At 36.4% G+C, this 72,089-nt stretch overlaps 1 protein-coding gene across 1 annotated transcript; it reads right to left on the reverse strand.

Annotated features, from left to right (window-relative positions):
• Positions 1–4,261: 4,261 nt before the first annotated feature.
• Positions 4,262–59,583, reverse strand: LOC149808561 (kelch domain-containing protein 3-like). Its single transcript, XM_089979104.1, has 11 exons — positions 59,470–59,583; positions 50,454–50,670; positions 45,002–45,172; positions 43,098–43,213; positions 38,702–38,773; positions 35,793–36,006; positions 27,534–27,620; positions 25,567–25,675; positions 16,681–16,772; positions 8,874–8,952; positions 4,262–6,577 (listed from the first exon to the last, which is right to left on the reverse strand). Exons 2-11 carry the CDS (start codon positions 50,605–50,607, stop codon positions 6,514–6,516), a joined length of 1,158 nt encoding a protein of 385 aa, XP_089835230.1. The 5' UTR covers positions 50,608–50,670; positions 59,470–59,583; the 3' UTR covers positions 4,262–6,513.
• Positions 59,584–72,089: the final 12,506 nt, after the last annotated feature.

Consider the following 72,089-nt stretch of genomic DNA (forward strand, 5'->3'; position numbering starts at 1 on the left):
TTTGTTTCATAGAAAAAGCTAATTGTGACCTGAGGCCAAGTAGAAGAATCCTGTTTTCTAGCAACTATTCAGTCGTGTTTTATGATCTTAGCAGAATCAATTGTATTATTATTGCGTTCAGTAGTCATTTGGGCTTGATTTTATTCAAATATTTATTCACTGGAAATACAAAGTGCTCTTCAAAACTAACATTCTTGAAAAATATAGACTTGAATTTTTTTTTGCAAAATTTCATATAAGGATATATTCGTTGATTGTATTATTGTGATCCAACAAAAGACTGTTGGCACATCACTACTAAACGGGCCACAACAGGCACATCAACACGTCCAGCATTGGATTTAATTTGGATTTCCACTCAAGTTTATTCAGAACTTTAATCATTAGGGCTAGTGTATGTAATTCTGGAATTATTTTGGGATTTAATTCGCAATACCTTATGTTCCTTTTATTCACATTTTCACTTCGTATTCTAATGAAATAAATTATTTGCTGAATTTTACAAAACTTTATGCTTGTCACTCTTTTCAGTTACTTGGTGTTAAGACAACAGAGTCATAATACACTCCATTTAATTGTAGAGTATAGTCTTTTCGCGATGATTTCTCTGAACTGATTTTTTTGTTTGCTTAAATATAAATTATAAATTGGGGTGAGGTGGCTGGTGGTTGTGTAAAGGTATGTGATTTTTAGCATATAAACATGATTTTAAATAACTAGTAACATACAAAATTAAATATCTACGGTGCAGGTCTGATTTAATTAATTATCATACTGTCCATAGTTAATAACATAGCTTCAGTGTACTAATGGGTTTTACTTGTTTTTTTTTTTAAATATAAAAATAGTTGTAATTGCAGTCCAGCTTCTAAATAAAACGTGTCAATGTGTTTCTTGATAGGCATAAAAAGGCTTTGTTCCCCACTTTAAGCTATTTGTATACCTGGTTGTTGAGCACTCTAAGACAAAACCACCAGTGATGTCCTCATAAATGGAAGCAGAGGAGATTGGTTTTGAACAACAGTTGGAGTCAGACTGGAATGTATAGTCACCTACACTCTTCTACATTTTTCTGGAAAGGATCATGAGGATGCCTTGCATAAGGGCACTGTCAGCATCAGAAGAAGAACAATCATCAACCTTTGCTTTGCAGATGATACTGATGGTTTAGCAGGACATAAAAAAGAACTGGCTGAGTTTGTTGAGCGCTTTGATGCAAACTCTACAGCATATGGTAAGGAGATTAGGGCCAAAAAACCAAACAGATGACAAACACCACCAATGACATCAGTGCAGAAATAAGGGTCAGTGGACAGAAGCTGGAAAGAGGCACAAGCTTCAAGTACTTGGGATCAATTATCACTGATGAGGGCTCCAAACCAGAACTACTTTACAGGATTGCCCAACAACAGCAGCAATAACAAGGTTGAGACTAATATGGAATGACATCAACATTGCTCTTGGTTTGAAAATAAGGCTGATGCGCTTGATTGTCATATCCATCTTTCTGTATGCTTGTGAAACATGGATGCTCACATCAGATCTACAAAGAAGGATTCAAACCTTCTAAATGATATACTACCACAAGATCTTGGGCATCTCATACATTGACCATGTAACTAACGAAGTCCATAGCAGGATCCAATGAACCATCGGACCCCATGAAGACCTCTTGACCACTGTAAAAAAGCGCAAACTGAAGTGGTATGGTCATGCCTCAAGATCATTTGGACTGGCAAAAACAATCTTGCGAGGTCCAGTGCGAGGGAAAAATGGAGAGAACTGGTTGTAAAGTCAACTGTGGTGCCCCAATGACCTCTTGGGTTAAGGTGATGATGATGATGATGATGATGATGATGATGATGATGATGATGAGAACTGCAATCAATGTAAATTTAAGCTGTTAGGTTATGTGTAAATATAAATGGGGCACATATTTCATTTTAGCCATTTGACAAAGCAGATTCACTTGCTACTACATACTGGCATCAGAAGAATTAGCTGACTTTTGACGAATGTTGAACATAATTACTCCATCCCTGTTCAAAGTAAAATTTACCAGTGACATCTCCATATTCTTGTCTTTCAGCATGGCAAGGGTGGGTGTTTTCTCCCTCCAATTTACCTTTGATGTACAGGAAGTGAGAATGACTTGGCATAGCTAGTGGTCTTTGAAGAGATGCACATCTGAAATAAGGTCAAGTTAAATACTCTCCTACACCCATCAATGAAATAAGGTCAAGTTGAATACTCTCCTACACCCATCAATGAAATAAGGTCTAGCTGAATACTCTCCTACACCCATCAATGAAATAAGGTCTAGCTGAATACTCTCCTACACCCATCAATGAAATAAGGTCTAGTTGAATACTCTCCTACACCCATCAATGAAATAAGGTCTAGCTGAATACTCTCCTACACCCATCAATGAAATAAGGTCTAGCTGAATACTCTCCTACACCCATCAATGAAATAAGGTCTAGCTGAATACTCTCCTACACCCATCAATGAAATAAGGTCAAGTTGAATACTCTCCTACACCCATCAATGAAATAAGGTCTAGCTGAATACTCTCCTACACCCATCAATGAAATAAGGTAAAGTTGAATACTCTCCTACACCCATCAATGAAATAAGGTCTAGCTGAATACTCTCCTACACCCATCAATGAAATAAGGTCTAGTTGAATACTCTCCTACACCCATCAATGAAATAAGGTCTAGCTGAATACTCTCCTACACCCATCAATGAAATAAGGTCTAGCTGAATACTCTCCTACACCCATCAATGAAATAAGGTCTAGCTGAATACTCTCCTACACCCATCAATGAAATAAGGTCTAGCTGAATACTCTCCTACACCCATCAATGAAATAAGGTCTAGCTGAATACTCTCCTACACCCATCAATGAAATAAGGTCTAGTTGAATACTCTCCTACACCTATCAATGAACACCAAAACAAAGGGAATTAAAAAGCGTAGTTGAATACTCTCCTACACCCATCAATGAACACCAAAACAAAGGGAATTAAAAAGTCTAGTTGAATACTCTCCTACACCCATCAATGAACACCAAAACAAAGGGAATTAAAAGGGCTTAAATATTACCCAAGATATTCAAGTTTTTTCTTCTTATTGAAATCACCAGAATTACTAGTGAGAAAAATCTGGGAAATTCTTTCTCTTTAAAATTTAAATCCTGTGCAAACTACACAACTGTAGAGTGAATCTTAGTGGCCAAGATTAACTGAGAGTGCATTTTACTATATGGCTCTTTTTGAATTAGTGTTCTTACAGTCTTCATGCAGTATTTTTAAAGTGTGAATGAAACGTCCAGAACTGTCAAAGTATCCTAGTTTATTCAGACTGAATGCACTATGTAAAAACATGAGCTTTGATTTTGTCAAGGGCAAGACCCTAACAACTTTGGACTCAATGCTTAAAATTCAATTGTTTTGCACAATTCCACTGCATAATTTTGACATATATAAAAAAGTTCACGATGTATTTTCAGCTATTCCATTGGCATAATACATAACTTATCTAGGGTTCTGTGTTCATTAAATACCCAAGTAATTGTAAAAAACAGGTTAGATTTCAACAACCAAGCAAAATGCCTACTACAATAAAAGTTACAATTTTTGTTCATAAGAAAGTTTACAGTTTTGATTATCTACCAACAACATTTGGCACCCGGTGTGGCCAAGTGGTCTAAAGTGCTCACCATCACGGATCATTGCCATCTCACCTCTGTCTTTGTGTGTTCAAATCTCGGGCTTGGCCAATGTGGGTACGTAAGAAAGCTTGCTGGTAGCTTATTGTGGGTTGGTGGTTCTTTCTGGGGTTTTCCAGGGTCCTTCCTTAACCATTTATACTGGCTGTCATGTACTGCCTATCTTGTGCTCAAAAATGGCATTAAAACCTACAACAGCAACAACATCTGTCAGCCAAGAAGGCATTTTGTACAACTGGATATTCATTCCTGACCAATACTTTGGGCCGAACTGATCTCTAGTCTAATAACCACATTTGGATTTGCTTACCACTGGACCAAAGTTGATGGCAATGTACAGCGCATATCATGACAGGCTCTCCTGCATCTGATTGGTTGATTTTGTAACCTTTTTGTAGGTCATATTTCTGGTCGTTTTTTATATACAAATTTTGGAATATAAACTTACAAAGATCTCAGGTGTGTTCATAATGGCAATGTTTTAACTCTAATGACTGTATTAATTTGCATATAAAGATGAAAGAACACTTTTCAGTATGGATGCATCATACTTTATTTCGGCAAACTGCATATTATTCATTTAAAAATATTCATATCAAAAGTTGAACAAAAAGTACAAATGATGCTTGTCGACACAGGCATTGCATAATAATTATCTGATATTATCCGACTGCTTTACAGTAGAAAACATATACTTTCACATTTCATAAAGTGGCTATCTAAATAACAAGGTTAGAAATTATTCATATTTGGTTTAAAAAAAATAAGCTGTAAACCCAATCTTTGTTTAATAGAAAGCAAATGCCAAGGACTCTGACGGAAAATTGTTAAATAAATATAGAGTAACATTATAATGGATTAGTATCTATAAATGTTGATATTATGATTTTCAAACCTTTGGAACATCATACATTATGTTTTAGGCAATGCACATCATCAATTCCCTCCTCTTTCTAGGTCATTAATTGAGCAAAGTGTTATAAATGGTGGTCAGAGTGAGAGGGATATTGGGAAAAGAGTTCAGAGTTCTTTATGACTTTACAATTTTAACAAAACATTCTCATATATGAAGGATGAGTGAAAGATGTCTAGGTGTGAAAGTGTCACATACTGTTATAGATAGGCAGGAAGGCAACAAATTAAACACAAAAATCCCTTTTACTGAATGCTAATTTTTACCTGTTCTGGAGATATATTAAAGATTTAACTTAACAGATAAAACCTTGAAATCATAAAGTTTAATGCTGATGTAAAAAGAAAATTGCTTATACAAGGGTTTTGGAACTTGGGCAGCTATTAAAGATTGATAGATTATAAATTCTATAAATTCCACTTATTTTGCAAATTTTGCAAAGCTTTCAAAAGAACCATTCCACTCCTTAACCATTTTCTATGCCCATGCTACAACTCAATAAATACATGTCAAACAGGTCAACCCATTTTTCTGTATCACAGATATGCAAGTATTCTCTCTATATAAGATTTACTGATATAAATACAATATTGCCTGAATATACTTGGAAACAATTAAAGAACAAACATATTTTATCATTCAGTTGGTAGCAGCCAATCCCATTATCACTCATGTGCCTTGCTGTACAAATGGCTGTTTCATCTACAAAAACTTCACTAATGACTTTGGCAAGGTTGAAAAATTATGGACTATACAAGAGAAAGTATGTGTTATTTTCACGAAGACTGCAGACATCTGAATGGGTTATTACTCACATAACTGTCAAAACAAAATAGAAACAATGCATACATTTTCTTTGAGAAAACTAAATCATGGTTAAATCTTGCTGCTAAGCATAACACACATACAAACACAATTCAAAACTTCAAACAGAAAAGAAGAAAAAAGAAACTTTCAGCTGTCACACACAAAGTTCATAACTCATTAGCTAAATCAATGTATTTTTTTAATGGAAAAACGCTAGAACTGTATCCAGAAGATTAACCTGAATGTGTTAAATATCTTACTGACAAAGGCAAACCACAGACTGACTAGTATAGAGGGAGGACTGAAATAATGACTATGGCAGTACATGTTTTGCCATCAGATGGACATTCATAGAGGAAATGTAAAAACATAGTCAATTAAAACTTACAAATGGTTGATTGCACTACAGAATTTCTAATTTAAAAATACAGATGTGTATGTTCTGATGTAATGATGGACATTATTAGCACCATCCTCTCATCTTTATTGCTTGGAGTTCAGCTTATGAATACTGTATGGGTGAAGAACTAGTTATGATTGGAAAACAATATCCTAGTTAACATTCACTACTGGTTATCACTTTAACATAAAGAATCAACTCAAGTACCACATTTTGAAACAATGACTCTCACTATTCATAGTGACATTTCATCAGAACTGAAGTACTTGTATGCAGAATTTAAACAATTTCCGTCCAAATTTATATCAATTGTTCAATAGGTTGATGACTGCAACCTGAATATCCTTCATCCTCTAAATGCAGGGTTTGGCCAAGGGGAGTAATTCAGTTCAAGGGAAATAACTCCTTCCAAGCTGCTGGATTTCTTAACGACTGTATCATATACTTATCTTACTGACTTACTAATAAAGTAAAATCATTTAACATGGAAGCAGATGATGTGATACTGACATGGAAGTCACTCCAGCTTAAGTGTACAGAACTTATTTCCAACAAAGTTTTGGCAATAGTAGCTAGCACTCTGACACTCTTTTTTCCACTGACCATATTAAACAGCAGTTGATGGGAATAAACACTAACACTGTCTGTTGCAGAATAACCTCAACCATTTGAGTTCAGTGGTCTTGATATAGAGTTGTTGGTTGTCATAACAGTTAATTCCCACCTGTAAAAGAGATAGTGTAGACAAACTAAAATCTTCTAATAAAAAAGTAAAGATAGAATATAAATAATGGTTTGGGGGTCAGGATTAGTAGGATTTCTCCTTGTTGTTCTTGGTTGGTTTTTACTGTTACCTTCCTGAGTGGATAATGTATACATACTTGGCTTACAAGTCAAACAATCTACCTAATGAGCTACTGCAACTCTTAAGATTTTTGTTTGACAACAATATAAATATTACAGCGAAGAAAGTTCTGACTGGTTTAAAAAGAAGTTGAATTTAAACCATTAATAGATTACTAAATACTGACCAAATGATCAGCCATATTATAATGTAAACATAACATAAATTCTTGCCTTCAGTCAATAATTCAGAAATCAGAGGTCTCGCTAGGATTTTAAAACTAGGAGTCCAGGACTCCCATTTTGGTGAAAATAGGAGTCCCACCATCAAAAGTTGCAGTCCCTTCTTTCTTACAGAATCAACACAGACATGAGTGCATCTATTTTTAGATGAGAGGTTTTCGTAATGTAATCACTCACTATAATATAGCTCATTACTACAGTCCATTGACAGGATCACAAATTTATGGTTTATTTATTTGTATATGTACATGTAGTAATTTTAGGCAAAATAAATAGTATCTGATTTGTTGTTCTCCCCCGTATTTTCGCAAATACATGTAAAGTCAGAAAACAGCTTAGACCTTAAAGCGCATCTCGCGAATTCCACAATATAGCATTGTCCCATAAATTTCTGACCTACATAATTTGCATTTTAAAGTTGAATCTTTAATAAAATAATACCTTGGCTTTGCTTTCAAAGATTTGCATATTTTTTCTGAATATATTTGCCTGATGATTTAAGAAAACAGACAATCTAATAAACTGGTACATCCCAGACTTAGCGAAGTCCGCCATTATTTCCCATTAGGCCTACTTGTTCACTTACAGTTTCAAACTAATTTTATGACAAAATAGTGTACAAGAAGCAGTTAATATATATCCAGATCACCGATTCTGATCTTAAAACACATGTTTGTATGTTTTTCATCAAAGGATAGCATGCAGGAAATTGATAGTTGCTACCTTACTCGGAAAAGGGTTAATGGTCAATCAGCTATCAAAACATAATGCTTGTGAATGGGCAGGAGTTTGTCAACGTAATTGATATAAAAACTAGGACTAGCTACTGATGCCTTGATGAATACATTTTGCTACAACACTAGAACTAATCGGGCTAAGGCGAGGGACATTAAAAAAAATATGGTATGGTCAGTCAATGTACCTCTTAAATAATCACAGGGTGAAGTCGTTTTTGCTTTCCTAACAGAAGAAGGCAAAAGTTTACATTTTAGACGACTTGTCACCCATTTATGAATGGCATTTTGTCTAAGTCTCAACATGTCTTGATTCTAAGGTCACGTTCAGTGCTTACTCCACTACATTCGGAATGAACACAATAACGAAATCTAAATTTGTTTATTTGATGTACTTTTATAAATGACCACATGTACATCTCTGGGTCTTTCTGCCTCTGAATTCAATCACTGTAAATATCAGTACATTTTTCCACCCGGCCACCAGTCAAAGCCTTTGAACTTGCCACCCAGCTATTGCATCATGTTCTTTTTTTAAGTACTCTTCTAAACTGGCAACATGTATGTATCAAGGGGTCTTTCAGTCACTGAATTCTGTCATTGTAAATATCAGCACAGCTAATTAATTAACACATTTTCCCACAAAGCAGGTGGCTGAAGCAGGACTGGCAAGTCTTTGAATTTTGCCGCACACCTATTACATGCATATGGAGGACTCCCGCCTCAGTGATTTTCTGCATCCCATATCAAAAATTGGCGTCCAAATACGCATAATTAAGCGTTCCCAAGATCTCTGAGAAATAGTCTAATCATACAACTTACACAAATGAATATAAACTACTGGTTTGTGCATAACACAAGAAAGATGGAGAGAGCATAATGGACCATTTTTATCATTTTGAAAAATAATGTGAGCAACTGATAGGTCAAACTAATGTGAACATTATTTTCACTGTGTTGTTAACAATTAAGTTTTCATTAAAATATTAATTTGTTGATTTGGACAAGGAATTTTATTGTTTCTACAGAAAAATCAGTGTTTGTTGGATTCTTAATTTTGTGGTTTATAGCAACGACAAAAATATGACAACTAATCATCCATGAAAATAAATGCATTTGTTGTTGCTGTGTTACAATATCACTGAAACAAGAAAACTCTTTATATTTTTTTTTATTTTTCACTAAAACAAACCAACTCACCTGAGATCTCTTGGGAGGCATGAAGTGTCTAATTTATATTCAAGCACAGCTAGCTGACACAATGTTTTTAGTGTTGGGGCTGGAAAAGAAAATTCTGATCATATTTAACAAGCTTCTTGCATCTGTTTTTTGTTACTTTCTTATCTCTAATGACTTCAAAATTGACAAATATCGATGCCAAAAATCTCAAATGCACTTCTAAAAATAATATTGACTTCAAGTCAAATTACCACAGCAGAATGATTTTTTAAATTAATTTACATATGTCAGATAATGATCACTTTAATTAACTGCTTTGGAACAGAAAGCCTCATTGTTTCAAAACTAATTCAACCCCATTCTTTGTCTCCCCCACATACCAACACCACGACACACATGCACCTATGTAGAAAAACCCATTTGTAGTGAAATTTTATTTGGATTAAATACATTTTTTCCTATCTTCTATTAACTGTTAACTTTTATTTGAAGTGCATATGTCCATTCCTTGACTCAGAGTGCATATGTCCATTCCCTGACTCAGAGTGCATATGTCCATTCCTTAACTCAGTGTGCATATGTCCATTCCCTGACTCAGCGTGCATATGTCCATTCCCTGTCTCAGAGTGCATATGTCCATTCCCTGACTCAGAGTGCATATGTCCATTCCCTGACTCAGAGTGCATATGTCCATTCCCTGACTCAGAGTGCATATGTCCATTCCCTGACTCAGAGTGCATATGTCCATTCCCTAACTCAGAGTGCATATGTCCATTCCCTAACTCTGACAGAGTATGGGTATTCTATATAGAATCTACCATTCCTGCATTTAGCACAAATCTCATGCTGGTGTTAAGCTAACTAGAGTGAATGGACATGACAAAATTGTTTTATATAGATAGATGCATTTTATTAATATATTCAGTATGTGCTTTATAACTCTAAGAGCTGCATAAAATGCAAAACATCAAGGTTCTTATGAGTAATGAGTTTAATTCAGAAAAACATGTTAATGCACTACTACACTGAATATGAATGAAAATCCAGCACCAAAAATGTCAGAATCCCATAGCAACAGAAATAAACAACATGCATAATAGGTTATGTTACAAAAATCAAACAAGAACTGTGTTGAAAATGTTAATAGGCTAACACGCATTAATACGTGTAATCAAGGTAATTAATAAATAATTTTACCAATAAAATTATAAAATCTTCATATAAACACAGCTGCATCAAAAAGTCAAAGTTTGTAACTATATTATTTGACTTCAACAATCAAATTTTGTTGTTAATAGTGGTTTTGGGTGTAATCAGAATGAAAAATTGTTATCAATATTATTTGCTCTTATTTGTAACCTGCAATCTTCCTTCATAAAGAAATGATTATGCTCACATGGGCCTTGTAATGCTAACTGACCAGAAGTAGACAAGCTTATGTGCATTACCAACCTTTGAATAAGTTTTCTTCACTAAAGTCAGTGTTCTATGTGTAACATGATATGCAATAATTTTAATTTAAAATCCAATTAACATTATACCAAATCTGTGCAAACCTAGTCACCCAAACTTGTGAACCATTTAAATTAGCAAATCATTCAGTACTGCCATATTGCTTATTGGTGCCCATCCCCACATCTTCGCAAGACAAGATTCTACTGTTTAAACCCTATCTACACCTTGGTGGATCAGCCACCACATCCAATCAAAATTAAGTTGTTCACATTTGAACACTGTTCCTACATAATTGATACAACGGAGCAAACAATGGAAAGGACTGATAAATAATTTTTTTTCCACGTTTGTACAAAAACATCCTTTCTGTTAAATACTCCTGTAATGGCTTCTCTCTGGTTGTTGTTGTTGTAGGGTTTAATGCCATTTTTCAGCACATGATACATCACAGCCAGTATTAATGGTGTAGGAAGAACCCAGGAAATCCCGTGAAAGAACCACCGACCTTTGAGAAGCTTCTCTCTGGTATGCAGTTATAATTTTGATGTTAAACTTACAAAGTATCCTCAACTGCCTAAACCATTTTCCACCGATGTACAAAGAAACAATGCACTGCTGTTACATGGCATTGGTTAGTTGGCATTACATACTAAGGGGGCATGAAATCCAACAGATGTTGCTATGATAAAGCACTCAAATATCTGATCAATCCACCAAGGAGTAGATAGGGTTAACATATTGGAACCTTGGCTAGCAAAGATGCCATCACCATTACTGTACTCTTTTTGAACTGATTGAAGCAAGTTTATATCAGTTATGGAATTATTACTTAAGATGTAATTAGACCTAGTGGAAAATGGTCACAGTCCACTGTGTAGTTAATTTGTCAAAGCAAACTGACCACACAAATATATGTTCATTTGATTTTGCCAAGTATCAAGGGAAGCAAATCCAAGCATGTGTCAGATCATGGTATCCATTATACACAATTCAGTTGACCAATACATGCTGTCTGCCATCCACATAGACAGGTGACTGCTAGTATACATTGGTGCTTCAAAGGTAATCGGTTTTCTGTGAAGTTGCAGCAAAACTATTTTTCTGGTACAATTTTTTTAAAAATTGCCGTTGTCTGGTCGACTGTAGCCATTTCCCATTCCTGCCCTTCAGAGGTTGTTGATTGTAGCTAGTCAGTTGCATGGCTATTTTGGTTATATTACAGAATACAGCAACAAGGCCAGACATCAGCATAAGCGGATTATGATATAACAATGAACTGTTAGGATGGTTTGTCAATATGAAACATGGATTTGTTTACGTAATAGATTCCATTGCATTTTTATATCCATGTTGGCGGCTTCCTGTCATGTTGCCTTTACATTTTACCACTCCAAACCCAAGACTGTATATACAGTTTTTATCACCCAAAAATGTTGCTGCCAAAAATATTGCCAGATGGTATATTTTGTCACTAACAAGTAATTTGTTTTCTTTGCAATTTGCAACATTGGCAAAGCCCAGCGCGATCAATGTTACTGTGTTCATTTCTGATTGTCACCGTATAAGTATTCTGGGGTTCAATGGAAAACTGATAAATATTTTAATGAGATTCAGAACTGTGTTTAAGTTGCTAGAACTGATAGTATGGATGGGAGAGTAGCCAAGTGTAATAAAGTGGTGATGCCTGGCTTTGAGTTTGGAATAAAAACTTTCCTTGGATTGAAAAAATTCTGACTGACAAACAAGAGCTATATGCAAGTGATGTGAAGAATGTGGAAATTAAACTCAATGGCAACTACTGGTTCTTCTAATCTGCAAAGTTCCACATTTTCTAGGCATGAGACATCTTGAGACCACCTACTTGCTAGGTAGTCATAAAATCATTGAACTGCACAGTGACAGAAGCCTGTACAATTCTGCTTCTGTGTTTCCAGATTTTGCAGTCCTAGCTGTAATTATGTTGGTATCACCATTGACATCTGTGGTATGCCAGAGAGGCTTTGGTGTGCAGATATAATGTGATTTTGATTTTTAACGCAGCTTTAACAATTTTTCAGTCATATCGCTACAGTGTCTGCAATGTGCCAGTTTATAGTGATGTCTAACACTGGGGCATCATGCCGCAGACATTTAGCATGATGTCCCACCCAGTCACATTATCCTGACACCAGGCCGACCAGTCCTAACACTAGCCTCTTAATGCTGAACACCAAGCAAGGCAGCTGTTAGTACCATTTTTGTAAATCTCTGGTATGACTCAGCCGGGGATCAAACCCACGACCTCCCACATCTGAGGCGGATGCTCTAACCATTAGGTCACCAGAGCAGTTCAGTGTGCAGAACAAAATCAAGATGAATGGAAGGTCCAGAATAAAACACGAGACCTTAACACAACTGATGCTAGTCAAAGAAGAGGTACCTAGTGTGGAGGAATACCATCCAAAGCCAAGCATCAGAAACCATTCTAACATAATTACGGTGGTAATCCAGCACAATATGTTACTGGGTAAATTGTAACACCTTTCAAAGCCCTAGGGCATTTACTTTCTCCTATTACCAGTGGTTTACATCTGTGCATGCCTGCTGCATTTGAGCATCCTAAGATGGTAAATCTATCCTTAGACTGTTTGAATCCTGTGAGCCCTTCTTCATCAGCCGTTGTTAGCATCCTTCTAGGTGTACATCGCCAATATAATGCAGTTTCATCTGCATTATACACCTGCTCAGGACCTAGATGCTCATCAACTACAAGCTTCTGAAATTTGTCCACAAAACTGGCAGCTCCTTTGTGGTCTGCAGACCGTTTTTCTCAAAACACTTTATGCATGGAAATTCCATGATGCTTCTTGAACCATTGAAGCCATCCTTCACTATAGTCACACTCATGTTCTAATTTAATGAAACAATTGAGCCTGGTCCATTACCATTCTGCCTGACAAGTCCACTCCATCACTTTGATGCTGTCGAACCATTCCATCATCACTCGGTCATACTCAGTACTCTTACCATTTTTCATAGTTTTTCTAATGTTCATTCGCTTCTTGGAATCACTGTCTGAATTGAATTTCAATATTCTGTCTGTCTGCTTCTTTATATTGTAACAATTGATCACACAAAAACAGCATGGTCCCGTTTTTTCAACAGTTCTAGTTTATCTTGTATTGATATTGATTAGTGTTTATGCTTGACACCACCACTGACACTTGCATCTTTCTTAGAAGCCATTGCTAGGGTTATATGTAAGTAAAATAAGCTAACAATTGCATAAAATACAAGTATCACCACCAACAATTCCTGTGTAAACAATCTGAGTGCGTGTCCAGTAAACTAATTTGGCAATGTCAGGAATTTAATGTGCCCTCTCGTAATCTTGTCCAGACTAAAAGTGGTGCCAGACCATCTGTAGCTGGAAAATGGGTGGTTTGCCTGTATCAATATAGCAAATCAGTGGCCCATGCTAAAAGTCTCAATATCTAAAACCAAAAGTTGAGTTTTTAGACAACGCTGAAATCTGAAATTCTAATGACTGCTATTGTATTGAAATTCTAATGACTGATACTCTATTGAATTCTAATGACTGATTTTATAACGAAATTCTAATGAATGCTATTTTATTGAAATTCTAGTGACTTCTATTCTACTGAAATTCTAATGACTAATACTCTATTGAATTCTAATGACTGATATTCTATTGAAATTCTAATGACTGCCATTTTTTTTGAAATTTTAATGATTATTTTCCTGAAATTCTAATGACCTATTTTCTATTGAAATTCTAATGACTGCTATTTTATTGGAAATCTAATGACTGTTATTCTATTGAATTCTAATGACTGCCATTTTACTGCCATTCTAATGACTGATATTCTATTGAATTCTACTGACTGCTATTTTACTGACATTCTAATGACTGTTATTCTATTGAAATTCTAATGACTGATATTCTACTGAAATTCTAATGACTGATATTCTACTGAAATTCTAATGACTGATATTCTACTGAAATTCTAATGACTGATATTCTACTGAAATTCTAATGACTGATATTCTACTGAAATTCTAATGACTGCTATTTGACTGAAATTCTAATGACTGTTATTCTACTTAAATTTTAATGAGTGATATTCTATTTAAATTCTAATGATTATTATTTTATTGAAAATATAGACACTGTTATTGTACTCTTAGATGTGTTATTAAGGGTAATAATCAGTGACAGTTTGAGTACAAAATTATGTGATCAAAAATTTTCAAGATTACAAGGCCAGCACAAAGCTCAATGCCCCCAAAATCAGATCTGATAACTGGAGGAAAAAATCTGTTGAAAAAAGAAATTTAGCAGGCTAATACCATTTATACTTGCTTATAAGTCGAGTCAAATTGCAAACAACTAAGATCCTGATCTGCAGTAGCATAGTACACCTGCAGATCAGTGTCTAAGTTGTCTGTTCTACTGATTATTCCTAACAAACTGAACAGACCCAGAAATACCGGAAATGTATGCGGAAGATTGCAGTTGGACTCATCTTACACGTGAGTACATTTGGAAGACGAATCATAGATAAGTCTTCATTGTTGCATGATTTTAAATTTACTCCAAGTTACAAAATGGCAAAAAATGAATGTCAAAGCTCTGAGCTTCACATTGAGTTTTGTACTAAAAAATTATGTTTAGGAACAGGTAACAAGGTATGGAGCTTCACATTGAGTTTTGTACTAAAAAATTATGTTTAGGAACAGGTAACAAGGTATGGAGCTTCACATTGAGTTTTGTACTAAAAAATTAGGAACAGGTAACAAGGTATGGAGCTTCACATTGAGTTTTGTACTAAAAAATTAGGAACAGGTAACAAGGTATGGAGCTTCACATTGAGTTTTGTACTAAAAAATTAGGAACAGGTAACAAGGTATGGAGCTTCACATTGAGTTTTGTACTAAAAAATTAGGAACAGGTAACAAGGTATGGAGCTTCACATTGAGTTTTGTACTAAAAAATTAGGAACAGGTAACAAGGTATGGAGGTTATAAAAACATTCTTTTGGTCACACTTATACTCATTTTAAAAGTCTGATCTCTGATTGGTCAGTGCTCAGACATAAACCAATCAGGTGTCAGTCTGCTTAGTTCATAGCAATAATGTTTTCAGAAAACACTTAGAATGTGACAGTGAATAAAATACGGGCATAAACTTTTTAATTTTCCTCCAAGAAGTCTTCCATTTTCTCTAAAAAAAATTTAAAGTATAAAAAGGTTTCCATGTTATAATTGTTAAAACTAAAAGTAATTTTTGTTACATATATCTGATTTAATTCATATTTATTTTAATTTAATTGTTTGTCAGATTTAAATTTTTTATTCTATTATATCCTATTATAATGTAAATTTATTCACTAGAGATTATATTTTTCCAGAAAAATGGTTGACCTGAAAAATTCTTTTCATGAACATCAGGTGTTGGTCTGGATGCTGACCTTAATTCAAAATTAGTAAACAAAGTTCTATTTTTATTTTAAAATGATTGGTTGTTGTCAAGGTCATGATGGGGCTTTGGGTTTAAGATGTAAACAACTTTTTATTATGTTTTTTATTTCTTAGAGAAAATTATTGATCTAATCAAGGCTATATTCTGTGTACGTGATATGAACAAGATCACGTGTACCCTCAATTTTGATTTTGCAACTTGGGGGAATTTCGAAACTGCATCTTATAATACAATATGACCTTTGTTTTAGAGAAAGAGATCTCCATTTTGGGCTTTTTATACGGATGTCAAGTTATTCTGTTGTAGCCAGATTTTGAGTTTTAACTTTCTTCAGAACAGTTGGATTTCAAAGGCTTAATTCTTTTTTCTCTGAAAATATTTGAGGAGTGCTCACACAGAAATTTTGGAAAGACACTGCTTACAAATTTAATTTGTATTTCCAACACCGAAGTGTCATTATTTGTATTTCTACAAGGAACTGTAGATAAGCACAGTACTGACTACAGCATATGTCATCCATCTTGGATTTTCCATCACGATTCGAACTTGAAATTATTAGAACATTTGTTACTAGGACTTTTGCAAAATAATTTGTAGATTATTCTTAGATTATTTTTGGATCTGATTCTTGAACCCATAACTTCTTCTCTTTTTTTCTTTTTTACAGAATTTTTCCAGGAAAATAAATTATTTGTTAAATTTTAAAAAGCTTGTTGTTTTCACTCTTTCTGTGTTACTGTTTACTTGAGCCTAAACACATAACATTTTGCACTCTTTCCAGTATTTCTACCTCTGAAAATGTTTTGTAATATTTTTGCAGGATCAGAAGCAAGATAATATACAATCTCAGCTTGGTTAAAACATTGAGATTAGTTTCAGGTTCCTACTTACAGAAGTCTAGTACATGGAGGTCTGAATGATCCATCAGATCTAGGTCATTGTCATTTCCCATAATTCCTGAGCCTTCTCTTTGTCTGGCTGGGCTGAATCAAGAAACAAGATCATGCGATAAAATATCAAACTGATCATGAGATAAAATATCAAACTGACCATGAGATAAAATAACAAACTGATCATGAGACAAAATATCAAACTGATCATGAGATAAAATATCAAACTGACCATGAGATAAATTAACAAACTGATCATGAGACAAAATATCAAACTGATCATGAGATAAAATATCAAACTGATCATGAGATAAAATATCAAACTGATCATGAGAAAAAATATCAAACTGATCATGAGATAAAATATCAAACTGATCATGAGATAAAATATCAAACTGCTGAGAATACTGATGGGTTGGTTAATAATATATACCTCTTCGTTGATAACTTGTGCATAACTGGGTCCAAAAAACCGAGATTAAGTGAGGGGATGCCATTCCCACTGGACATGAAGTAAAAAATGGGGGTGGAGAAGAGGAGTTAATGGGGTTGTTTAATGACTGAATACTCTTTTTGAAATCATGTTGGAAATAATGGGCAATAAAGAATTTTAATGAAGTTGTTTGCTTTTTGTGTATCAATTAGCAGTGATGTAATACACAGTGTTTTCACACACATGATAGTTGCTGAAACCTCGTAGAGTAATGTCAATAGCAATCTTTTAGAGGTTGGCTATAAAGTAATTGATACAAAAAAAGCAAACATCTTCATTAAATTTCATTTGTCAAATACTTTTATTTACAATGTACTGGGAGTGTTGTTTGGAAAGTCAAATTTCTGGCTACAAACTACCATTTTTGACGATAAAAGTGGGCAATATATAAAGGTTGCATTTACCAATTTCTTCATGATCAACAAATGTAAGGGCCAATTGTTTTTGGTATCTTCCAGTAAATAAATGGGATCCGTGCCTAACCTTGCATTATAAATGGGTTTGCAAATTATCCAGGCAAAAGTTATCAAGGAAGTGGTGTATGCTACATTAAACAAGATCAAAGGAATGAATATAAATTTGTAAACATTGATTATCAGGTTCCCAGGGCCTCTGCTAGGCTTCACATTTGGTGACAAATGTGAAAGAGTATTGAAAGTGGCACTATTTTTTACTGACTGACAAAAGTTGGTGGTGAGAAATTTTTATAAAGTTTATATTTAATTTTTCACTGATTTAAGCAACCCAGGCCACTTAATACCTGTTTTCACTATCTGTGGCAGTCAGTGGATCATGTCAGTAGATGATGAATAAGATTTTATTCAAACAGGATTGCAGCTAACTGCAACCTGTCAGTCAGTTTTGAGAAGCAATTAAATGTGATTAGTAGGAAATAAGGAATGACTGGGGGATATACTCTATTGTTGAACAGGTTGGCAAAACGATTTGATGTCATTTGCATGTTGTTAATTTATGTTTATTGCAAACCATGAGTAACAGATGCACTAGGAACTGCTTAGTGTTTTAGGAATTATTTACTTAGATAACATGCTTTTGTGGTCTGAACTTAACTGAGTAACACAGGATGCCACTACAAGGATGCCAGCTGTCGACTGTAATGGACCAGAGTTACTTATATCAATGAAAAATTAAAAATTTACTGTATAAAACACGTCTGTATCAAGCAAAAAGAATATGGCTAATCTATCTCTGAAAAACAAAGATTTATATCCGGTTGTATCTGAGGCCGCTACCAGGTTACTTGCTGCCCCTATTTCTACTGCAGACTGTGAGAGAGGGTTCAGTCGACAAAATCTGATTACATCAAATTTACAAAATTCTATGGGTATACCTACTCTGAAAAATTTAATGAGAATTTCTATTGATGGGCCCAGTGTTGAGAATTTTGATTTCAGGAAGACATTTAAGAAATGGTCTGAGAAAAAATGAGGCAGATATTGATGAAGTGTCCATGACATTGTTGATAAAGACTAAGCAGTATTTTGTATTATCATTTATAAAGACACATTCTTATTTATTCTTGCTTTTCGTATGATATTACATTTATTAATAATTATTCTTGTGCTTCGAAATGTAATAAAAACATGTAAAAACTGTTTTATCCTCATGTTTATACAGATTAAAAATAGGGCCAATATAATATTACACATGTATTTAAGTCCCTGCATCATGGCATAAAATGGCTCCTAGGGCTGAAATTTTTTTAATTGGCAAATATCATAGCGCAAAGAAAAATATTTTCAAGGGAGGCCCTGGGTTCCTTTCTATGATGATAAGAAAATACAAATATCTGTTTAACTCTTTTCTTCCCTTTAAGTCTTTACATTCAATTGGTTAAAATATTCACAAGATATTCAGATAAAAAATATTTAAGCAATTACCTTTTATAAGCAATTACTTTTTATAAGTAATTACCTTTCATAAGCATTTTCTACTGACATGATTCAATACAGAAGCTGTCAAACAGTATCAATGTAGTTTTGTTGGGAGATTAAAAAAACAAATTTTTAATCAACTAATAGTTACTTGCTAGTATTGTAATGCTGGATCTTTTCCTGGTGCTAGTCCCCAGTTGAAGGAAATTATTCCCTCTAACTGGAGGTCTAGAAAATAAAAAAAAACAATTACCCCAACCTGATACCCTAGACTATTACCCCAACCTGATACCCTAGACCATTACCCCAACCTGATACCCTAGACTATTACCCCAACCTGATACCCTAGACCATTACCCCAACCTGATACCCTAGACTATTACCCCAACCTGATACCCTAGACCATTACCCCAACCTGATACCTAGACCATTACCCCAACCTGATACCCTAGACCATTACCCCAACCTGATACCCTAGACCATTACCCCAACCTGATACCCTAGACCATTACCCCAACCTGATACCCTAGACTATTACCCCAACCTGATACCCTAGATCATTACCCCAACCTGATACCCTAGACCATTACCCCAACCTGATACCATAGACCATTACCCCAACCTGATACCCTAGACCATTACCCCAACCTGATACCCTAGACCATTACCCCAACCTGATACCCTAGACCATTACCCCAACCTGATACCCTAGACTATTACCCCAACCTGATACCCTAGACTATTACCCCAACCTGATACCCTAGACCATTACCCCAACCTGATACCCTAGACCATTACCCCAACCTGATACGCTAGACCATTACCCCAACCTGATACCCTAGACTATTACCCCAACCTGATACCCTAGGCTATTACCCCAACCTAATACCCTAGACTATGACCCCAACCTGATACCCTAGACCATTACCCCAACCTGATACCCTTGACTATTACCCCAACCTGATACCCTAGACCATTACCCCAACCTGATACCCTAGACCATTACCCCAACCTGATACCCTAGACTATTACCCCAACCTGATACCCTAGACCATTACCCCAACCTGATACCCTAGACCATTACCCCAACCTGATACCCTAGACCATTACCCCAACCTGATACCCTAGACCATTACCCCAACCTGATACCCTAGACCATTACCCCAACCTGATACCCTAGACCATTACCCCAACCTGATACCCTAGACCATTACCCCAACCTGATACCCTAGACTATTACCCCAACCTGATACCCTAGACCATTACCCCAACCTGATACCCTAGACCATTACCCCAACCTGATACCCTAGACCATTACCCCAACCTGATACCCTAGACTATTACCCCAACCTGATACCCTAGACCATTACCCCAACCTGATACCCTAGACCATTACCCCAACCTGATACCCTAGACTATTACCCCAACCTGATACCCTAGACTATTACCCCAACCTGATACCCTAGACCATTACCCCAACCTGATGCCCTAGACTATTACCCCAACCTGATACCCTAGACTATTACCCCAACCTGATACCCTAGACCATTACCCCAACCTGATACCCTAGACTATTACCCCAACCTGATACCCTAGACTATTACCCCAACCTGATACCCTAGACCATTACCCCAACCTGATACCCTAGACCATTACCCCAACCTGATACCCTAGACTATGACCCCAACCTGATACCCTAGACTATTACCCCAACCTGATACCCTAGACTATGACCCCAACCTGATACCCTAGACCATTACCCCAACCTGATACCCTAGACCATTACCCCAACCTGATACCCTAGACTATTACCCCAACCTGATACCCTAGACTATTACCCCAACCTGATACCCTAGACTATTACCCCAACCTGATACCCTAGACCATTACCCCAACCTGATACCCTTGACTATTACCCCAACCTGATACCCTAGACCATTACCCCAACCTGATACCCTAGACCATTACCCCAACCTGATACCCTAGACCATTACCCCAACCTGATACCCTAGACTATTACCCCAACCTGATACCCTAGACCATTACCCCAACCTGATACCCTAGACCATTACCCCAACCTGATACCCTAGACTATTACCCCAACCTGATACCCTAGACTATTACCCCAACCTGATACCCTAGACCATTACCCCAACCTGATGCCCTAGACTATTACCCCAACCTGATACCCTAGACTATTACCCCAACCTGATACCCTAGACCATTACCCCAACCTGATGCCCTAGACTATTACCCCAACCTGATACCCTAGACTATTACCCCAACCTGATACCCTAGACTATTACCCCAACCTGATACCCTAGACCATTACCCCAACCTGATACCCTAGACTATTACCCCAACCTGATACCCTAGACTATTAACCCAACCTGATACCCTAGACTATTACCCCAACCTGATACCCTAGACCATTACCCCAACCTGATACCCTAGACCATTACCCCAACCTGATGCCCTAGACTATTACCCCAACCTGATACCCTAGACTATTACCCCAACCTGATACCCTAGACCATTACCCCAACCTGATGCCCTAGACTATTACCCCAACCTGATACCCTAGACTATTACCCCAACCTGATACCCTAGACTATTACCCCAACCTGATACCCTAGACCATTACCCCAACCTGATACCCTAGACTATTACCCCAACCTGATACCCTAGACTATTAACCCAACCTGATACCCTAGACTATTACCCCAACCTGATACCCTAGACCATTACCCCAACCTGATACCCTAGACCATTACCCCAACCTGATACCCTAGACTATTACCCCAACCTGATACCCTAGACCATTACCCCAACCTGATACCCTAGACCATTACCCCAACCTGATACCCTAGACCATTACCCCAACCTGATACCCTAGACTATTTCAGACAATCTGAATATCATCCTTGTCGACTTGGACCAAGACTGACAGGACATCAGAGCAGGAAGTTAGGAAGGAATTAGGCAATAATAGCAGGTAAGTATCTCACAAATACTTGCTGTCATAGCAAGACTGGATAAAAGGCTGTTGTCTGCTTGTCTCTATCTCTCTCCCCTCAGAACTCTGAATGTGGCAAAAGATTTAGTTCCCTTAGAGAGGCTCCATATGAGGCCCCTCCAGTTCTAGCTTCAAGCAAACTGGAGACCTCACAAGACCCCTCCCTGTACACTCAGATCACCATAGGATTCAAGTTTCATCGCCATGAAATGGTGGAAAAATCAGGACAAGTTTCCAATGCATGTTCTGGAACCTCACCCCTTCCTTGACACTTACTCCTCAAATTCAGGCTCAGGGGCACCTAGAGGGAGTAGACCTGCTGTGTTTGTAATCTTGGAAAACAATCTAGAAATGCAGGCTGACTGCTAGTACTTTAAGGGTTTATCAACGGCATCATTGTCACTATGGAGAACATGTTAGTCACAGTGTACCTCAGTCATCAAGGGGACACAAATTAACTGTATGCTTATGGATTCACAGCTTTATGAATAATTCCTCAGGTTCTTCACAGAGTCAGGACTTCAAAGTCACTGAACATTCTGATAGTTCCCCTGTGGCCCCAGCAAGTATGATTCTAATTGGGTATTAAGTTTTAAGCTAGACAAGTCCTTGTCTCCAAACAGAAAGACAGATCCGTCAGGAGGGGACCACCAGAGGACAGTACGCATCAACAGTCATCTAGCGGATGCAAACTCCTAAGGATCTTAAATGAGCTGCTATTACATTGATCACGCAGTTGAAAAGTAGAGACAGAAACTGGAAGATCCATTCCAGACAAAACTGCAGAAATTTCCTGTGGGATGGGGAAGTGACAATAAGCAAATGCCAAGATGTTCATCCAGAGAGGTGTCTGTAATAAGGCAGTATACTCATTTACATCCTTATCAACAATCAAAACCTCTCTGCCCTCTGGGACTTGGATTGGGAAGCAAACTGAGGAGAAGGACGCCATATAACTTGTTCTTCTGAGAACCTGTGTGCCCACAACAGTTGATACTTCATTGTCCTGTCTTTGCTCTTAGGGCTTAAGATGGGACTGTTTCATCTCACAAGATGGTGGCCAAAAATTCAGTCTGATGCCAGGTACACATCACTGTACCAGATGCTCTGTGGTTGGTGACCTGAGACTCAAAATGGAAGATGGGAACCACACAACATATTTGGTGGTTGGCATCCAGTGTCCATCAGTGGTGCACAGTGATGTGTTCAGCACCTGATGACTGGTGAAAGACCTTTTATGACTGTCACTTGACAAATTACCTAGTGACTGATGCCTAACGAAAGACCTTGATGACTGTCACCTAACACAAAGTCGTGTGACCCTGTGTACTGTGACCAGTTGCCAAGCAACAATTCAAATCAAGATCAACCTGAGTGACACATGACATGAAAGAAGGGCTTGCTAATGGATACAGGCAACTTCCCTGTCAGGAATTAGCAATGATTTGCCTCTCTTGGGAGCTGTCACTTTCCAGGTGTCAGTGATTGCCACCCCCAGACACCAGTGGAAGCATGCAACTTCCCTCCTCCCTGACACATCTTTGATGAAAGCTGGTAACTTCTCTAAACCAGAATGTGCTAAAGACCTCTCTTGGGAACAGTGGGGTACTTCAGAGATGACGAGGAAGAATTAGGACCTTTTATTCCTGGCCTTATAGGCCTTGAGACTTTCTACCTTGTTGGGACAGATACAACAAATGGGACAGTCATTCATGTTGATAAAAAGCCTTGAGACTTTCTACCAATCCCCAAACCTTGTTGGGACACATACAACAAATGGGACAGTCATTCATGTTGATAAATGGAGTGAACACTAAACTGATAAGAAACCATTGACAGCAATTCATGCCTGAAAAGTGAATGCTAGGTTTCATTTAACACTAAAGTGGGCTCAACAATAACAAAACCCAGTCTGAGAATCTCAAACCTGATGTTTTCTCATTTTTAACAAAAGCACTCAAGTCAATATGGGTGTAATGTTAAACTTCAATATGCAGGTAAACAAATTCCAGAGAACTGATAAATATGGCCTGTTTGTATTTGGCAGACTAGTGGAATGAAAAAAAAGACACATGGTAAAGTCGTACATACAAATTTTTATAAGTGAAAAATGTAACATATACTTGCTTATAAGTCCAACTGCAAACTGCTGAGACCAGAGCTGAGTACCATGAGTACTGTCATTCTGTACTGCGATATACCACAATTATATTAGTGATCAACAATTTAATGGTTTGGGGCAGGGACCTGACATTTTAAAAGTTTCCATCTGTCAATAGCTGGATAAAATATCTTGCTCTGATTTATAGCAAAATAACATCATACTATTTGAGAAAAAAAACAACACATTATTTGAGATGAAAGAAAATAAAATATCTCATCTCAAAAGAAAATCGCATCCACCCTCACCCCTTAATTAAATTGCCAGTGCCTAATAGTCAATGAATTTGCTATGTGTATGCTAATTGTTCTGTAAGTTGTAATCTAAACACTGGAACTACAGTAGAATGATCAAGCTTATCTTATAGCTGACACCCTATAAACGACATTGGGAATAAACTGTCAATAAAAATAGGACGTGTTGATACTGAAGCCTACAATTTACTACCTACACTACTAATATAACAGGCATGGAGACTCTGAGTGGAGTGCCAACACCTGGGCAAGATAATGATCAGACAGGGTCAGTAAAAATAAAACACTAGAGAAATGAGAAAACATTTAGTGGGCTAGAAAAATTAAGAAAAATAAAACAGAAAACAACTGCTCTCCTGATAATCATAGGATGATTCGCAGTCTTACAAAGGAGAACATGTACGTAACACATTAACGTATGCTAGTAAATAACCAAAATATTTTAATTGTTTTAAATTGGAAATTTGCCCCAAATATTGTTCATAACATCCGATCTGACCACCACCCTGGCATACATGATATGTGTCATATGTGTCAAACATGTGATTAAAGGACCTTAAATACAGTTATGTATTGTAATGTTGTAAAGCGCTTAGAGCTTCTAAAGATTAGGCGCTATACAAAGCCCTCATTATTATTATTATTATATTCATAATTAATGTGTGACAGATATAACTGTTTTTCAAATTAGTAATACTTTTTTTCTCACGAAATGGTACAATGAAGAAATACCTTGGTACACGCCACCTAAAATAAATACTACTGTAAACTGCAATAATTCGAACCTCAAGCACAGACCCAGATCTGCCATGACATTATTCACTGGTAGATCTGGGTCTATGCAGTTTATTCTGAGTAATCAGTAGAATAAACATAGACCCTGATCTGCTGGCACATGATGCAATGGCTCATCAGGGGTCTATGATGTTTGCAGTTGGACTTGACTTATAAATGAGTACATACAGTACTTCTGAATGAATACACATTGGTCAGAATAGTATTAAATAATTTTGCCTGCTATAAAATATGCAGAACAAAATCCAAAACAAAAACTGTGTACATCTTTACCTTGTTCCACCAAACAGAAAGACTCTGGATCCTATTAAACAACAACACTGTCGTCTACGGGCACAAGGCCCTTGACCTTTCACCTTTACCATGGACCAGTGATTCCTCACTAGAAAAGAAATAAACAGATAGTGTTCATAGTAAAGCTCCTATTGCATACAATAAAACATTTAAAGGATGATGAAAGTGACTAAACACAACTTTCTTATTTTTAAGATCTTATACTCACTCTAAATTTGCAATTTAGGAGGAATTTAATAAACCCAGGTCAAAAAACCCCAAAGGATAACAATCAACACATTTTATGCCCATGTGGCACTAGCAGAGTATGTTTGACTCTGGAGTTTATTGAGCAATGGGTTTTAATTACCTTGATCTTTGGTCCAGGTTTGCTGTCTTGAACTAAACTTAATGTAAAAAACCATTATTTTTTTAATATCAGATTTACTATGACTGTCACCTCTGACCATTTGAACCCAGACTGCATAGGTTTCTTTCTTACCCTAAGAACATGCAAACGTGCTTACACAAGAACAAAAGTTATTCCGCAAAACATTTCTTTGATCCATGATAACCTTGACCTTTGACCTCAAAATCAAAAGGCATATTCCATTATCTTACGTGCACATCATCCCAAACTCTGGTCAAGATGTATTATCTAGAACTTAAGTTATTATGCATAAACGATTTACTTCTTTCCATCAGTGACCTTGACTGTAGACCCCAAAATCAACAGGCCTCTTTTGTATCAAATAATTAAGTCATCCACAAACACGTTTGACGGTCCATGGTCAAGAACTGAATTTTTTTGCATAGAAATAATTTTTCATCCTTCAGTCAGTGATATTGAGCTTTGACACCAAAATCAATCTTCCTTAACCCAAGTGGCCCCATGTGGCTGAAGCACTTGCCTTTACAGTTCACTTACATCTCACCTCTATTTGCATGGGTTGGAGATTCAAACTTGCCATTACCTTCCCATGGGCCAGTGATTCTTTCTGAGGCATTCCCAGGTTCTTCCTCAAAACCAAATATATTGGACATCATGTATAACCTATCGTGTTCTGAAAATTGGCATTAAACCCCTAACAACCAACTAACCTTAACCCAAGTGCAAGCCTTCAACAAAGTCTGTTGAATGCAGATAGTGGAAAACTTAAGTAAATGTGAAGAAACCATTTGTCTTCGTTCACAGTGACCTTGACCTTTCACCTTTTGACCCCAAAACTGATAAACGTTTTACTTACCGCAGGTAAAAGAAATCCAAAAAGACTGTTGACTATCGACAGTGGTGAACTTAAATTAAGTCACAGTGACCATTATCTCTGACTCAAAATATATAGGGTTCTTCCTTACTCCAAATGTAATCCATCCACAATTACCTCTGACCATTATCTTTGACATAAAATAGATATATTGGGTTCTTCCGTACTCCAAATGTAATCGATCCACAATTACCTCCCATTACCTCTGACTTAAAATACATAGGGTTCTTCCTTACTCCAAATTTAATCCATCCATGACTTGAAATAGATAGGGTTCTTCCTTACTCCAAATGTAATCCATCCAGGACTTAAAATAGACAGGGTTCTTCCTTACTCCAAATGTAATCCATCCGTGACTTAAAATAGATAGGGTTCTTCCTTACTCCAAATGTAATCCATCCATGACTTAAAATAAATAGAGTTTTTCCTTACTCCAAATGTAATCCATCTACAAAATTTTGTAACTATGTGGGGGACATCTCAAACTAATGTGGAAACAAAATTGAAAATGGATAGAGAACATCATAATATTCTCAGCCTTATAGTGTGAATATATTAAATTGAAAAAAGTCACGATAATGAAAATATTTCTTTTTAATGGTTCCTTCATCAGCTTCAATTTATAAGGAAACTCACATGGACAAAAAATCCACACAAAATACATTCATGCATCTAAATAGAAAAATAAGATACAAAGCCTACCTGGATCAAATCTGAAAATATCTCGGAAGTGAAGATCATGTAATCCATTGTATCCACCAAAAATATATAAACTACCCTTGTAGACAACTGAAAAAGAATGAACAAAAACACAATTCAGGTGATTCACATTCAATTAACAAATATTCACATGTTTCTTAATTGCACATTAAATTTAGATACAGCATCAGGGTACAAATCTTTTTCAGACAGCATCAGGGTACAAATCTTTTTCAGACAACATTAGGGTACAAATCTTTTTCAGACTGGCAAAGTTCAGGATATTTCCAGCTCTTCATTTATTATAATTTTCAAGTCTGAAATTCTTAAGTTTAAAATAAAAATACAAATATGTATGAAGATGTATTATGATGCAAATGATTAAAATTATTTCTGTGTAATGGTACTAATTAATCATGAATATCCACACACATTTCTGGTATTAGATGAGGACTTAACTGTATTAGACTACTGTAGATGTATTTAATATACTTCAGTTTTGTTAACTTCTGTTTTTAATGTTAAAAAACATTTAAAGATGATGAGGTGAATTTCAAGTTGGAGAATGTTTTTTTTATATATGAGATGTGAAGCAATAAAAGTTCCTAGAGATACTTTGACATAATCACAGAAAAATGATGCCACACTGAGAAATCAGCAGTAACTACACGTTGCGTAAAAATGGCTTTATCTCAACTTTTTAAAATATCACCATGACCTCATCTTCAGAAAAACATTCGTTCTTGTAAAATTTTACCCCCAAGTTTTGTGTTGCAGATCACATGGTCAGAATGTTTAAAAATTAAAACTGCTGCTTCACACTAGTGCAGAAATATTCATGAAGGAAACTGAACCTGGGTCCACAGTCATAAAACAGAGCATTAAAACTGAACGAGCCTCATGAATCCAGATTTTGATTAGGCAAGGGAGTATTCAAAAAGCTTTCAGTTTTCTGCTGAATTGTTAGACATTTCATTGCTTTCACTTTACATGTGAAAGTTATCCATAAAATATTGCTGTAACTTAGATTACCAATCTACAATGTAGAAGGCTACTCCAATCATTTACATCAAGAAATCATTCACACTGAAACAAGCTGAAGACCAGACTGTAGTATTTATGCAAAAATGGTGGGTCTAAAACTAGTTTTGTAAGTATGTAAAAATGGTGGGTAACTGAACTAGTTTTGTACATTTGTAAAAATGGTGGGTCGATGAACACATTTTGTGTGTAAAAAAGGATCAATAAACATGTTTTGTTTGTAAGTGTGTTAAAGTGGTGGATTACTGAACTATGTAAGATTGTAAAAGTGGTGGTTGTAATTACGTAAAAGTAGTGAATCAATGAACTGCTTGTGTAAGTGTGTAAATGTGGTGGATCACAGAACTAGTTTTGTAAGTGTGTAAATGTGGTGGATCACAGAACTAGTTTTGTAAGTGTGTAAATGTGGTGGATCACAGAACTAGTTTTTTAAGTGTGTAAATGTGGTGGATCACAGAACTAGTTTTGTAAGTGTGTAAATGTGGTGGATCACAGAACTAGTTTTGTAAGTGTGTAAATGTGGTGGATCACAGAACTAGTTTTGTAAGTGTGTAAATGTGGTGGATCACAGAACTAGTTTTGTAAGTGTGTAAATGTGGTGAATCACAGAACTAGTTTTGTAAGTGTGTAAATGTGGTGAATCACAGAACTAGTTTTGTAAGTGTGTAAACGTGGTGAATCACAGAACTAGTTTTGTAAGTGTGTAAATGTGGTGAATCACAGAACTAGTTTTGTAAGTGTGTAAATGTGGTGGATCACAGAACTAGTTTTGTAAGTGTGTAAATGTGGTGGATCACAGAACTAGTTTTGTAAGTGTGTAAATGTGGTGGATCACAGAACTAGTTTTGTCCAGGTGTAAAAGTGGTAGATGACTGATTTAGTTTTGTAAGTGTGTAAAAAGAGGTGGATAACTAGTTTCAAAGTTACTTAAAATGGTGGATCACTAAACTAGCTTTGTAAAACTTTTGGGTCACTAAGTATTTTTTGGTCAATGAACTTAGTTTAGTCTTGTCACTATGGGTAGTACAGTAATATAGCTACTATGACTGTACTTTGTAATACAGCTACAGTATAACTATTGTGGCTGTAATGTGCTCTATAATACAGCTGTAATTTGACTACTGTACTATGACTGTATGCAGACTGTACTATGATCATTTAGAGAAGGTATTAAGCAGGACTTTAGTTTGAAGGAGTGTTTGTACAATGTTCTTAATTATTTCTCACATCCAGAAATTTCAAATAGTTTTGCAGATATTATGAATAATGACAGTTTTTGAGAAACCAAGTTCTAGGTCACCATACTTCAAATAAACCTACACCAACATTTTGTAAGGACAACAGTGAATGCCTATACAGAATGCAATGGCTGATAAAAAATGGAAAAATATTCTAAATTTTTCTAGTTAAAGGTGAATAAATGACCCTCTCTCTCTCTCTCTCTCTCTCTCTCTCTCTCTCTCTCTATATATATATATATATATATATATATATATATATATATATATATATATATATATATATATACAGTATATGCTTCTAAAAAAGTATGTAGATATTGTGACAGATTATTCATCCATACATGTGTAATGTCTTAAACTCATTTCATCATGCCCTTGAAGGTGGAGTTAGGATAGTAGGGGTGATTTTATATGAAACCAAATAATTTTAGAGTTGTACATCTCCCATATGCATACTTTAGTTATTCTAATAAATGCCCCTGAGGCAGTGCAATTTCCAAAGGGGGGCATTTATTAGAGTACTATTAGAATTAGTACCATCGTCCTAAAAATCCTGCAGAAAATAGTCTAAAAACAGACTCAGACCCCTGTAACAAACCAGTTGTATTTAATTAGGAGTTTAATATCTATGTTTGGATATTTATGATATCTCTGATGTGGAACTGTTTCAAATTTATTACACATGTGTACTGTTATTGGTGTCTGTGTTGATTTTCTTTTGATACCATAAAACACTGTTTGACTGAAAACATTCATAAATCAGTTGTTTTGATTTTTCTAAAAGTCACTGAATTACTCATGTACAGTTAGAACTAACTGGACATACCATAAATGGATATATATATATATATATATATATATATATATATATATATATATATATATATATATATATATATATATATATGTATGGCTCTGTAAGCCTAGATAAGGCAGATATTTATTTCATTTTTGGAAAAAGGGTGTGTGGACATTTATTATAAGGGGGCTTCTATTAGAAAAACTATGGTATGTGATCACTGACCCAAGTGTTACCAGAGGTATGACTCCTTGGGTGATGCCCTAAGGTTAACCTTACCCCCTAAGATTTGGTCCCTGGGTCACAACATATAAAAAGCAATGACACTGACTCCAGGATCCATCCCTACTCCTTGGGACTTGGCCCCTGGGTCATAACTTGGAAACTATTGTGATTTCCACCCTACAGCCATATATTCTCCCCTCCTTAAATAATATGGGCAGACAACTGATTCAGTTCCCATAGACTGTCACTTTAAGGTTTCCCCAAATTACAACCCCTTTCATGGTAAAACCAGCAAGTCATGCTTAAATCCTAATAATGATTAATCCAACATAAAACTAATAAATGATGAAAATAATATGATGCCAAGTTTGTTTTTGAGAAAAAATTCCTTCCTTGTACCCAATATAAAACTGAATCAGTAAGATCTGCTCATTTACATTCAGAATTACATGTGCAGTGACAGAAATAAAATGAAAATGGTTTGAAGTTTAAACCTACTACTGAATACAATTTATGCACACACTGGGTTCATCTGAAATATTACATTACTTTTTTCAAGTATTTATTATCAGCCAATCAGCAACCTTCATTCTTTAAAATACAATATATCGACACACACAGGTCGGTTGCATAGTTCATAAAATAAGTAGGTGTCTGTGACCTAAATTCAAAGTTTACTTTCACAATAATTGTTCATAGTCAACAGCATTTTTTTAGAAACCTTCTGCAAAAGCAGTGTTCTCACAATTACCTTTTTGAAGATATTGAGGAATTTATTTCAATCTAAAGCCTTCTGTGATGATAAATTGATAACATTTTGACATATGTAGAAACAATTTTTTTAGTTCCTAAGTATATATCCTGCTGTTGTTGTTATTATGGGGTTTAACGCCATTTTTCAGCACACAATAGGCTATAAATGGCGGCCAGTATAAATGGTGGAGGAAGAACCTGGGAAAAACCCAGAAAGAACCACCAACACACAAGAAGCTACTGGCAAGCTTTCTCATGTACCCACATTGGCCGAGCATGAGACTCGAACCCATGCAGACAGGTGAGATGGCAGTGATCTGTAACGGTGATCAATATTTGCAAAATTTGAGGGCTTTTCCCAGTCAGGAACAAAACTATGTTTTCTCCTGACTTTTCCCCTGATTTCCTGGAGGCATGAAAACCCTGTAGTCAATATAAAATGTTCTAAATATTTGCATTTTTCAAAATATTACTCAATGTCACAGGCTGTGTTCATGTAAGTCTGTATCATTTGCCTTTTGTCTTCTAGAGGGGCATGTTTGTATGAAAGGTGTGTGTGTGTACAGTGACTGCCATAGAAAAGGGAAGTATATCTTAGAATCCACTTCTCCATGACAGGATGCAATCTTAACCATCCTTCACAAGAGGGCGCATAAACAGGCCACATAGAATGCATATAAAAATGTCACACAGATGGCACATAAGGCCACATACATAGTGGGCACATAAAAAGACCCCATACATAGTGGGCACATAAAAAGACCCCATACATAGTGGGCACATAAAAAGACCCCATACATAGTGGGCACATAAAAAGACCCCATACATAGTGGGCACATAAAAAGGTCCCATATATAGTGGGCACATAAAAAGACACCATAGTGGACACATAAAAAGGCCATAAAGGGGACTCATACAAAGCCCAAATAGACAAATGACCTTGTAGAATAGCAGAGAAAACATTCATACTGCTGCAATGTTCTTATTGACACTTGGAATGTCAAAACTGTATGTGTCCAAGCTTTTGCAGTTCCCACTTTTTGGAATAAGATACCAGCATCAAGCTTTATGAGAGAAATCTTTACAATTACCTGGTCCATAATTTTGTCTGAGACAAGTGGAAATTTCACTAATGCTTTTGCAGACAGCAGGAGGAGGCAAAAGGATTTTCTTCCTCATCCTCAACATGTACTATATCCTTAATTTTTTTGTTGTTGATTACAGAAAGAAATGGTAGTCAGCTGGACAGTGTTAAATGCTAATAAATTTCCCCCACCACAGTCTTAAAACTGAATCCTCATCCAGCAAAGCTTCCATATCCATTTACAACATAATAAGCAGCAAAATCCCTAGGTGTAAGGCTGTACTTCTCTACCAGATATGCCAATAATGTCTGGCCTGCTGGCTGTGATCAACAATGTATGTTCTAATGGGATGGAAGGCTGGTTCAGCAATTGCCTGGAAGGCCGGAAAAACAGATGGACTAATAATACCAGTCCCAATATGAACTAGCTATACCAGTCCCCATATAGTTCAGTGTACAATGGGGTGGCCAGCTGGTATGTGACATACCCAATTGAAAGGACTGATATCTGATTGATTGGTATGCATGACCTGCTGGAATGATGGATTGGAAGGTTGGGAAATGGAATAATAGCATTAGGCTATGACGACTGATAAGAAAAATTGGCCACATCAGTTTCGTACTGCATGCAAACTGCCTTACAGGCCATAAAGCCATGCTTGGACATGCATTGGGACTAGGGCCCATGGGGCTGCCAATTATTGGGAGAGCTATTTCCCAGCAAATGAAAACAGTACCAGAAGGGCCCATGGATCTGGTGATTGAGTGGGGGGTCAGAGCTCCCTAAACAAAAGTAGTTGTACAGTTATCTCTTGAATCAGTCCCCTCATACGTGACTACAGGAAGATACTGGAGTGGTGATGTATGGATACATCTGGCACCACCATTCTAGCTGTTCGGATGTGACAACAGCTGTTGGTCCTTTCCTTGGAATCAATGATGGAGAGGTGGCCAAAGGAACATGCCCCCACCATACACTATACTTATAACAGAAATGATTTTGGGTGGAGGATCAAGGCACTGTTTTCCAATGATTTTGATTTTGTGTCATAATATCTTGCTCTCAAACTTTTCCTCAGGACCAAAGACAATGTCCTCTCTGACCAATAACTACAAATACAGCCAGTTCCTGTTGATGCACATTTGATCCTCCTCAGCAACCTTAAACTAACTGCACTTTAAACGCTAGGTTGCCACTGAGTTCTGAAAGACAATAAAAAACCCAAAAGTTTCAACAAATCCACAACAGCACCTGTAATAACACAAATAAAATGCAGCCAGTGTTTACAGTAAAACAGCTAGCATGTATAGTATCATAACCTCATACAACTTTACCAAGTGAAAAAGAACGAAGTCCACAAATTTTGAAAAATATGAAAACTATCCACCAAAATTCACAAATAAAGTTAACAGTCCTTTGCAGAAACCTTCGAAACACATTATACCACTTACTGATTGAAATAGAGATCTTGATGAATCCCTAGAGACAATGCAGGACAATGCTGATTACCACAGTGAAAGCTTAAACTGTTTACCAACCAGCTCAATGGCTAATTGGAGTTACCGTACTGGATTCAACAGGTAGTGGAGATTATTACATAACACTGATGTGATTAGGGAATGTATGCCACTGAGCAAATGCATAAACCATTTTATTAAACAATCTTGAGGTATCTGTTTTTAAAATCCTGAAAAACCAAAAGCTATAAGCAAAAATACCTGACACTTGCACAACTGTCAACTTATTAATAAAATTACAAATGAATTCACCCTAACTGGATTATAAAATGGGAGAGAAAGAGGTTCGGTATGTTTTATCCAGGTCCTTTTCCACTGGGTGAAACTGTTGCTGTAGTGCAGAGACAATCAATTTATTCCCACAGACTGTAATGTTAAGATTTGGTCAAATTTCTATATTTTGTGTTGAGAGCCGCAAATCACACCAACATCATATGAGTGATGTGACCAGGAAGAAACTTTAAAAATGATGAAAAATGATATGCTTCTTGGCTTGTTTCTGAGAAAAAAATCTCTTATAGATGCCCAGTATGAAAATATGGACCAGTGATATCTCCATTTACATACAGGAGTACCTGTATGGCAACAGTACGTACAGGAGTACCTGTGTGACAACAGTACATACAGGAGTACCTGTGTGGCAACAGTACATACAGGAGTACCTGTGTGGCAAAAGTACATACAGGAGTACCTGTGTGGTAAAAGTACATACAGGAGTACCTGTGTGGCAACAATACATACAAGTGTACCTGTGTGGCAACAGCAATGAAAAGAAAATAGGTTTACGTTTAAACCTTCTATTAAACATATTTTACCCATATGGAGGCTTCTTCTGAAAAGTTATGTTAATTTTTTTTTCCAGTCATTATTTTCTGTAAATCAGTAACTTTCGTTCTTTTAAATGCAGTATTATATATACCAATACACACATGCTGGTTTCATACGTCATCAAGTAATTAGCTCACTATATATACAGATAATGGCCATGAACAGCCAATTTCAAAATGCAACTAACATTGTCCACTGAGCCCAAACAAACATCACAGCACAGAAACTATCAAGATCATCATCTTAAAACCATATATACTGGGCATAGAAATTATAGTCATACATGCAACTGGCATTGGTCCTTGAGTCCATCTGGAACCTCCAGGGGACCTGGTTCCTGCCTCATATTTTGAAAGCTATTAAAAATATTCCCATGTATATACTTCCTGGGCTTGAAATGCAAATGCACATACCATACTGATATTTGTCGTAAAATGACTCAGTGAACTTCAATGCATTCAACAGATATACATGTTCAAGTAATGTAAAGTTAACATAAACCCATTTTTGTCCTTTTCAGTGATATCATAAAACCTGCCAAAAAATTGCTGATCAATATTTTAGTATACTTCTATCTTCAATGTCAGTGAAATGAAGTAAGTATGTAAAGCCAACATTATTAAAATATTTAAGTACTTCTATCCTAAAATGACTAATGTCATAATTTTAACAATTATTTTCATCTTAATTCTAATCAAATGTTTCAAGAGTAGAGACCTAGTCTGAAAGAATCACTATTTTTATTTAAACAAGAGAGATAAATATGGACTTACAGGCTGAATGGCTACGTCTTCCTATTGGCTGAATTCCAGTAGTTGGTGGTTCACACCAGGTGCTAGTTTGAGTATCAAATATCTGTATCTTATTGCAATAAATTTCATGATTTGTAAACATGTTGCCTCCTTGATCACTGCGCCCACCAAAAATACACATCTTGTGATCTATGCCAGTCGCTGTATGAAAATCACGCCATCTGGCTGCTCCACCCTGAAAAATAAAATATATGAAAACAAATCAATTAGAAACTTGAAAAACAACCTGTCCATGTGAAAGGAATCATATCCACAATTCATTATTATGGACCAAGTGGACTGACCCATAACAACTGAAATATGGCTCGATCTGCTTGTTAAATGCAAACACTGTGTGGATGTTTGAGTAATTCTGTCCCAACATCTCAGACTGTAAACATGGAACTTCTTAAAAATCACCACACCTCAGTATGTCCATCTGTCAATGTGTTCCTTAATCTGTTATCATATCTCCTAATAATCTTTAGAGTTATTTTGCATTTGGGTAAACATTTACAAGTGGGGTGGTATTCTTGTCTCCCACCCCTGGGCGAGACCGTTCATTTATAATAACATTTTCAACAAGATGTCATGCATATCCCGCCAGCAAAATGCATTTGTGAGAAAAGGATTTGTTGTAGATTCCATATCAAGGAAGATTTTTATTTAGTAAGTATACAAGGAAGTGATATGTGTATGTGCATGTTTCACTGGTGTCCATCCAATATTGGTATATTAAATTCTGGTAACCTACAGGTGGGTAAGAAGAAAAGTATTAGTCAGAATCATTTATGCATATAATTTTAGACATGAATTAGACAGCACAATTCCAGATTGTATGAATATATTTAGTGTCATACAATTATAATAATAAAGTATCATTCTAATTTTACAGTGATTTCTCTTTGCATGGAATAGTGGGAAATTTTCATCTTGACCAAAAATATGATATGGAAATAATGTTTCATTGCGATATCTTTGAACAGTTTTGGATTTCTGCTCTGTGTATATGGCAGATGGATGAAAAACATATTAAAGATACTGATGATTTGACAAGGCTGATCCAGATTTTGTAAATAATTTATATTACTGAAAAATAATTGCAATTTTTACCATTAATAAAAATGTTTTCTTTAGAGATATCTTTAGCAATCTTGTAACTTTGTTTTTCAATGGAGGTGTTAATGGTGGTTAGATGGATGAAAAGACAAATGGATGAAAAATGTTGAAAATACAGAATCACAAAAGCCACATTTACACCAATAGCCTAATTTGTTTATCATGTCTGAATGAGATACCTTGAATAGTTTTGGAGTTTTGTTTTGGGAGCAAGAATATGGATACAGGATGGATGGATGGTCAGACAAATGGGCACAAACATTAAAAATATTTAAACTCAAGCTATTTAAATTCAATAATAAAAAAGCACATTAATACTACTAGTTTAAGATGTGTACCATGTTTCATAGATATATCTTGTACAGTCGGACCTACACTCTTGAAACAAAAATGTGAATGATGGATGGATGAATCAACAAACAGACAAAATGTTAAATTGAACTGAAGAATTGTAAATACCAAAAAAGGAATATCTAGCCCACTAGTCTAACATGTTTATAAAATATCATTGTTATATCTAGCCCACTAGTCTAACATGTCTATCAAGTTTCAATGTTATATCTAGCCCACTAGTCTAACATGTCTATCAAGTTTCAATGTTATATTCGAACACTAGTCAAACATGTCTATCAAGTTTCAATGTTATAACTAGTCCACTAGTCTAACATGTCTATCAAGTTTCAATGTTATATCTAGAACACTAGTCAAACATGTCTATCAAGTTTCAATGTTATATCTAGCCCACTAGTCTAACATGTCTATCAAGTTTCAATGTTATATCTTAAACAGTTTTGGAGTTATCCTTGAAACAAAAGCGTGAACAACAGAAGGATGGATGAACAGAAAAATGTGAAAGAATTAAAATACTGAAAAAGAAACATTGTGAACAGCAATGGGCACATATACACGTCTAAATATGAAGACCATGTTCTAACAACATATTTTAAATGGTTTCGTTGAAACTGTGTTCCAGAAACAAAAATATGAAAGATGGAAGGATGGTTGGAAAAAACATAATTTTTTTTTGTAACAATCTTTATGTTTATAACTGCAGTTATATAAAAAAATATGCACCATTTATGTATGTGATTTTGTAGCAAGACCTCCTCTACAATAGTCAGGGGTGAGTAGGAACATTTTCTCTGGTTTAACTTTATTTGACTGGACGCAATAATGCAAGTGAATGAATGATGCATTGGGACACCAGTGAAATTACCACTACAAAAAAAACATAAGATGTGTTTGGGACACCAGTGAAATTACCACTACAATAAAAACATCAGATGTGTTTGGGACACCAGTGAAATTACCACTACAAAAAAAAACATCAGCTGTGATTGGGACACCAGTGAAATTACCACTACAAAAAAATCATCAGCTGTGATTGGGCAAATGAATAATACCCATCCATCCCATAATCTGATTAAGTAACAATCTGGACAATATATACAAAACAACAGCAGAACATAAAGAACTTGAAATTAGTAAATCTATTGAGAAAGCTGATTTAAGTGTTCAGTAATGCATATATATTTTGCTGTTTTTAATTAAAAATCTGACCTAATTGTTATGAACATTTTTTTACTATAAATGGAAAGAATACTTTGTTGTCATGATAAGTCGTCATAATGAACAATTAATCCAAATCCTAGACTATTCATTAATATAAAGAACTATTCAATTGAACACGTGTAACAAGTAAGTATGAAGAATCGATCCAGTGACAGTGAATAAATAATAAATCAGGCATGTACATATTTTCACTAGCTTACCTTAGTTTTTACATAGGACCAAGTAAATGTTCTAAAATCTAACGTGTAAATATCATCAGAAAATCTGTCAATCTGAAAAAGAAATATATACATATTTATATAGCTATTTAATTAGAACCACAGTGTGTGTTGTGTGTATCTGTGTGTGTATTTTAATACAAAATGCCCTGCTAATGCCTGAGATTACTGAAATTAAAAGCAGCTGACTTTTTTCTGGTGTTTGACAAATGACCAACTTGGAGAATTGCTACATCAGACTGAGAGGTGTACAAATGGAAACTTTCATGGCAACTTTTATGCCATGATTCGGCTATATTCCGATTATAGTAAACCTATGCAAACACCATGATATTAAAAATTTAATAACTTAAAATTTTTTTGAGTGCTCATGATCAAACCAATATTTATCAGTATAGATGAAACCTGGATGTCAGTTTCTATGTAGAGGAAAGGATATGAGCTGCGGCATTTTCTGGACCTGCATGTGTTTGAAACGTGCTTTCAATTCCGCACGAAAAAGTCAGGTGCTAATTTTAGAAATGAGTGTTCCAAACTCAGGAGTGTTAAAGGATGGAAATTCCATCAATAAAACAATGTCTCTATTTTTTTCACTTACAACTAGGATAAGCTCTAAAAAGATTCTTATTCCTAAAAATAACTTGCATTATTAACCAATCCTGGTCATCCTAACCCATATCTACTCTATTCCATTTCCAGGCTGGTTACCATTTTTCCATACCATTAGTACCGTGTGTCCTATACATGCATCGCCTTCTAGACGCCATTAAAACAGAAAATCTATAATCAACAGTTTGATCGTGCAGACACTTCGCATAAACATATAGGTGCAGTTTGAAGCATCTGGGGTACTGCTGTAAACTTGGTCTGGTTCCCTGACTAATTTAACTAATTCTAAGATGAAACCCGTATCAAACTACTGATGAACCAATTATCCGGATTTTTTGGAAACGATCATTTTCCATAGTTTTTGCTAGAATGCAATAAGTCTGCATTTTAAGGGTAATTTTGTAAGACTTATGGCAAAATTGTAAGAGGTGCCAGGTCTGTATTATGTTAAAGCTCGGGCAAAATGTAGGCTTCAAGCTGCCAAATAGCTGGTGTTGATATCAATCGCGTGGACAGACTCTTGCTCATTCATAGGCATGTGTTTCGATAGCTGATTTACCATTAACCCTTTCCAGAATAAGTTAGAAACTATCATTTCTGCAAGTTTATTATTTAAGAAGATCTTACATTTCAGAATAGACGAATAACTCTTAATAAAGGAATCAAGAATAAGTAGGATTATTCAGACAAGGCCACAGAATGCACATAAAAATGTTTACAGAAATGTCTGCTGACACCATTTAAGTATTGAAGCAAAAAACCTTGAAAACTAACATTCTAATCTAGCAGTGGACTTCATAGCCTCTGACAACAATATCATGTAAATATGTTTACCAGCATGTCAACACAACAATGGATATACAGAATCAATTTAAAAGTTAAATTCTGTTCATTAAAACTAAGATAAAGAAATGCAAATAAACATTGGAAGATGAACCCTTATCCCTCCGAAAAAATAATCATGTAATACTACATGATAATATATGAAAGGTAAAAATGTTAGGATTTTTTAAGAAGAAAAAGAGTGCATGCATGGATGCCCAATGGCATGCCTGTACAACACTGGAAATATGGCATGCCTGTACAACATTGGAAATATGGCATGCCTGTACAACATTGGAAATATGGCATGCCTGTACAACATTGGAAATATGGCATAAATTAAAGGAAACATTCATTCCATCTAATGCTGACTTGCTTGCTCTACCATAGTCTAGTCCACAAACCCTGCAAGGGCACTAGAGCAAGAAAAGTAGGTCACTGTGATCTTCTTTTTGCATGCTAAGAACTTTCCCTTAAGATAAATGTATCCACAAATTTTGCATGCTAAGTACTTTCCCTTAAGATAAATGTATATATCAAATTTTGCATGCTAAGAACTTTCCCTTAAGATAAATGTATCCATCAAATTTTGCATGCTAAGAACTTTCCCTTAAGATAAATGTATCCATCAAATTTTGATGCTAAGTACTTTCCCTTAAGATAAATGTATATATCAAATTTTGCATGCTAAGAACTTTCCCTTAAGATAAATGTATATATCAAATTTTGCATGCTAAGAACTTTCCCTTAAGATAAATGTATCCATCAAATTTTGCATGCTAAGAACTTTCCCTTAAGATAAATGTATCCATCAAATTTTGCATGCTAAGAACTTTCTCTTAAGATAAATGTATCCATCAAATTTTGCATGCTAAGAACTTTCCTTTAAGATAAATGTATCCATCAAATTTTGCATGCTAAGAACTTTCCTTTAAGATAAATGTATCCATCAAATTTTGCATGCTAAGAACTTTCCCTTAAGACAAATGTATCCATCAAATTTTGCATGCTAAGTACTATCCCTTAAGACAAATGTATCCATCAAATTTTGCATGCTAAGAACTTTCCCTTAAGACAAATGTATCCATCAAATTTTGCATGCTAAGAACTTTCCCTTAAGATAAATGTATATATCAAATTTTGCATGCTAAGAACTTTCCCTTAAAATAAATGTATCCATCAAATTTTGCATGTGAAGAACTTTCCCTTAAGATAAATGTATCCATCAAATTTTGCATGTGAAGAACTTTCCCTTAAGATAAATGTATCCATCAAATTTTGCATGCTAAGAACTTTCCCTTAAGATAAATGTATCCATCAAATTTTGCATGCTAAGCACTTTCCCTTAAGATAAATGTATCCATCAAATTTTGCATGCTAAGCACTTTCCCTTAAGATAAATGTATCCATCAAATTTTGCATGTGAAGAACTTTCCCTTAAGATAAATGTATCCATCAAATTTTGCATGCTAAGAACTTTCCCTTAAGATAAATGTATCCATCAAATTTTGCATGCTAAGCACTTTCCCTTAAGATAAATGTATCCATCAAATTTTGCATGTGAAGAACTTTCCCTTAAGATAAATGTATCCATCAAATTTTGCATGTGAAGAACTTTCCCTTAAGATAAATGTATCCATCAAATTTTGCATGCTAAGAACTTTCCCTTAAGATAAATGTATCCATCAAATTTTGCATGCTAAGAACTTTCCCTTAAGATAAATGTATCCATCAAATTTTGCATGCTAAGAACTTTCCCTTAAGATAAATGTATCCATCAAATTTTGCATGCTAAGCACTTTCCCTTAAGATAAATGTATCCATCAAATTTTTCATGTGAAGAACTTTCCCTTAAGATAAATGTATCCATCAAATTTTGCATGTGAAGAACTTTCCCTTAAGATAAATGTATCCATCAAATTTTGCATGCTAAGAACTTTCCCTTAAGATAAATGTATCTGTCAAATTTTGCATGCTAAGAACTTTCCCTTAAGATAAATGTATCCATCAAATTTTGCATGCTAAGAACTTTCCCTTAAGATAAATGTATCCATCAAATTTTGCATGCTAAGAACTTTCCCTTAAGATAAATGTATCCATCAAATTTTGCATGCTAAGAACTTTCCCTTAAGATAAATGTATCCATCAAATTTCATGACTGTAATGTACACACAAGAGTGTCAGAGAAAGTAAGCTAAATGCAAACACTTAACATGATTATTAGTGTGAAAAATTGACCACTATGACATCCTTTTGCCTGTGACAATCAGCCATAAAGTTCCATGTCTATATAAACAATTGTCTATAACCGTGACATTGTTTAGTCCATTTCAGATATGCTACAAAAAAGTTGAAAGGGACTCAAAGTTTTTTTAGTAGAAAAACTGAATATAATTTTGATACAATTTGATTTCATGTGAAAAACTATATATTAGGTAGAATCTTGAATATCTTCACAGAAGATTGAGTTTACATAATTATTAATTTACAGTTATCTTGACATAGTGACAAGTGGTAGGTTCTCAAAGTAGGTTGTACAAACCAGACAGCCTTATAAACTGTTTGCTGATATCTAAATTTCTTATATAATTAAGCATCATTGTTCCTTGTGTTTTTTTTTAAAAACCGATCTAAATCAACTATATGCTACCAATAAATCGGAGAACAGCGCATCAGTAATAGACTGGATGAAACTCAGTGATGTCACAGCTATACCCATTAAGGCAACTACTGTAGCCCTGTCTATGGGAAGGTTTAAAATTAATTAGACATGTTTTTCAACTACTCAGTGGTTTTCAATACAATTTCGGTATATATTTTCATTCACTTAAGTATATTCATATTATGCACATATGAAATTAACAGTTTATTCTCCCTTTACCAAAAGGTCAGGGATCACCAATATGGTTCTTTGGAAGCAAGTCGTTAAGTGGGTATAAAACTGTACCTCTTCCTCATATCCCCCAAAGATGTACATCTTACAGTCAATAACACATGCTGAATGGCCATCTCGGGCTCCAGGTATCCTCCCTATTACATCAGGTTGTGACCAGATCTGAGATCCTGGAAAGTGAAGAACCATAGGACACTTTTAGAAATGTATATTAAAAAGAAAACAAATTGGCTTTTCAAGTAGCTTACCCTCTGTTAAAATGCTTTTCTTTTGTTCTAAAACAATGAACTTCATAATTTTCTTGGAACTTACTACATGCAAGCCAGGAGACACCTTACACCTTATCTCTGAGAGATTAATAAATTTCAAAAATGGATTTAAAATGTTTTATTTAGCATGACCATGTTGGGAAAGTGAAAGAATACACCTCAAAAGTGAAGAGTTTTCAAGACAAACAAAATGGACAGGGGTCATGCTACCTGGTGAAGTGGGTGACTAAAAAGCCTAAAACACTTAAACTTCACCTTCATCCATTAGGAAAGCGAAAACAACTTTACCCTGTCATGTTTTTAGAGGAACATTGAATGACCATCCTTTCTGAGATGCTCCTTCGCCTTAGCCAGGTTAATTCCCATGTTATGTTACAGCTCAGGGCAAAATGTAGGCTTCATGCCATAAAATAGTTGGTGTTGATATCAATTACACTGATAAACTATCATTGCCCAATGTACGCACGTTAGGCCTATCCTTTGATGATAAAAACATACAAATGTGTGTTTCCAAAACTTAAACTTATATAAACAGCAATCTGTGTTTTAAGAATAGAATTGGTAACAAGAATATTTTAAATGCCGAGTGTGAATTATTTTCATCTGTCATGTGAAAATAATAGCTGACATTGCTGTGTCTGGGAAGTACCACATTATTAGACTGTCTCTTCTTGTGAACCATTGGGCAAATATATTCCTGAATATATACAATTTCATAGAATGGATAGTCTAACTATTACATTATTGAAGGTTTAGTTTAAAATGAAATTATGAAGGTCATAAACATACAGAACAATGTTATGTTGTGGAATTCGAGAGATGATGTACGGTCAAGGTTGTATTCTGAGTTCAGTCATTTTTGTGAAAATATGGAAAAAAGAAAACAGTGATGCACATACTATTTAACCAAAGCCTAACGTTACATGTAGACAACCTTCTATCTGCAAATGGACTGTTGTAACAAAGCTATAAAGTGAGTGGTTACATTAAGAAAACCCCTTTCTAAATATAGATGCTTGTTGGCTGTGTTGATTCAGCTGAATACAAAGGGTTTAGTTCATTCATATAGTGACTCCTCAGTGTGTTGTCTATGAACAGTTTTTATATTAAAGTTTTATCGGTAACAAAGAAATTAGGACGAACAATATGATCTGAAAGACGTGTATTTGCTCTCATGTACATAGTACAGGAGTTGATTTCAGAAAGAAAAAAGAATTTTTTTTGGATTAAAGGTAGTTGATTAAGCATTTGTACTAACTTGCAATTACAATACTGTAACCTAGCTACCCAGTTAAAATTCATTACTTTATATAGCTTCTGCTGTTATCTTTCTAAGTCATATTGCCAAAATACACTGCATATGAATAAATGATTGTGTTTATAATATAGATAGAACTCTAAAAATAAAGTATTCCTTAAAACCAATGTTAAATGCCAATATGCATAATGGGAAATTGAGGGCACAATTCAAATAAGTGAATGAAAACAACACACATGCATATATATATATATATATATATATATATACTGATTGTGTGTCTTGCTTTGCTCCCACTTCTTCCTAAAAACAACTAACAAGAAAATGAATTTAACATCTAAACAAACAGGTGAATGGTAAATTGTCTGAAAAATTGGCTTCAAAGAATTCAATTCTACTAATAACTGCCTGCAACTTTCCTCTCCTCTGACCTGTATCAAACTGATAGAGAATGTTACATGCTCCATCCTTGTCATTGCGGCCTCCCCATATGTAGGCACAGTCTTGGAAAGACACTGCTGAGTGACCATAACGCTGGTAGGGGACACAACTCTTTTCAGGATCAGAATGGGGCAGTGGTAGAAGAGTCCATCTAAGCGAGACTGAAATAACAAAGAGGTCAATACTGAGAATAACATCTGTGGATAATGACAGAATATCATCTGTGGATAATGACATAATATCACCTGTGGATAATGACATAATAAATTTACATGTTTCTGAAATTTTCTTCATCATTATATTCAATGTGTGACAGGCATCCACAAAAAAAGAATCTAAAGTGAATTCTTGAAACAATCTGTACTGCATTTCTCTTTTCTCACAAGAATTAATTTCTGCCAACCTTCACTCTCTCCATTTTGAACAAAACGATAAAATGATATCTTACAGGAGAACATGGTGATCTTTTGCTAGACTTTTGTTTCCAAGTATAGCATTTAATTTAACTTGCTGGTCTGGTCAGTTGTTGTCGTTGTTGTTATAGGGTTTAATGCCATTTTTCAGCACAAGATAGGCTATACATGGTGGCCAGTGTAAATGGTGGAGGAAGAACCCAGGAAACCCCAGAAAAAACCACTGACCCACGAGAAGCTACTGGCAAGCTTTCTCACATACCCACATTGGCCAAACCTGAGACTTGAACCCAAGCAGACAATTCATCTAAATTAAAACAACAAATTAGGCTTTTGAACTGTCATCTGCCTAGTTACTACCAGCTGACAGCATAAAAAAGAATTATTGATACTGAATTAATGATAGAAAGAATTTCTAGAGGAAAAAATGTAATCATTGGGATATTATTTTGAAACGAAATTTATTCACAGAAAATGGTAGATCTCATAAAAAAACAATAGTAGATAATGGATGAAGATTTTAGTCAAATTGGAAATTTCACACTACAGCCTTCATAATTTTAAACCTGTCATATGAAAATGTCAGTGTTAAAAAGCTTTGTCTTCACAATAATGTGAGTGTCCAGTGTGCAGACAACCAAACTATGACAAGACTACATGCAGATGAAGTTATCCCATTCTCTGCTTTTACAAGTGCCTCCAAGTAACTTTGAAGTATTTTTCTTTGTTCTTTTGAAATTTTGTGTAGGGACCCATATTTGGTGGACATGGGTATCTAGGTACAACAGACTGTTGTTGTTGTTGGTTTAACACCATTTTTCTGTACATGATTGGCTATACATGGTGGCCAGCACAACTGGTGGAGGATGAACCCAGGAAAACTCTGGTAAGAACCACCAACCCACAGGAAGCTACTGGCAAGATTTCTCATACATATACCCACATTGGCCCAAGACTCAAACCCAAGTGGACAGAGGTGATATGGTAGTGATCAGTAAAGTCGAGCACTTAAGACCACTCAATCACCCAGGACCACACAACACTGCCTGTAAAATACAAGTCAGCCACCCTTACACCACATAAGTACATCTTAGTTTGTTAAAGTCCACATGGCAAGCAGAATCAAACTTTAAATGGGTTCAATCTCTAAATAATATAAAACTTATTTATTCTTTTTAAGAGCACATCTTGATTTGTCTAAAAGCAAAGTTACCACAGGTCAACTGCATCCTTTCAGTTCATCATATGGCCAATGAAAAATGCAATCTTCTACTCCCTAAACTCCCTGACAAGATCGTGTTTTTATAAACTATTTTCAATAAATGTAAAAAAATGCAATATATGCACATCACCTGTGTAAACAGTTAAGCATTTATGATTCAGTTTCATGCTTACTGATGATGGAGTTATCCCCCCGACACAAAAACCGTCTTAGAGGTTGTTACCATGGTAAGGTAAGTAATAGATAAGCAGTCACCAATCCACCAATTACTTAACTAACAATAGCTAGGGTGATTTGTGTTGCTAGTCCTAAGAGTACTGATATGGGAGAGCCCATTTGGCTAATTGCATAAGTATTGTACATGAAAAAGAATAACACAATTCATTGTTAGTTTGGTAAATCTGAGATACATGTTCTAAAAAGAACAGCTATTACTTCATTGCCTTGTTCATGATCAGTGGCCAAGTTCTCTGAAGTCTGATTTTACTCCACACAATCATCAACAAAGCAAAGTGTGAAACTTTCAATAACAGGAAAGTTAATGTTAAGTGCATTTTAGCAGTGTGATTCTGTTTTTTTTGTGACAATTTTTTTAAAATGTAGCTGTCTTCTACCATCATGAAATACCAAACCACCACATCTCTGTCTGCATGTGTTTGTAGGAACCTACGTACATTGTGGAAGTGTTTGTTGTATTCTAACAATCATTTAAAGTAGACAAGTTTGCATTATCAAGGTATTTATGTCTTTTGTATCAAAACAAACAAACATAGTGGAATAAAAGGATTGTTTTGAAAGGCACACAAATCCTACCCTTGTAAGAGTTAGGTCATGATGTTTCAGGTCAACTCATTTCAAATAACTAGTTGAACACTGTTATAAATATTATTACATGTATGTAGGTAACATAATAAATATTATAAATATTATTACATTATATATTATAATGTATGTAGGTAACATAATAAATATTATAAATATTATTACATTATATATTATAATGTATGTAGGTAACATAATAAATATTATAAATATTATTACATTATATATTATAATGTATGTAGGTAACATAATAAATATTATAAATATTATTACATTATATATTATAATGTATGTAGTTAACATAATAAATGTATCTAGCATTAATAAATGGTTTACCCTTTTATTTAGGAAATGTGATCAACAATAGCAAGGAAAAGAATACTTGGTCCATGAAAAGTTTTGTTTCAGATAAAATTCAATATGGAGAAGCAAATTCCGAAGTTTGTAGCAAACTTAAAATTGGTACACAGAGGTTTGCTCAAGGATGAGCAGAAATTTTACTAGCAATGAAATCAGGGATTAATATTTTACTAATAGAGCAATTTTTAAAATAAATTTGAGTTTTGACACTGATGGTTTCATGAATTAAATGTCTCCAGCTTTTAAAGAATTTTTTTTAGTGCTGTGTCATGAATGAACAATAACAGTCAAATAAATCCAAATTCATAAAGCAGTGATGTAATAAACAATGTTTTGAGATGAACATGTGATATATCTTGAAACCTCATGCATACATTTTTTTCTTCAAAGTTTGGCTATCTTGAAAATAAAGATAATTTATACAGGAAAGTGAACAAGTTCATTTGAAAAGCATTTATTAACAATTATTTCCAACATTAATATATAATCAGTATTAAACCATGTAACAACACTCAACACCATCTTGGTGTCAATGTCCAGTCAGGATGGCATTCCTTCTTAAAGTTTCTGAGGTCCCTAGGTAACTTGCACCCTTGTTTGTACTGTAGTGTATATTGTTTACTAGTAGCACTTAACTCACTCTTAAGATTTTTGTCCAATTAGTTTCATTGACCTTGACCTTGGCTAAGGTATGGTCTCTTGAACTAAACTTACAGTGTAGAAACCGTGTCAGGTTTACCATGACCCTTAGATCACAAAAATCTATAGGTTTCAGTATATATATAAGTGTAAGCCATCCACAAAGTCTGTTTAAAAATAATTTATTCTTGAAATGTATTGAGCAAAAATCAATCTCGAGTCATAATGAATTTCATATTTTACCTTTTGACTACCAGCTCAAAAGGCTTCATTCTTACCTTGAGTGTAAGCCCTCAAGTTTTTCAATGTAAACTTTACAAGGTTCAGTGTTTTTCAAAAGTGATCACTTCTATTTATCCATTTTGTGATTGAAGACTACATGGAAGATTTACTTACTTCTAAAATTAAAGTCTGACAACATACAAAACAATGCACCTCTGAAAGTGACGATTCGACAATGAATGTGCTCCAATAAGCACAGGTAATGCTACGTCTTAAAAAGAAAGTGTCAACACATGCATTTTAATTAAACTAAGTTTAAATTACAATCAAGACATGTATAAGATTGACCTTGGAAAGCCATGAAAATAAACAGAATAAAGGTCCCAAGTGTTTGGAACTATTTTGCTACTCATAACATACAGGCCTGTCATCTGTGCTGGTGGGCACAGGGTAAATATCAAAAAATGGATAGTAAATCGCCACAAAGTAGTGGTGCTTACACAACACTGATGGTGCATAGTGTTGTCAAGGTAAGGACCAAAGATATGATCCAAAAATATTTTATACTCTAAGTCACAGTGACCTTTGATCTTTAGCCTTGTGACTACAAAAGCAACAGACCAGTTTTTGCCGAAAGTGTAAGCCAGCAGCAAACTTTGGTGAAGTAGCCTATACAAACAAAAGAGTCAGAGAAATTTAGTTAAATGCAAAAGCTTAACACTGATAGCAACAATAATGACAACACTGAAAGGTGACATCTAGTTCTTACCAGAGCTTCAAAGATGAGACAAATACAGAACAGAATGGTTTTCTTTAATTTATAACTAAATACTAGCAATTCTCGTTGTTCTGTATGGATGAAGTTTGTGGGAAATATGGATAACTTATAGCCAACATCATGAGACATCTGTATAGTTGAGATCCAGTGTGCATGAAAACAAATGCATGAGTGGGACAATGATTAAAGCTTGCATACAAAATTTATGTTCCTGCAAGCTGAAATTTCTGACTTGCTATTATTGTGGGACCCGGCTGGTTTAATTATTGTGGGACCAGGCCGGCCTAATTATTGTGGGACCTGGCTGGTCTAATTACTGTGGGACCAAGCTGGTCTGATTATTGTGGGACCTGGCTGGTCTAATTATTGTGGGACCTGGCTGGCCTAATTATTGTGGGACCTGGCCGGCCAGTGATGTCTGCTCACATTACTCAGCTGGATTTTTTAGAGTTTGTAAGGTAACAGGTTCAAGACCTAGTTGGGGTTTGCAATTTTATCTTGATCTTCAACCATTTTTATCCCCAAATCAAGTCTTCTTCTTTACTCCAAGTGTAAGCCATCTACAAAGTCTGGTCAAGGTCTGTTATGTAGATTAACTAATGTTATATAGAACTAATGTTATGTAGAACTAATGTTATGTAGAACTAATGTTATGTAGAACTAACACACAGAAACAATCTGTCTTTTTTCAGTCACTGACCTTTGTCTTTTTGACAACAAAATCAATACAAGTCTTTCTTACCTCAAACACAAGTTTAGACATGGAATCTTGTTTATAAGATATTGTGTGGAACACTTTTCCTTCTTTTAATCCTTGTGACCTTGAATTATTTTTTTTTTAAAGCCAGAAATAGATAGGTTTTTTTTTCTTGCTTTAAATGCAATCTAGTTACAAAGATTGGTAATGGTGAGTAGTAAATAACTATAATGTATGTATTAAAATTCTGACTGCAATCAGCATGAAGTGCCAAATTTAAAGATCATACCAGTGTCCAGGACATGGACATCCATCGGCCTTGTAGTTTCATAGTCCTCCCCAGTACAGTACCCTCCAAAGCTATATATTCTTTCTCCTACAGTCACAGCAGCATGGTTCACTCGTCTTGGGCCTCCCTCCAGGTATATGGTCCATCGCTGCATTCTCAAACAGGCATGGACACAGATCCAGCTCTATGTCAGTACAAGTATACACCTGAGGGTGGCCTGTATCAGACAGAAAAAAGAAAATACTATATTTATATGTGTATTGCATACACAAGACTGCTAACAACATGGTTGGCTGTCCCATAATGTATTTAAATCTGTAGGTACATCGGTATATATGTACACAGTGTGTTCAAGACTACCAACAAAATGGTTGTCTGTCCCATAATGTATTTAAGTCTATAGGTACATTAGGTATATATCTATAGCATGCACAAGATTGAAAATAACATAGACCCTGATTTGCTGTCCTATAATGTGTTCAAGTCTGTGGGTGTATTAGCAGATGTCTCTTTTAGGTACAAGATCTGTCATGATCACACATTCTCTGTTCATGGATAAATCCCAATCTGATAGGTACAAGATCTGTCATGATCAGAGGTTTAGGTTCTTTTTAAGTTTGAGTCTGAGGGGTTTGGGCCCTTGGTGGTTTCTGTACTAATTTAATCATTGGTTATTTGTGTCCATATTTATTCACAAGTATTTATATTTTAATAGGTCAAGCTGTAATGAAATCCAGAAAATGAAAATTAGGTCAATATTGAATTAGGTTAAAATTAACATTTTCCATAATAATGTAATGTATGACAAAAAATAATATAAAAAAGAATAAAATATAAATAAAAAGCATAAGAACAAATAAGAATATAGAGACATACATCCAGTAAAGGAGGAAAAAAATGTCACCTATTTACTCTGAGCCAGTAAATTTCAATAACCCTAATAATGAAAGATACATCTGTTGCCTTGTAGAATGCTGAGAGAAACAAATGCCAACATACATGTATAGCTTGTTTATTGATATAATGCTAATCAAGGATTAGACATGATAATTAAATAGAAATATGCTTAAAAATACATGTTGTGTTCAATTTGTCATTAATTACTATTTTTCTAAGTAATTACAAGTAATTGTCATCAGATATTTTTTTAATTACAAGTCTTTGTAATTAAATCAATTACAACAGAATTATTTTTCCATGAACATACAACCTGACCAAGTAATAGACATTAAATTCAATTTGGAGGTTTCTGCATTTTATATCAATATTGTATCACTAATTGTTTATCAACGAGCAACCTTTTTTGCCTTGCTGTATCCAACATTGTAGTTTTATAAGACATACTGTCATAATAATGAGAAACTCCATATGTTTACATAAGAAAAAAAAGACCCCACAAATGCATTCAAAGCTGAATAATACAGTACAAATTACACGTGGGATGGAAAGTTACCCTTTTGTTCTTGTTCAAGTTTCAACCTAATGATATCAAAGCTTTATTTAAAAGAAAATTCAGAGATAATCAATAAGCACTGCTGTCATGGGGGAGGCTGGGATGGCTAATGACTGTTAAAAAAAACAAATGTAATCCAAACGTAATTAATTAAATGAGAAAAGACCATTTTTAGAAAACTAAACAAGCAAAATTTAGAAGCAAGACCAACCAAAGGCTACAGCTCTATGAAGCTACCATGACAACCTCCAGCCAGACCTCTGCAGAAGCTAGAGAAGCAAATACCTTCACCAAGGCTGGATTAACATCTTGGGTAAAAGACTCAAATGACACCAATGATGAGCCTACAGCTACTACCTGGAATGTAAATATAGCCTCAACAGGATTGCAAACAGACAAGGAAAAATGGAAGAACATTTTACTTTGATTGAGAATTGTAGAATTTTTATAGCTGGGATACAGGAGACCAGGATACTGGGTCAAGACAGATGTAAGAAAAATGCTAGAGATGTCATCAGGTCAGGACAAATGGGCAGCTATCACACAAGAGGTGTTGTGCTCGTTGTCTCTAAGACAGACTCCAAGGCATCCAGTGCTTATGATTTTGATGATTAAAGACTTCTTAGAACCTGTTTCTTCTCTATGAAACACTCAAAGACAAAACTGACTGAATGGATTAGGCAACTATGACTCTACCATCCCAAACTGACTGAATGGATTAGGCAACCATGACTCTACCATCCAAAACCAACTGAATGGATTAGGCAACTACGACTCTACCATCCAAAACCAACTGAATGGATTAGGCAACTACGACTCTACCATCCAAAAACGACTGAATGGATTAGGCAACTATGACTCTACCATCCAAAACCGATTGAATGGATTAGGCAACTATGACTCTACCATCCAAAACCGACTGAATGGATTAGGCAACTATGACTCTACCATCCAAAACCGACTGAATGGATTAGGCAACTATGACTCTACCATCCAAAACCGACTGAATGGATTAGGCAACTATGACTCTACCATCCAAAACCGATTGAATGGATTAGGCAACAATGACTCTACCATCCAAAACCGACTGAACGGATAAGGCAACTACGACTCTACCATCCAAAACCAACTGAACGGATTAGGCAACTACGACTCTACCATCCAAAACCGACTGAATGGATTCGGCAACTATGACTCTACCATCCAAAACTGACTGAACGGATTAGGCAACTATGACTCTACCTTCCAAAACTGACTGACTGGATTAGGCATCTATGACTCTACTATCCAAAACTGACTGAATGGATTAGGCAACTATGACTCTACCATCTAAAAATGTCTACAGAATTAGAATGAAGATATCAAATCCATCTTGATAAGAAACAAAGAAAACAAAATGACAACAGATGAAGACAGGTGGAAAAGATGGACAGATATTTGTTTTAATGAATTACTGAAACAAGACACACTGGAAGAAAAATATAAAGAATAATCAAGTCAACCTGACAACCTTGAAATTGACTTGAGAACAAACCAATATCATAAGTGGAGGTAGAAAAAGCAGCATGATACCATAAAAAAGGGAAAACAGCAAGAATAGACAACATCACAGCAGAAATATTCAGTATGATTGACTATTTTCAAGTGGTCATACCATTATTTTTGGCACCTGGATGATGGAGGAATCATTACATGACTAGAGAAAGAGTGAAATACTATCCTATGGGAAACACAGCACTGTAAGAACTCAGGCACCATGTTATTATCAACTGCTGGCAAAGTTTTCTGCATGATCATTAACCCAATTGTGATGACAACAAACAAAAAGCTTACAGAAAACAATCCAGAAGTCCCTCTAGATAGATCATGCAGTGACCAAATATTCTCACTACCTGAAACAAATGTGAGGTGCAAACATAAACAAGAGGCCTGTGCCACAAAACTATTCATATTCAAAGCTGCATTTGATAGAAGATCTTGCTAGTACATTACCTATGGAATAACTTAATGTCCAAAAGTACAATGTTAAAAATAAAATGTTTCAACATTGACAAAGAAGGCAGTATTGTGTCTGGATACTAACGATGGCTTTTGTACAAGACAGGCTATGGATTAGTCCAAAAAGTAACCGCTATCCAATAGTGTTATTTAATACCTGATGACTTACGCTACTTGAAAACCATGGACAAGAACTGCAGTATGCCAAAGAGGAAGTGAACAAACTTAAAAATCTTTTAAAGCTCAAGACAAAAATCACACCAGTATGATTCAACTCCACCATCAGTATCCTAGGATAATGAAATACTTGCAAATATACCCTGCTTCCCCTACCTGACAAAGAGGGATAGGACACCATTCACCTACCTGACAAAGAGGGATAGGACATTGTTCCTCCCCTTTCCTGGCAATGAGAGATAGGACACTGTTCTGCCCTTGAGGAGAATAGCAGTTACCATATGTTTTTGGAGGCGACTGTTCAGATATGCTGCCATTGCTGTACAATTTGTTGCAGTGATTCAGTTCTATAATCAGCCTTAACCTGCCATTGGCATTTTTTATGAGGAACAACCATGAACAGAACGAAAGAGATTGTTGTTTTCATAAATCTCCACTGCCAGTCTGACAATGAGTGACTGATGTTGAAGAATAATGTCTTTGTCTTGATCTGATCACACATCCGTTAGAAGAGAAGAGGAATAAAGTGATGGGGTTGGCTATAAAAAAATCTGAAGCCACTCCAAGATATCTTGAGTCACCCATCTGTTTTGTGGAAATAGGATGATCCAACATGATTGGAACTGCTAGAGTCGGTCACCCACCAGTAGACTGTCTGCAGGCAATGGGGATGTTAAGTCAGCAGTGTAAAGCAGGAGGCTGAATGATGTTTGGGATATAAAAGATCCCTTTGGACTGGCTCGCCTATTGTCCCTCTGTTGTGGAACTGACAGGGGGTTCCTAAATAAAGATACAGGTAGAGGGTAGTTCCTGTGTGCCTCCTTCTGAATTTCTTCAATTATGCCCCCAAACAGGTAACAGTGAGCAAAATGGAGTCAAGCGTGATGTGGTTTTAGCAATGTGGCATTTAAATATGCATCACAACATATCAAGTCAAGACTGGCAGTCTATGCATTAGCCATTGTGTGTAGTCAATGCATTAGCCATTATGTATAGTCAATTCTTTAGCCATTGTGTGGTGAATTGCTGTGTTTGTGATCTGAGCCATTCAGGCTGTTGACTCCCAGTCATGTTGGTTTGGCAATTTTTACATCAGTCAGAACAATGAGACCTAACCAGCTCTGATGTGGCAAGAAAAATGTATCTATCATATAAAATGGTGGGGTAGACGTATTAACCACTTACATTCTAATCCAATGTTGGGAGCTCAGACATAAGTCGGATTTGTTGGCTTTGGTACCATTCATGCCTAAGCATGGATGGTTGGATGGATCTAAACAGTCGGATAAGATCATCACACTTAAGTCCCGGCTGAGCTGGCTGGATGGCCAGTATGGTTCTAGTCCAGGCTGGGCTGGCTGAATGGCCAGTATGGTTCTAGTCCAGGCTGGGCTGGCTGGATGGCCAGTATGGTTCTAGTCCAGGCTGGGCTGGCTGGATGGCCAGTATGGTTCTAGTCCAGGCTGGGCTGGCTGAATGGCCAGTATGGTTTTAGTCCAGGCTGGGCTGGCTGGCTGGTCAGTATGGTTCTAGTCCAGGCTGGGCTGGCTGGATGGTCAGTATGGTTCTAGTCCAGGCTGGGCTGGCTGGATGGCCAGTATGGATCTAGTCCAGGTTCAGCTGCACCTGGTCTTAGGCGCAAATGTCAAGCTTGGATGGAAAGAGAGGTAAAATTTGACCTAAAGTCAGGAACATCACTGCTTTCTCCAGCACCACTCAATGCATATGTTGCTGATAGGCTGGTGTATCCAACTGAGTCTGCACCATATCTGCCTCTGTCTCACCGAAATCTATTGATGACATTGGTGGAAGGCATTGTCCTTCCATGTGGACCCCAGTAGCATTCACCACAAGGCTCACAACTGATTCTGTATTCAGATAAATACTTAGTACATCTGTGCTTGTCTTTACATGCTTTTCCATTCCTCTTTTCTTTGCCATTTGCTGATTTTGCAGAACAGCTGACCAGGTGTCTTTGGACCACAAACTGTAGACAGAGAAGTAAATTTGGTACACTCCTGGCAGATTTTCTGAATGTCTACCTTTCCTTTCTTTTTCTTGCATTTAGTCTATTTAAAAGACATGTTTCTGATACTATAAAATAATAGAAACAATAGATAAATAGCCATGTTGGCGTGTTAATAATTCACTAAATAACACTGGTTATAATCAGAGTGCACAAACTAAATAAAGACAGCATACACAAACACTTCAAAGTCAACATGCATCAATGATAGACTATGTTGTACCATGTGGTCTAAAATGACCAAGTCCGAGAAAGTAATAAATTTCACAAAATATCTGCCAGTGTATACCACCTGTTTATGAATCAATACATGTATTAATTAAACTAAATTGAAAATTTGGAAGGAATGGCTTGAATTTCACACAAAAAACTGGGTTTATTCCTCTTTTGCACAAACAAACAAAACTAAAAGCTGGCAACACCTGGTGCTGGCACAGGGAGGTAATGCAAAACAGTTTCAATAATTTATCTATATAACAGAAAAGACAAATTTCATCTTTTAGTAGGGTTGGATTCGGCATGCACCAGGCTTATATTACCTAATGTTAATGTTATCAGAGAATGTATTCAAAGGGGAAATTGATTTTCCCTACTTTCATAACTACTAATGTTTGCGTACTTTGTGCACATTCAAGGTTATTTCTCTAGCGACATGGGAGCAGTCATTTCAATTAGATGTCTACTTAAGGCAGTACATTATTTTCCTTGTGCCAGATACTAAGAAATTTTAGTCACAGTAAATAAAAGTAGAAAAGAGGTATGCCAACATTCTCTCCATATTGCTACGGATCACTGCCATCTCACCTCTGTATCTGTATGTCAGGCTCATCTAATCAGATATCATATTCAAAATGGGGGCCCCATTCTTTAGGATTTACTCTCTGATAGTGTAGAGGACATTTTTCCATGTAGTTGTTTTTGGTAAGATATTGAAATTCTTGTTTGCTAAAATACATATGTAATTTATTTTAATCTTTCTCAAAGAAAACTGCAGAAATTTGGTTATAACGACAAGTGGGATATTTTTCTATATATGCAAACTGTTATTTGATTTCATGATTGATATATGCAAACTTGTTTTCTTCAAATTATAAGCATACATATTAATTTTTGCATATGTTTTCAAATTTTACTTGATTATTGTTCATTAAAATTATAACATTCTGAAACATGCCTATCATAAACTCTACTAATCAGTATGATCTGTATCTGTCAGATACCCTTTTGACCGAGTATTACTTGGAGTATGCAGTCAAAAGCATTAGGAGTGAGCATACTGTTTTCAGATAAGAAGAAAAAATGTAATGGCTAGAATTTAAACTGCAGTAGAAGTAACGAATACCATAAAGTGTTTCTCTTGATAACATTAGTCTGTTCTTTGCCTTGCGTGTAATATAAAAAATGTGTTTTATCGATTACAGATAACTGAAGACAGTTATTCATAACTAACTGTATAGTTTGATGATATCAAGGAGGTATCATGTAAGTTATAATTAAATATAATATCCCGGTCAACAAACTCATTATATTTGGGTAAGTCTGAATGATCCTTACACGATTCAAAGATAAAAGTAAAAATTTTAAAAGAAATTAAAATAAAACAAAATTATTTATTAGCGTGTAAAATATTTAGGTCTCCATATAAATTACTTCTGGATGAACACAGTCAGCAGTATCATAAAAAGGTAAAACTTTTCTCTATAGAAACAATCACTCAAATCAATAAAAACATTTTTCTTTTTTGTTTTGTTTTCTTGTTCATCACAATGTATGAAAATTGGTAAAAATCTAGAGAAAAAAATCAAAATAGAACAGAATACAAGGAAGATTTATATGTAACCCTGAACCCAGATCAAACCTGAAACTGTATGAACTTGAAAGTGTGGAAATACTAAAAGTAGATAACACACTGAAATAAATAAGACTAAATTATGTTCATGTACTTTCTTGTGGTGAAAAATGTCCATCTTACCATGTGTTAGTAATGCATCTATGACTTTATTAAAAGTTTGGAACCTAATACTTGTTTTATATACTGATAATATTTATAATATTGATCAGGGGTTTCAAACATATGGCCCGCCAAGCTGTATCCTGTGGCCTGCAAAAAGATTGGTGTCACAAGGTGTCATAAGAGATAATTAAGTTGATGCAGCTTTTGAGCCATAGAAATTGCCCTCATGCATCCCTCATGGCGGTTTGAGTTTGAGACCCCTGCTACTGATAATTTTTTTGAAGTCACATACTTTTTAATCAAACCAGATCAAGAGGACAGAGTTTGATGATATTTTACAAATATGAATTGGCTTTTGGTCATATTCAAATTCTAAAAAAATTTCTTCAGTTTTAATACTAAAAACATTTGGGAGTATAGCTAAATAAATAATTTTAGTTTGAAATTTGTACAATAAGGACCCAATTTGCAATAAGTTTTTGTAAACTTGTCTGGGTTATGATTGGTGGATTGTTTTATTGTCTGTATTGGAGCTAGTTTATGTATGTGCTACATACATTTTTTATGACTTATTTTGTTTTATTAAATAACATTACTCTAGTCATTATCTGCAAAAACAAATATACTTATTATTTGTTATTATGGCTGATTTCTTCTTTTCCTAATTGTATTGACTAGTACAGGAACAGTAATATTTCAATCTGTGCCTATATCGGTTGGCATCACCAATCCAGGCTTGATGTTGATACATCTGAGAAATTTATAAGCATAAAATATCATCTAATAATATTTAAATATTCTTCATGCAGTGAATCCAAACATGGCCTGGCAAAGCTTAAAAAGACATAAAACGTTGTGTATAAGACTCCATATTTTAAAAAGCTGTCTATGAAACGATTTTAGTTTTTACAAGATGGATGCAAGTACTAAACCTCTAGTTTAAATCTTATGAATATCTGAATTCTGCAAATAAAATAAGATTTGTTTGTTCCATGCTCATGTTTTTTATAGCAACAAAGATTTTAAAAGACTGTTGCCAATGTTTATAATGACTACGTGGAGGATTCCCCTCCCACCATTTTACTATTTACCTCGATGAATCAGTGTAACCCTTGTGCAAGACGAAGTCAAAAATCTCCTTGGTGTCAAAATAAAAACAAACTTTGTTATCAAAACTGGGGGTCAAATACAGAAGTTGGGGGTTTCTGAAGCGCAAATGAGGGTAAAGGGAAACAATGAATGAATGCATTATTGGACACATGTAATACTCGGAAACATGTTATAGATGATAGTCAGTCATTGAATGCGGAAAACCACCTATTTTGAATGGTTGGTCTACTTTAATTAAAAGCAGTACCGACTTAAAAATGATAGTAAAGTAAGCATTTGGTTCAGTATTATATTGTACCTTTCTTTACTTTTATCGATTAGACCAACATTCTACGCGGTGGTATTTTGAGAACAAGACGGGTTGACAATTTCCAACACCATTTATGTTCACAGGGCGACCTCAATAACAAGGGAGATTACTCTTAAAATAACGGTTAAGGAAAATGTTTGATTGCGCACGTCTCTCCGCTCCAACCGAATATATTTTTGTAAGCCTTCTACTTATCGTTGTTGTTATTTCCTTTACAAGATAATCTTTTGAAAGACAGGTTGAATGATCAACTTCGTAAAGATTGGATACCTTTTGTGGTCTTTTTTGTTGTTTTGTTGTGAAGAACAGTTTTTTTTCTTCATGAAAACACATTCATTTTTTATTCCGGTACTGTTCCGGCCCTAGCAGACTATCCAAATCGGCCCATTGCGTACTCAGTCCATTACGTACTTGGCATATCTGTCAACGATTTAGATAATAGTAAGGTGCATGTAATGTACGTTGCCAACGGTCATTATAAGCTTGTGCGTTTTTTATATTCATTTTATTCGTGTTTGATGTTTAGTATTCTACAAGCCATACAGGTCATGTGACATTCCGTACCGACGATTTCCTTTATGAATGTAGGATTTGTCCACACCGACCTTCAAATGGCGAATATTAGAACATTGTAGATAAACAATTAATATTTAATTTAATCTGATCAAATACACCTACATGACAACGTTGATATACACTTTAAGGATCCGCTCTGCAGTGCATCAGAATAAACAATGTTGGGCACGGATCAATACATTTCATTAAACTCTCCTTCTAAAGTTAATACAAATTACTGAATAATCGGGAGAATTTATAGCATAGACATTGCGTATGTAACATTTTCGAAGCACACAATAACGCACTCCCCCGTTTCGAAATTTCTTGTTCAGCGCTTGGCAAGGTTGAAAGGAAAGGGGTATTTATTGCTGCATTCATTAATTCCCCATTACTAATCTTTCATATGGTAATTATCATTTTACAACCAGAACCTGCCGATAAAAATAAAACAATTTAGTTTTGAAGTATTGAATATAATCTACCCTAATTTTCGTTGCACAATTGATACCAATGAAACTAGTTATCATTCAATTTATTATATGAAGACAAAATTAAAACCTGAATTTTAAGTAAGTTTTAAATAGTTTTGTCTACATATACAGTTCAAAAACCATCATTAAGAAAAAGATAATTGTCAATGAACGAAATTAGGGTACCCAACACTATTGCAAAATACAAACTCTTTGTTGCCATAAGTTACATAAACCACGTGCAATCGAATGCTGCTATGAAGTTACAATTTTAGAACAGTCCACACACTGATCAGTACCCACTGATGCGTTGATCTGATCGTTTAACGTTGGTTAGCAGTACGAATCCTTTAGCAACCAACATAAACCACGTGCAATCGAATGCTGCTATGAAGTTACAATTTTAGAACAGTCCACACACTGATCAGTACCCACTGATGCGTTGATCTGATCGTTTAACGTTGGTTAGCAGTACGAATCCTTTAGCAACCAACATTTGCGTTTTACAAACCGATACTGTTTGATATTTATTGCTCAATAACAACAAGTGGTGGTACTAAACCGATATTGTTGGATGGTATGAGCCGACCGTGACAGTAAATTAAAACAAAAATTAAAATTGTATGAACGAACTTGCAATGAGCCGACTTTGTGATGGATCGACTCAGGAATGGACCGACCTTGACATGATTTCACAATTAAATTCTTATAGACCTTTAATGGGCCGACTCAGAAATGGCCTAGTATATTATGGGCCGAGATCTTCAGGCACCATTTTTGCCATGTGAGGACATGGCGCAAATTTCTTAAGTGACATAACTTACCGCTGCAGATGTATAGTAATACCCCGTGTGTTATATCGAAAAGACCAGAGTTCAGGACGTAAAAATGATTTTTATTAAATAATAAAGGGAGATGCTTTTCGATTTCGCATAGTGACTTTACAAAACACAGTGTCTGTCACACCACTATCAACTTCTGATAACATAGATCAGATTTGTTTGTCGAAATGCCAGAAGACAACGTTATAATACACAATATTATGGTGAAATTAATTATATTATCAAATTCCTGTATATATTAACAGCTAAATTTATTAGACTGACACATTCTCTCCTAGTAACGTGATCTCAATGGAAAAATAATTTAAGTGCTAGTGTGCTTGAGCGGCATGGTGGGAGATAGCAGCGGCTTTATAACGTATTACAATATAATAGTCATAATGCATTTGAATTCAATAGCAATCATGTAATAAACCTACTTAAAATTTCTCATAACAATTTGATTTAGTTTTGGGATTTTATTGTGCCAAAGGTAATATCGGTTATGTAGAAATATATAATTGATGGTTTTAAAATACATGGCCGAAATTCTTTTCAGCTTAGATGTTCATACCTCCCGCTCAGACAGCTATCTGCCAGTGCACCGTCTGCACTCCTATTTATCGACGCCTATTTACGTCACATGACCTTAGTTAGCCAATCAATGTTTGTCCTTCTCAGGGCTAGTCATGGTGGTAACCAAGTCAATTGTTCAAACTGCATGGCAAAATCCATCAGAACACAAAATTTAGACAGAATAAAGTTGTTGTTACAATGTCCGTGGTGTGCGTTTTTACTTTTAATCTTGTTTGTATATACATACCTTTGATTATATAGAAGTGAACGAAACGGACAAGTGAATTTCAATGCGAATGAGCAAGAGTACACGTACTGATAATGATAGGGGTAGAAATCATCATCATCATCATCAGTCTTATGACCTAGTGTGGTCGTCGAGGCACTGTGCTGCTGAACATCTGACCAGTTCCCTCTGTTTGTCTCGATCATGTGCCAATGCCTGTGTCTCCGCAAAACTTTTCCTGGTCCATTCTGTGATGTTGTCAGTCCACTTTTTTCTCTGTCTACCTCTCCTTCTGCCACCCTGGACGCTGCCCTGCAGGACTGTTGTGGATAGACTGTTGGCTCTAGTGACATGGCCATACCATTTCAGCTTTCTCTTTTTGACGGTGGTGAGGAGGTCCTCATATTGGCCTACTTTGCGCCTGATGGTGTTACGCACTTCTTCATTTGTGATGTGGTCCATGTAAGAGATGCCAAGGATGGTTCTGTAGCATCTCATTTCAAGTGACTGGATTCTTCGTTGTAATTCTGCTGTCAGGGTCCATGCCTCACATGAGTACAAAAAGACTGAGATGACTAGAGCTCGCAATAGTCTGATTTTAGTTTTCAGACAGATATTCTTGTCTCTCCAGATGGGTCTTAGCTTTGACATAGCTGCCATTGTTTGTGCTGCTCTTGACAAAATTTCTGCTCTTGATCCCTCTTCATTGATTATGGAACCAAGATATTTGAACTGGCTCACTGTTTCCAGTTCATGTCCTCAGACTTTAATCTTGGCTTAGATTTGTTTGCCACTATTTGTCATCAGCTTTGTCTTCTCAGCGCTTATCTCCATGTCAGATTTGGAAGATGTTTCATCCAGGTTCTTCACTAAGGTGGCAAGCTCGTCTTCACTGTATGCCAGTGTTGGTGTTGCGAGTACTTTTCGCACAGAACCCTGAGATTGAGTATTTGTTCTGTTGTTCTTCTTCCACTCTGGAACCCGGCCTGTTCTTCAGCGATTATTTCTTCTGCTTGTGGTTTCAGTCTGATCAAGATGATCTTCAGCATTACCTTACTAGCATGGCTGATCAAACTGATAGTTCTGTAATTTTGGCACAGCTGGAGATTACCTTAATGGGGAAGTGTTATAATCAGTGACTGGGTCCATTGTGTTGGCCATTCACCTGTCTGCCAGATCTTGTTGCAGATTTCTGTTAGTAGCTCTTTCACTGATTCTCTCCCATTCTTGATAAGTTCAGCTGAGATGTTGTCTACTCCAGCTGCCTTCCCATTCTTCAGTGCTCTTATTGCTGACTCCACCTCTTCTTTGAGAATGGGGAAGTCATTATCATTTGAGGAGTTTGGAACTTCAAGCACCTCTGGGTCTCCTGTGGACTGATGGTTGTAGAGTTCTTTGCAATACTCAGTCCATCTTTCTGCAGTGTCACTCGCTTCTGTGAGACGTTTTCCATTTTTGTCTTGAATGGTACTGACTCTTGGTTGTTTCTGTCTGGTGAGGTCTTTCACAATTTGGAATGCCTTTTTGCTGTTATTTTTTATCAGACTGTTCTCCATTTCTGTGCACTTTTGTCCAATCCAATTTTCTTTTGCTTTGCTCAAGTTTTATCTGATATTCTTGTTTATTTCTCGGTACTCCATTGCCCCTGTTGTGTGTCTGGTGTTTTTGAGTTCTCTTCGGGCATCACACAACTTCAGAATCTCTTCTGTAACCCAGGGTTTTTTCTTCGGGCGATGGAGGCCAATGATGTCCCTGGCAGCTGCTGTCATGACTGTGTTGAAGGTGTCTGTCATCTCATTGACATCACCATCCATCACAAGGAGTGGAGCAAATTTTCCTCCAATTGTAGCTTAGAATGACTTGCAGATGTTAGGGTCCTTCAGTTGTTCAAGGTTGAATTTGAGATTGATGTTCTTGGCTTGTTAATTTTCTTCAGCCTCACTCGGAAGTACTCATAATAACGAGGTCGTGATCACTCCCAACATTAGCACCTGGGAATGTCCTTGTTTTTGCTCTGTTGATGCCAGATCGGTAACGGTTTTATACCAGTATGTAGTCAATCTGGTTGTGATGGGTTCCATTTGGTGAGTGCCATGTCCAGCATCGTGAAGCTTTATGTTGTCCCAGGGTGTTGGCTAGTACCAAGTTGTTGTAGCTTGCGAACTCGAGCAGCCGTCTCCCTCTTTCATTGGTAAACTCATTGCAAGAAGGTCCACAATGTACTTCCCAGTCTTTTAGAGCATCTTTGCCAACATTGGCATTCCAGTCTCCTTGGACGATATGGATGTCTTTTTTACTGACTATGTTTAGAATACCCTGTAGTTTGTTGTAAAACTCCTCTATTTCTTCATCATCATGATCGGTAAATGGAGCATAGACTTGGATAATTGTGATGTTAAAGGGAGATGCTTTCAGACGAATGGAAATAATTCTGCTAGATATGGGGCAGCATTCAAGCACAGATCCCTTGATGGCTTTGTTTACAAGGAAACCTACTCCATTTATTGACTTGTCACTCTCCACTATAGTATAATATATGCCCATCTTCGGTTTGGTGTTCTCCTAGGGATTTCCATCTAGGGCAGTGGGGGCAGTGGCAGATGCTTTATCTGCTCGGGAAATGGACGCACCCGCCCATCCACCAGTCTCCTGCTGCCTTGCAGGTCGACTTTGGTTAGCCAAAGGCTAAGGCAGCTGGACGATGTATTACATCTCCTTCTGGCAACTCCTTGGTCTGGAGAGGGATGGGTTCCGCCAGACGACTTTTGCCCAAGACACACTGATAATGCTGGACAAATCTGAACTTACAATACCGGATCGGTCGTCGCCCGGGTCAACAAGGACCGCGCCTGACGTTGTCCACCAGGACGGAGGTGACAAGTGTGCTACTGGTACTATGCATAAAATCAGAGCGAGAGACAACATTGCCATCGCCACCTGGAACATTAGAACTCTGGCGCAAATTAGAAGACTCCAAGAGTTGACACATGAGCTGTAACACTACACATGGCACATTCTGAGACTCTATGAAGTTAGATGGAAATCCCTAGGGGCAGAAATAGTCCCTATCAAATGCATACTGTTTTGCACATTAAAGTAAAATAATAAGTTCCACATAACCAAGCACTAACATTAATGAACAGAACATTAGTTCGAACTTATTGTTCAACAAAGGTCTTACAAGATAAATGTGATTCTTCGGCCGGGCACATTGATTCCATCAATATACTGCATCTTCGCAGTTTCGGTAACAGAACTCCACGGGATGGTTGAAGTCGCTAATTTATGGACTAACATCGTATTTCTAGCTTTGATATTCCAAAATCAAGGAACGTAAGATAATTTATTTTCTAAACTATTCATGAGAAATTTCAGCAGATCACACGAATGATCCAAAATGGAAATGAATAGGCCACAATAACTGCGAACATGCGAACTTCTTTCCACTTCATGTTCATGTCCCAGGGTTTGTAGATCTATTGATGTCTTTAGATGAATTCCTTGACTAATTCATTAATACTCTTGGCAGCTGTGTGACATTACGAGGACCAGAACAAGGTGTTATACTCACATTTAGTATAAAACATAGATTATACTTTTATAAGAGACGCAGACGGCGATCTAAACAATGGTTGGTGTCTTAGTAGTATATGGAGCCACTTTAGCGACAATGGAACTTTAATATGGGGAATGCAGGTCCGTCACTGTGGCGACAGTGGGACTTTATCATAGGAATACAGGGCCACTTTAGCGACAATGGAACTTTAACGTTAAAAATGGGTATATCAAAATTGGCGACAATGGGACTTTAACATGGGGAATGCAGGGCCGTCACTGTGGCGACAATGGGACTTTAACATAGGAATAAAGGGCGCCTTTATCAACAACGGGACTTGAACGTTAAAAATGGGTATATCAAAATTGGCGACAATGGGACTTTAACATGCGGAATACAGGGCCACTTTAGCGACGATGGGGTCTTAATGTTTAAAATGGGTATATTAAAATTGGTGGTAATGGGACTTTAACATGGGAATACAGGGTCACTTTAGCGATAATGGGACTTTAATGTTAAAATAAGGGTTTGCACTTTGGCGATAATGGGAATTTAACATGTACTATCACCTGAAGAACAATGGGAATTGAACATTAGGTGGCGTCATGTGATTTATAGGGTCAAAACGTTATATAGGGTGAAATCTATTTGTAGAGACAAAGGGTTGATAGTGACAAACATAGACATACTGAAACAAAGAAATACACATTCAAGCACACAGAAAAGAGGACAGAAATGTTCTAAAGAAAGACTCACACATAGAATAGAGACTCAAAAAAGAAAAGTCTATTGTATGGGTTCAAAACATTTATTCAGCTATATACATGGGATCTTTGGCCTGTGCTTTGGTCTAAGCACTATCCATTTAATGCATAAACATTTGGACATGAAACTAACCTATTTACGAGTTATTTAGTTCTTGGTTCTAGTAAACTACTGTTTAAAATGAAAGTTCGCGCTTTTTAAAAATCACTTCATATACAACGTATTTACATTAAATGTTCATTTATAAGAAAAAGCTAAAACAAAACAAGTAACAACCAATCAAATAGGACAAAGTTCATGTTTCTCTCTTTATCCGTCACACACGTTGTTTAAAATCTGGTCAGCTACCACTTGTGTCCCAGCGTAGATGTTTCACATGAGGTACACCCTTTCATTCGTAAATCTGCTGTTATGTCCATCGTGCTAGGTACACTTATCGGTGAGCAGATCAAGTGCAGTCATCACCTTCTTCCGATGGAGGTACACCGTATGCCATATGAATAGTCACTTTTCCATCGTTAATGTCAGATGTTTCTCTCATGGTTTGCACGTCTTAATAGCCCTTAAAAGTTTGGAAGAAGTTCGTTCTACAGGTGTGCTAAACCTGAGACATACAGGCGAGTTCAAACTGTCGTGATACATAGATAGGCTCAAACGACCTCGATCTTTACTTGGCAATGACATTTGAGTTCTTCTAACAGTGAGTCAAGTAGGTCCGTAATGAAACCTGCTACTTCCTCGGCTGGAACGTCAGACGGAAAGTCTTTAAATTTCACCGTGTAGGTGTAAGTTGTCGTCCTAAATTTTCTCCAGGTCGCTGTCTGAGTCATTTGGATGCTAAAATACTCTTTGAGGTCTACTGAATCCTTCTCTTCTTGGACGCACTTTGCTGTGACGGTATGGTGGTGAAAGAGGTCAATGATATTTGTACCTTTGCTTTTTTATCTGCGTATAGAGTGATTCATCTTTCTCGTCGCTTGTCCTCGCAATGAAGTGTCGTTCTTGGAAGTCGTCCCTTTTTATACTGGTGATATCAGCATGTCCATACAGTAAAGTTTTGTGGTCTGGAAGTTGCACTGGTTGCATAGAATCAAACCTGAGTTTCTCGTTGGACTTGAGTCTTACCCTCGATACTTGCTGTTTGAAAGGATTCATTTTTCTCGATTGACGTTGGTAGTGACTATGAACTGTCGGTCTTGGACGTTGTCCCTTTTTATACGCTGATCAATATCGACGTGTCCGTACGGCAAAGTGAAGTGGTTGGGAAGCCTCACTCGCTTTTGGTACACGATTTGATACAGTTTTTCCAAGGGTCGACTGACGATTTAGTGCGTGGGTAAACGTACAATCTTATGCGACTCGTAAGTGGTCACTTTAAAATTTCCATCCTCTCCAGACTGCAAGGCTTCTTTCAATACGCAAAAGTTCACCACTCGACTGTTGCAATAATTGAGAGTCAATCCTTTCACTTTACACTCCGTGTGCACTTCTCCTTGTTTGTCCAGGTATTCGTAGCCGTAATATTTAGGACCGCCACTAGCGAAACTTAAATTCGTGTCGTCCGGGTGTTCGTCTGTCCAGGCTCCTAAACGGTCTCCTTCGACGTCAGGGTGACGTTGACTTGGGCGATCAATGTAGATGCAGCTGTCTGTGTCAAAGTACAGGACGCGATCACCTAACAGTTCGAAAGCTTCGTACAATTTTAAGCGAGCATGGGCTCTCACGTAAGCCGCAATGATGACATTTCCAAATTCGTCAGCTTGTACAAAAACCAGTTCTTCTTCGTAATTGACTAAGATCAAGTCCACGCGAAAGACGTCCACATGTTTCATGTATTTGGTTTTGTCGTGAATCATCTGAAAGTAACGGGAAGGTTCTGTCAAATATTCTGTCTTGGGTAAACACGGTCGTAGTGCCATTTTGCCCCACAAGCAATTTAACATCACTTTGGTAAACGATCGCCTGCCTTCTTTTTTCTCGATGTGGTCTTAAGTGATGCCTTCCTGCGCCCAGTATTTCTCTTTGAATTTCTTTTGGCCTTCGGGAATGTTGCACCAGGAAATCCGCTGCCTTCTTGTTTCAGTTTCAAAAAGGCGCACGTAGTCTGCGAAAATGCCTTTCTGAGTCTCGTCTCCCTTGTGGTATTTTTGTGTCTTGGGAAAGTGGTAAATTTCGTACACTTCTAACAGTTGGTAACCCATGTCCAGAGCTTTGAACAATTCCACGCTGACCCACGTGCCCGTGAAGGCGCGTTCTTCATGGGTGTGCTGACATGGTTGGTCTTGGTTGCACGTTTCGGCACAAGTACGGCACAAGGGAAACATCAGGTTTTCTTGGCAATGGCGAGGTAACACAGGATGGTACAAGTCTGTGGGAGGCAAGACTTTCCACTTGATCAATCCTTCGTATTGTCGGATGTTGTCCAAGTCGATGTGTTCCGTTAGCAATTGCGGGTGCCCTGCAGGAAAGCGACAATATTTGCACACGTAGGGATATAGTGAACACACGTCCAAATATTTGATTTCTTCTCCTTTCTCCTCGTTCACTTGTTACAGCAAACATGTGGCATCCGTCCGTCTTCTGTACAAACTGTCTCGCGGGTTCAGTGGGTCGACCAGCTTGTAACTTTCTACGATGCATTTAAATTCAGGATCGGTTTTCAAACGGTAATCGTACTCGTGTTCCCACATGACCACATCCGTGAAATAAGCAACCATTAAACTCGCACACGATCTTGGGGTTTTCTAAGTCTCAGCCATCTACTGGATAGGTTCCGATGGTCTTTTCGCCTCCTCCGATGATGGCGTGCTGGATCCATTTGTCTTCCTTGTCGCACAAATAATGTACCAGGGCTTTGACTGTGTATTGACGTTTGACAAAGTTGGTCGTTTGAGGACGGATGACAGCCAGGGTGTTTTTGGGCATGAATCGTTGGCGGTACACTAAGGAACACGCTTTTGCAATGGTGCATGCTTCTTTCAAAGGATCGACCCCCCTCCGTGTTTCATGAACAGTTCTCGAAATTTTCCACAGCAACGTCGTAAAATATCCACGTCCGAACGACAATACTTTAACATGTCTTCCTGGAAGTCGAAGGGGTCCGAAGCGTGAGCCAGGTACCAAGCGTAGAAAGCTTCTCGTTGTTCGGTACGCATGCCGTCGGGGTCGTAGTCGTGAGCCTCAGAAAAATGTGGTAGAACAGCGAATTGATTGGCTTGGGTATTGAAAATGTCAGGAAAATAACCGTTGTCCATTTATGTCATTCCAAACGTTTAAGGCATTCGACTCAAAGGCATGGCCAAATAGCTCATCGAATCTTTAAACTGTACCTGTCCCACTTGCATGGAAATGATTTTGGCTCCGTTCAAAGTCACTTTCGGACGTTCGGTGCCTTGTTCCGTATAGTATCTCAATAGACTTTATGAAGTGGGACACAGCGTAAAGTACAGCAATTACTTCAAGGCCACATATTGGCGGATCGGTTATTGTCTGTGTTGGTAATGTTGAATACCATACAGGAATATTTTGCACTATGCTGGCATATTTTAAATATTCGTTTGGTGGCGCCAACCCATACGAATCAAAATAAACAACTCCATGTGAGTCAATAAGTACCTTGACCAGACCTTTTATCGAGATTACTGATACCGATTTCAACACGGTTTGGTTGTTCAAGTAATTGATCACGCATAAAATCACCTCTGAAATGTTTGATATTTAATTTTTAGCAGCATCAAGTAAATCAACTTTGGACATAGGAAGAATCAGCGAAGTGTTCCTGGAAGTCTCAGACCTTTTTTGTACCAATGAGGCTTTCCTGATAAACCTAGACCCTTTCCCTTTTGTTTTTTAGAAGTCTTTATTCCTTTTCCTGTTGCTTTCTTTAATGCCATTCCAGCAGCAGTTCCAACGGCATCAAGTGCAGCTGCTTTTGCAACAGCTGGGGCTTCAGCGGCTATTAACACTGGTATAGCTGCCTCTTTAATGGCACCCGCAGAAAGATTAATCCTAACACCATAATTTAATCGTTTGATTTTATTGAAGTGTTTGAGGTGACGTTCTGACAGTGTTAATTTATTTTGACCACCTGCGATGTTCTTTTTTAGTGATATTTTTATTCCAAAGTTATAATATTATGAGCGATTAAATTACATTTTCTACTGGAGCATCAATGACTCTCATTCGTCCACCAGTACCTTCAAGTAGCATTGTTTTATCTGAAAGTATGACAGCGATTGCACTATAACCACCAGCGGTCAGTCGAGCTACATGAGCTCGGAAGTGTATATCAATGACTGATTGCCCGAACAAATCCAAATGTTTCAGTGAAAAATAATAGATCGGATACAACACGTTGTGAAATCCAGCTGAGATATCAGCAAATCCAAATCTACATTTTGATCACGCCCCATGAATGTCGTCAACCGATGATGAACATATGCAACATGATTTTGATCAAAATTCAGCAAAACTTCTTAAGAAGGTTCTTGATGTCCGTTTATCCTCAAAGCAATTTCAGAAACTCCATGTGTGCCATACACCATTGGATTTCGTTCCTGCGAATCTACTCTGGCATTTTCCTGAAATGCGATGAATATCTGTCATGGTGTTGTGTTGCTATCTGCCATGTGAATAACCCAGCAGCATTACTTTGCATACTCTCTGTGGTCATTGTCAACCATGATAATGTTGATTTACCGCCCTGACTCATAAAAGAAAGTAACCGTTGCTCTTCGTCGATCGATGTAGTCTTTACTGGCATCCACAACGACAGTTTTGTTAGTATTACTTTAGCAACATCCACTGAGTTGGTTCGCCAGATTGCATCATTGTCGGTGACTTTTCTTACAAGTACCACAGTGTGTTTAGCGCCAAATATAACTTTTCTAACATTTCTACAGAATCCAAATATATGTGATAGTGGAATCACATATGAAAAATGTTCTTCTCCATTTAACATTGATCTACGTGAGGAAAATCCTAAGTTGAAATCGTCATTCATCAATGCAACTGCGTCCGCAGTTGCATTCAGTCTCACGTTATTGCTCTTGGGGTGATCAGTTGTATCCTTTGCAAACATCACTGACAGACCAGCTGACCTCGAGTAATCATCGGAATATCTTGCCAGACCCAGTATCGTTGTGGCAACAGCAACATTTTCGAAACACGATTCAATATTTTTTTCAGTCAATCATGCATACGGCGCTGTTAAATAACGCCATATTGCCATTGTTAACAAAACCAGGTCGATCTAAAAGTCCGTACACATATTATCTGCTTTCAAAAATCAACCTTCGATCTCAACAAATGCCTCAGTGGGTAAGAAATATCTACTTGAATCCTGAATCTGTAATTCGATTCTTCCACGTGCGTTAGGTACACGTGCGTCATAAGAATAATATTGATAATCACGCACAGATTCAACCTTAAGAACTGGTGCATCCATGTCAAATGCTGGTTCTGATACACGTTTGAACATTTTATTATAATTGTTATCGTCTAACACTTCCTGCTATCATACTAGCAGTTATATTTTTATATGGGTACACCAGCCAACTCGGCTAGTTTTTTTTATTTGTAGCTTGATTTGTTATTTTACTAACATTTGCAGGCATAACTTTACTGCTAGGTAATTT

Source organism: Sinohyriopsis cumingii, chromosome 1, assembly GCF_028554795.1.
Source record: "Sinohyriopsis cumingii isolate HCF-2022 chromosome 1, ASM2855479v2, whole genome shotgun sequence".
Lineage (NCBI taxonomy): Eukaryota > Metazoa > Mollusca > Bivalvia > Unionida > Unionidae > Sinohyriopsis > Sinohyriopsis cumingii.

Coding starts and splice junctions, on each gene's coding strand:
- LOC149808561 (XM_089979104.1), bottom strand. CDS start 50,607: ATGCAGCGATGGACCATATACCTGGAGGGAGGCCCAAGACGAGTGAAC. Junction 38,774..43,097: donor TTGGGGGATATGAGGAAGAG/GTACAGTTTTAT, acceptor TTTCTTTTTCAG/ATTGACAGATTTTCTGATGA. Junction 36,007..38,701: donor GGTCCTATGTAAAAACTAAG/GTAAGCTAGTGA, acceptor TTTATTTTTCAG/GGTGGAGCAGCCAGATGGCG.